Source organism: Lissotriton helveticus, chromosome 6 (genome assembly GCF_964261635.1).
Source record: "Lissotriton helveticus chromosome 6, aLisHel1.1, whole genome shotgun sequence".
Classification (NCBI taxonomy): Eukaryota; Metazoa; Chordata; class Amphibia; order Caudata; family Salamandridae; genus Lissotriton; species Lissotriton helveticus.
The window spans coordinates 690,608,496-690,680,584 of record NC_136067.1 but is presented as its reverse complement, the minus strand read 5'-3'; the positions used below and the strand labels follow the sequence as shown (position 1 = coordinate 690,680,584).

The following is a 72,089-nucleotide window of genomic DNA, read 5'->3' as shown; positions in this document are numbered from 1 at the left end:
GGTAAGTTTTGCCCTCGAGTCCATGCCATGTGGCCTGCTTTAAAGTTACACGCACAACTTCAAGTTGATGCTTTATTTAACCTCAAACTTCCATAACTATCACCAAGGGCCAGTTAACATAAATTACACCATGCATGGCAATTTTTCACTCGCTCTTGAAAATTTTGAACAAGTGCCTGACCAATTTAAAATAACATTTGCACTGACAGTCAGTACAAAACGGCATTTGCGCCGTCTGGGCAATGTTAACATGTTATATTTCAACCAGTCTGTTGATGCAAATGTCGTGTAAAGGACCTGAGCAATACAGTCAGGCACACATCTGAAATTGCCTGGTACTCCAGACGCTTTTGAAAGGCCATGCACCTTTATTATTCTTCGCTCGTCACATTTGTCGGTGATTTTGTTGTTCATGAGTAGTCACAGGAATAAGTGGTTTTCCTCCCCACAACTGTGTTGTCAGCTGTGTCCCGCTCTCCTCCTCTGCGGCGAGCCATCCGAGGTGTGAATGATGCTGAGGGGTTCACACCTTCTAATGGGCATCCCTGGTAATACTAAATGCAGGTGTTGGCGAATCTAGCCTCTTTAATGGGCCATAAATAGGTGAGAAACGCGTTTCTCCGCTTGAATGGCACTCATTATTTCGAGAAAGGTCAGACATTTCCTTGCGTCCTCCATCCCCCACCGCTTAAAAACGAATCAAACCAATGATCTTCAATTGAAGCATTGAGCAGAAAAAAACAGTTTTCTTGCTAAAATTTGTACGCACAAGTTCGAGTGGATATTTTCGTTTCACACGAAATTGATTGAATTTTCATGTTTCCAGACTGGAAGAATTGTTCTTCTTTTCTTCGTATGTTTGATATTGTGTAATGTTTATTCCTGCATTTTTAAAGTGAGAGTAATATGGTAAGGGTCTAAATCGGGATTCTGAGATGTACTGCAATTATCACACTTGTTTTGTCTACGTGTTCACCAGATATATGCTGGCAGAATTTAGGCAAAACCCCATATTCCCAGTCTGAGCATCTCAAAGTGGAAGAGAATATACTCAGGGCCTCATGTACAATATATTGGCGCAGGGCAGCGCCGCAAGGCTTCTTGCTGCATGGCCCTGCGTCAAAAGAAAAGGGCAGGGATGTGCTACATGTATGAGATACAGCACATTCCTGTCCTCTTTCACAGAGCTGATGCACAAATGGCTGCCATGCGCCAATGCAGGCACCCTTGCACCATGATGCAAGGGTTCCTGCATTGAAATTGGGTTGTGTTTGTGTAGGAAGGGACCTTCCTACACAAAAACAATGGGTGCACCTGCCCTGAGCAGGCGCACGGTTTTGACACACTCCCAGATTTACTTTATGTTGTACATATGGGAATGTGTATAAAACCAGAGGCTTTGAGTGGGAACACTCACAGCAGTGCTCTTGGAATGCCTTCCCCACGCAATGTGAAGCAACTCAGCGCAAGCGACTTGTGCTGCGTTGCCTTACACCATATCTACGAGACGATAACAAACCATGCAGGCTGGCTTCCATGGCCTCGTAGATATGGGTATACCCGCACCACCAGAACATCTGGAAAAGTGGTGCTCTAGCACCACACACGGCTTATAAATAACCCCCTAGATTACTATATTATTACCCATTTTAGGATAAGGAGCTCAGAATTATTTAGTAGTACTACACCATCTACCAGGCAATCCCTAATCCATCTCATAAAAGGATTACTGGATGTTCATAACCACCAGCAGTGACCAAGTTCCATTCTTCAGCAGCCTGCTTCCGGTCTTGTATTGAGGGCAAAACAGGCTTCTTGGGCTGGCTGGGGGCTTCCTACAGGGCAGCACCTGCAGGGCTGAAGAGCAGAGCCTTCACAGTTAGTAATAACAGGAAGAAAGTGGGCAGTATACTTAGCCCAAACTCAAAATACACCACACTAACAATGCCCACACAAGTGCCTTTAATAGTAATACAGAAGTGCAGGTAATCATTCTTTAGAGTACTTGTTTGCTTCTGAGAACTGCTGCTACTCTCCCATTAGATGTATTGCAGCAGTGCTTAAAAATAAATGCAGGTTCTCTCCCTTTCAAATGAAATAAGTGCAGGGACCAGACAGTACCTGCCAATTTAAGCAAAATGCAGATCCAAGTCCAAGAGATGAGCAAGGAGCTTTGATCCCACTTTGGTTCATTTTGTCAGTGTAACTTTACAGTTCAAATGTCTAACCAGTCAGCCTAGGTCAATCTTTCCCTCCTCACAGAAGATTCTGGGATGGTCACATTCCCTTATGTAATGCAGTAGTCCCTGTTTATAACAGGAACTCAGGGCAACCCTCCAGCGCAGGGGTCTTCAAACTGGGGGGGGGACCCCTAGAGGGACCTCAAGTAATCCCAGAGAGGGTGCCAGGCTCTAGCCAAAAGAAGCATTATGCTGATAACTGTGCTTTGTTTTCAGGGGGAAAATGAGGGGCAGTATTCCGCTCCATAAGCCGAATAATGAAGAGAGTATGGGCCTACCAGGATGAGATGCCTGTGTCCCCATGCAGTATGTTCCTTTCCCTTACAAGACTGGAGCAGGGACCCTCTGATATTGCAAAAGGGAGGATGAATGCGCAGATGCATGTTGCTTCCCAGTGAATAGATTTAAATATTGCTGGTGTGGGTGGATATGTTTTCAAAATGATGCAGCAACTGGGGCACAGTACTTCAGTAAAGCCATCTCTCCAATTCTAGTGACCCACCAGGACATAAATAGCGATAGAAGGAGCTCATTTAGTGACTACATTTATGCTAAAGAGGTTGTTTTTGGGAATAAAGCAAAACATGCATACCCCATATCACCAACTACTAACTTGAGGCCAGGAGGAGTAAATGAACTCCAAAATAAAAATAAAAAATAGATTATTAGAAAAAGCAACTGATGGAACAAGCCTGAAATGGCCTGATGCTCCGACTTTAGTACTGCCTGCAATGTGGCAAAGACTTCTAAAGTAATTATGGATACATGCCATTGCGAGACAAATAAAAGCTGTTTCTTTTAGTTTGAGGTGGACTGGAGCATAGACGGTGAACCAACGCCATGAATGGATTGAAGGGAGAAGATGCAAGGCAGTGCCCCAACGCCTGAGAGGACGGTAACAGATAGTGATGACCAGAGGACCTTCGCAACACAGCAGTCAAGAAGAAGACATATCAGACCATTTCTACGATCAATGGGGGCCCATCATAAAGTGTCAGAGGGACACAACATCTACATCTACTGTTGCTGTTGAGTGGAGTACACATGATGGTCTGCACCTGCAGCAAAATAGACTGAAGAGGACAACGCAGGGCAGGTCCGTGACGCCGCCCCTGACCAAGACGACTGCGGACCAGTAGGAGAAGCAGATGATCGCTCACTGCATGCCTTTAAATTACTGACACTTGAAGAAAGTGCCCGGGAACTGAGTGACTAAAGTGACACTGTAGCACTATGCATTGCACTATGCATTGCACTATGCATTGCACAGAAATAAATATTTGTTTGAAACTTACTGCCGGTATCACAACAGCCTGCTGTTATAATATTGATCTCATCAAGATGTATCAATGTGACAATATATGCATTTTATGCAAACACTGTGTAATGCCATCCAAAGATATGTAATTAATGTTTCCTTCATATATGCATATATATATATTTTGGTTTTACACTAATGTTGGATAGGTCTATCCAAAAGGGGGGATTGTTGTAAAATATATATGAATATCCATATAAATTCATGTGTATGCACTTCAAAAGATATCATGCTTTGATAAGATCACATTAACATGAGGCCTGGAACTCAAAATGGCTTCCTATCTGGCCTTGACTGGACAAGCTTCAACAAGCTATTCTGTACCCCCTTACAGGTCACCTTGCTTGTCCTGACTAGATGATTTTTCCTATTCTGGTTGTGCAAGTTGCTTACACTGTTGAGGGGAGAAAGGAAGCGCTCTGGGGTGTGGTCACGAGTCACAAATCGACGCAACACTTCACTGAGGAATAAGGAACAATGATATGAGATGACAAAAGATCACACTTGAGGTGGCACTTTATTACACAAAAACACATGTATTTCAATAAAACGCATTGCTGGTGAACTCTCTTAAGAAAACCTGGCTTCACTCTGCCAGGAGTACATGCTAAATAGAACTTGCTTCTAAAATGCTGTGAGGCAAGCTGAAATGAGTAACTCTTAAAACTGCATAATGGAAAACTGCCAGAGATCCAAAGACATGGAGTACATTTGTTATGAAATCATAGTGCCTAGAATCAAGCCTTTCTGATGAGGACTGTAAGGCAAGCTGGAGTGAGGATCCGTTAAAAATCACATTTAAATCAGCTAGAGACTCAGAAAGACACAGAATACATTCTATGAAAATATAGAGAACTTGAAACAAGCCTTCATAAAGAGAATAATTCATGCAGGTTAAACAGTTTAAAGAGACCCAGAATGTGAGGGGCCAGGATTATTGAAACGGCACAATTGAAATTGCTTAGGGAATGCAACCCACATTTCTGGAGTGAAGGAGAAACTTAGGTAATGCAAAAATATTTTAAATCAATGGAAATATTTTCGAAATGAAAACTACTCTTGACTGCAATGCTAGTGATCCACATGTTAAGTTTAGGAGGAACAACGTTATTGCTTTGCAATTGCAATAATGTTCTTAGAATAAGGGCGAAGCAGAGAAGAGAGAAAAGGACAATTTTAAAGTGCCAGAAACAATTAGAGCTTCAACCAAAGATGCTTAGATAGGTGGCTGAAGGAGGCCACACAGGCGTCAGTGACCCAATGGGTCACTGCCACGAGGTAGTCTGGTGAATGGACTGAGGAACAGATTTTTATACTCTTTCACTGATGAACTATTGACATGAGGATAACGACATTATCAGGTGTCTTTGACCTACAGGACAGGACACATTTTGGTCTCATCTGGAACATATTTAAGAACACAGAAGTGCCACCCACGCGTCAAGACGTTTCTCAAAAGGTCACAGGATGTTTGACCATGAATCATAATGAAATTGCACATCTATTGACCAGGATTTGCGTCACTTCAGGGAAACTTTTATAAGAAAGAGGAACATTTAGGAAGATATTGGTCGCATGTCTTAGTTACATTAAGGCTAGCAACAGATACAATAATATGATAGATGACAGATGGCAAGTGGCCTCGACCATCAGGTATTGCGTGATGTCTCTTTTAGCTCGGGAAGTTCCCTGTTCTTGCGGTATTGCTATTCTTGCAGTATCTCCGTGGGTGTAAGAGACGACATGCAGATCGAGGGAGTGGGGGCCCCGGGGGAGCTGGGCCTCACTGAGACGATTTGTATGAGAGAGACACTTTGGGGCCTATTCATAGACAAAGAACAGCTGGGACAAATGGGTCAATTTAACAGATTCCTTTTTATGCTAGCTGGTGGGGGCTTATCAAGTCTCATGCCTCAGGGGTGGGCAGAATTGGCCTGGGGTAAAAACTAGACCCTGCTTCAACACAGTGCAGAGCCTGCCTTTCTGGTCTGCCCATATCTGGCTGTTTTGCATGGTGCAGACATTGCACATCCAAGTCAGCCATATTTGGCTAGGTGCCTTATTCTAGTTCCGCTGACATGGCATTACTTTAGGTGTATAGCACCTCGAAATCTGTCACTCTGGGAAGAAGCGGTCTGAGAGCCCCTAAGGTGGCAGACCTGACTTCTTCCTTGATAATTAGCAATGATGCATGCTTTTGGTAGCAATAAATACATTTCACTCTGTTTCTGAGCAAGCCTGCTATGTCTAGTGGGTTTCATTCATTTGCTCCTGGGAGGGTGCCAGTAATTCCCCATCAGCTATCTCGCCATGGAATGCAATGTGCTAATTCTATGCTTAAAAACTTTGATGTAAAAGGAGACATTTAGGTGAGCAAATACACTGCTTTATACAGAAGCTGCTCTCCACCTCAACTTGAGAATTACCCAGAGTTCTCTGCTTCTTTTTTGTGTATGTATATATATATATATATATATATATATATATATATATATATATATATATATATATATATATATATATATATATATATATATATATATATATATATATTACCTACTGGCAATAGCCAGTAGGTATATATAGTTAGGACCTAGCTACCATAGGAAATCCGCAACATTCTATTGGGAATAACTTTGGCGCCGGTTGAGGAATTTGCGTGTAATTTTTCAAAATTTAGGCCAGCTCCGCTCCGCTTCTTCCCTTCAAGTTTCGGGGGGGTTCATCAATGGGGGGCCGAGAAAAAAGGGGGGTCCCAAAACGTGTTTTCCCCATGTTAATTTCCATAGGACGAATAGACAAGGCTACAGCCCGAACCGCTGAATGGAATTACACCAAACTTTGCAAAATTGTAGGGACTGGTATGCAGAAGTGCCTTTTCTATATTTGGTGAAAATTGCTCCAGTGGTTTTTATGAAAATTAACTTCAAAAAGACATATATATCTATATAAGCTTACTGTAAGCTTACTGTAAGCTTACTGTACTCTGTACCTTCCCGAGTACGAGCTGCATTCTGATTGGCTGCCAATGTCTGTCAACACTCCAAAACAGAAATTGTTGGCAGCCATCTTGTACCTCGGTAGACTGAGGCACAGGAAAGCTGAAAAACAAATGTGTAGAACTCAAAAAGGGGGCAGGGTAGAAGCACCCTGACCCCCTAGGCCTGCTTAGGGGGTCCCACAAGGACCCCCAAGGCAAACAAAAAAAAAATTGTTTTCAAAATTCAAATTCTTCATCCAAGAAGTGTTGGCAGCCATCTTGGGACCAATATACATGATAGCACCTCATTAAAAAGCATTGCAGTTAATAGAAGGTTTTAGGACTTTAGTTACATTATAAATCATTTGTTGATGGTACCATACTCATTTTAGTAATTGTGGAGTGTTCTAAGATGATTTTACCATGTGAAAAAGCCTTCTGCTGGGATATCATGAATCATGTTTGAAAGAAAACTATTATCTCATGCTTTTCCCACAGTGGGTTGGAAGGGGATCTATAAGCTAAACTGAAAGAATATTTTCTGTAAATTCACATTATCTTTCTCAGTCATGTGAGAATGAAGTCTGACATTCTCAGTAAAACATGTACATCCAACAAGGACAGAGACTGTCAGTTGATTCCTTTGTGTTCTACTGCAGCTTCCCAGAGTGTTCTAAAGAACAACTAGAGCGCTAACAGTCTTACTTATGACAAATTAGGGCACATTTTGAGTGACTTCTCAAATCCTCTTCTATTTCATTATATAATTCCGCAGTCTCCCAAGATGGCCACCGGAGACAAAAGAGCCCAAATGTAGCCCAAATAGCACCCAGATGTAGCCCAAGTATCGCCCAATGACAGATGTCCCAGAGTGTTCTAAAGAACAACTAGAGCGCTAACAGTCTTACTTATGACAAAAGTATGGCACAACAGAAGCCATCTTGATTAGAATGAAGTGGTAAGTCTGAAAACATTTAATTTAAAAAGGAACAAAATGGGGGGGTTCATTTTGCCATAGAAAGTATGATTAGTGCTTCAGAAAGAATATTTAGGGCACCTTTTGAGTGACTTCTCAAATCCTCTTCTATTTCATTAAATAATTCTGACATGCAGTCTCCCAAGATGGCCACCAGAGACAAAAGAGCCCAAATGTAGCCCAAATAGCACCCAGATGTAGCCCAAGTATAGCCCAATGACAGAATGTCCCAGAGTGTTCTAAAGAACAACTAGAGCGCTAACAGTCTTACTTATGACAATAGTATGGCACACCAGAAGCCATCTTGATTGGAATGAAGTGGTAACTCTTAAAAAATGTAATTTAAAAAGGAACAAAATGAGGGGGTATATTTTGCCATAGAAAGTATGATTAGTGCTGCAGAAAGAAAAATTAGGGCACATTTTGAGTGACTTCTCAAATCATCTTCTATTTCATTAAAACATTCTGACATGCAGTCTCCCAAGATGGCCACCAGAGACAAAAGAGCCCAAATGTAGCCCAAATATCAACCAGATATAGCTCAAGTATAGCCCAATGACAGAATGTCCCAGAGTGTTCTAAAGAACAACTAGAGCGCTAACAGTCTTACTTATGACAAAAATATGGCACACCAGAAGCCATCTTGATTGGAATGAAGTGGTAAGTCTGAAAACATTTAATTTAAAGAGGAACAAAATGAGGGGGTACATTTTGCCATAGAAAGTATGATTAGTGCTTCAGAAAGAAAAATTAGGGCACATTTTGAGTGACTTCTCAATCCTCTTCTATTTCTTAAAAAAATTCTGACATGCAGTCTCCCAAGATGGCCACCAGAGACAAAAGAGCCCAAATGTAGCCCAAATAGCACCCAGATGTAGCCCAAGTATAGCCCAATGACAGAATGTCCCAGAGTGTTCTAAAGAACAACTAGAGCGCTAACAGTCTTACTTATGACAAAAGTATGGCACACCAGAAGCCATCTTGATTGGAATGAAGTGGTAACTCTTAAAAAATTTAATTTAAAAAGGAACAAAATGAGGGGGTATATTTTGCCATAGAAAGTATGATTAGTGCTGCAGAAAGAAAAATTAGGGCACATTTTGAGTGACTTCTCAAATCATCTTCTATTTCATTAAAACATTCTGACATGCAGTCTCCCAAGATGGCCACCAGAGACAAAAGAGCCCAAATGTAGCCCAAATATCAACCAGATATAGCTCAAGTATAGCCCAATGACAGAATGTCCCAGAGTGTTCTAAAGAACAACTAGAGCGCTAACAGTCTTACTTATGACAAAAATATGGCACACCAGAAGCCATCTTGATTGGAATGAAGTGGTAAGTCTGAAAACATTTAATTTAAAGAGGAACAAAATGAGGGGGTACATTTTGCCATAGAAAGTATGATTAGTGCTTCAGAAAGAAAAATGAGGGCACATTTTGAGTGACTTCTCAATCCTCTTCTATTTCTTTAAAAAATTCTGACATGCAGTCTCCCAAGATGGCCACCAGAGACAAAAGAGCCCAAATGTAGCCCAAATAGCACCCAGATGTAGCCCAAGTATAGCCCAATGACAGAATGTCCCAGAGTGTTCTAAAGAACAACTAGAGCGCTAACAGTCTTACTTATGACAAAAGTATGGCACACCAGAAGCCATCTTGTTTGGAATAAAGTGGTAAGTCTGAAAACATTTAATTGAAAAAGGAACAAAATGAGGGGGTTCATTTTGCCATAGAAAGTATGATTAGTGCTTCAGAAAGAAAAATTAGGGCACATTTTGAGTGACTTCTCAAATCCTCTTCTATTTCATTAAAACAATTCTGACATGTGGACTGAAACATGCACTTTGAATACCAGCAGCAGACTTCCCTGGTGAGCAGTAGCTTTACTACAGTGATATAATGAGCAACTAGAGTGCTAACATTCAGAATTTATGGCAAATGTGTGACACAACTGAATGCCTTCTTGATGGAACCAAAGTAAACAAGCATTGAAAATTCAATAGATCTCGCCCTCGTTGTAATGAGGTGGCTTTTTAGCTTTGCTTTTAATAGTGTTTTTCAAACTTTCATGTAAATAACATGCATATGTATGCATATATGTATATGTATGCATGCATTTATATTTGTATTTATATAGATATGCAGATTATATATGTTTATATATGTATGTATATATATATACACATACATATATATAAATGCACATATATGCATATATATATGTGTATATGTGTGCGTGTAGATAGACCGAGGCACAATAAAGCAGAAAAACAAACGTGAAGAACACAAAAAGGGGGCAGGGTAGATGCACCCTGACCCCCTAGGCCTGTCCAGGTGGTCCCACAAGGACAAAAAAGGCCCACATTTTTTTTTTAAAAACCTGGTCTGTTTTTTTAAAAATTGCCCCCCGGGGGGACCAAATCGCGGCGGCATAGTGATAAAGAAGTGTGGGGGGTCCACAATCCCCCTCACACTGCCCCGGGGACCGCCGCCCCCAGGGCAAAGCAACGCAGCCCCTTGGCACATACTGGAGGCTCCTGGTGGGCTACTTGGCCCCCAGGAACCCCCAGTATGCAAGGGGAATTAGTTTCTATTCTGCAAACACTCCAGGGGTTGCGCTGCAGAGAGGTGTAAAAAAGGGTGTGGCCTCATTACACCTCTCTGCAATGCAGCCCCCTGGCACATACTGCAGGTTCCAGCTGGGCTAGTTGGCCCCCAGGGACCCGCAGTATGCAAGGGGGATTAGTTCCCCCTATGCAAACACGGCTGCGTTGCAGAGATGTGTAAAAAAGGGTGTGGCCTCATTACACCTCTCTGTAATGCAGCTCCCTGGCTTATATTGGAGGCTACCGGTGGGCTAGTTGCCCCCCAGGAAGCCCCAGTATCCAAGGGGAATTAGTTCCTCCTCTGCAAACGCACCAGGGGTTGCGCTGCAGAATGTTGTAAAAAGGGTGCGTACCCTCTGAACACCTGCCTGCAAAAAAGTAGTAAATCAGTATAAAAAAATAACAATTAATACATTTAAAAATTGTCATATAAAAAACCTTCGAAATTCAATGAAAAAAACATAGGTTTCAGGCCTTATATAGTTAGGAATTAGCATTTAAAAAACCTTGCAAATTCACTGAAAAAACCATAGGTTTCAGGCCTTATATAGTTAGGAATTAGCTTTTAAAAAACCTTGCAAATTCACTGAAAAAACCATAGGTTTCAGGCCTTATATAGTTAGGAATTAGCATTTAAAAAAACCTTGCAAATTCACTGAAAAAACATAGGTTTCAGGCCTTATATAGTTAGGAATTAGCATTTAAAAAAACCTTGCAAATCCACTGAAAAAACCATAGGTTTCAGGCCTTATATAGTTAGGAATTAGCATTTAAAAAACCTTTGAAATTCACTGAAAAAACCATAGGTTTCAGGCCTTATATAGTTAGGAATTAGCTTTTAAAAAACCTTTGAAAATCACTCAAAAAACTATAAGTTTTAGGGGTGTTATAGTTAGCTGGACAATTCACTCATACAAAACCATTGAAATTGCTCCTATATAGTTAGTTGTACTAACTATATTTCGCGCATCCACAATCCACTGCTGATGATGTCACATATTAGATCATTCATGACATGGTCAGTGACATCACTGATGACCTCTCAAATGACATCACTGATGACATCACTGATGACATCATCCACGTGACAATCACATACACCTTTTCATACACTATTAAAATTTTTCATCACTCTTTGTAAAATACAGAGTATCATATTTGAATCCATTGTCACAGCAATACAAGTATCTAAAAATCCACTCAGTGATTCATAGATGTATACACACATCTAATCACTTACCTGTAGATTCACTCATACATGCTGTCAATGAACAATAGAACACTATCAAAAATACTTATACACCTATATCGACATTAAACAACAGCACACATCCTATTCACATATGAAGTCATCCTACTCACTTATGCAAACAATGGATCATACTTACATATTTACTTAGCAAAACACTTATACAAACACCACTTCATCTATTCATTTAGATAGTAAGTCATACTTAGTGAATTATAAAATCATTATTACAAGTATACAGTTATCCATACAGTCACTCACACAATCATTGAGTCTTATGTATACTTATTTATATACAACAACTGACACATACACTGCCTTTTATTTTTCTAGTTTGTTGGACATGTACCATTGAGAAATATATTTGCTCATCACCACACCCATAAAGAGATTCACTGGCCCAAACTGTTAGAACATGTAGTTTTAACTTCATATATCTACTGAATCAACTATTCACACATCTTTGGACAGTCACACCCCCCCACCGAACCACACACACTTTCACACTCCCATACAAATACTCAGTTAACTAATCAATAACTAATATAGACTTTCACATAGCTAGTAACCAACTGTAGAATCAGTTTACACAACAACTGAAAAAGTGATACAGATATTCACACAGTTTAGTCACTATCCACTATATTTAGTGAGACATTATAAATTGGTCAAGTAAACACTCAATTACACTGCTACTAAATCCTCCATCCAAATATTTATTTATATATATCCACTCATTCTTCAATGCAAATTGCTATATATATAATGCATATTTAAATAACGAAGCAAACCACATTCACTGGATGATGCCATCAGTGATGCCATCAGTGATGTCATCACCGATGTCATTTGAGATGTCATCAGTGATGTCACTGGCCATGTCATGAATGATCTAATATGTGACATCATCATCAGTGGATTGCGGGTGCGCGAAATATAGTTAGTACAACTAACTATATAGGAGCAATTTCAATGGTTTTGTATGAGTGAAATGTCCAGCTAACTATAACACCCCTTAAACTTATAGCTTTTTGAGTGAATTTCAAAGGTTTTTTAAAAGCTAATTCCTAACTATATAAGGCCTGAAACCTATGTTTTTTTCAGTGAATATATATATATATATATATATATATATATATGTATATGTATATATGGTCCAGTGGAAGGCAGGAGCCGAAACGCGTAGACCGTCCATTTGATGCACGTTATTCTTTGCACTGGTGTGTAAATAAACGCTGAAACTCATCTGTTGCTGTGCCGTGGTCTTTACTCTACTTAACGTGGGAAGAAGAAAGCTGTGGCTATATATATATATATATATATATTTATTTTATTTTGAAAGTTTTGTATAGCGCGAACAAGATCTTTACAGATATCAGAGCGCTTCACATAGGAAAGGGGAGCATGAGGGAACATAGTCAAACAGGTAAGTAAAAAATGATACTAGTACAAACACGTGGCAACCAGGAGAATCACATAAGGCATTAATACATATAAAAACAAATAAGCCAAGGTGTTGAACAAGGAGTACCGAGCAGCGCGGAGACTTAACAAAGTTCAGAATAGCAGTTCAGGTGTATTTAGCCATGAATATAGCTTTTACTATATTATTAGCTTTTATTATATTACTAGATGGAGCACAGTAAGTTTCCTCACCTGCATCTTAAGTATACAGACACTGGTGGTAATAAAAGGTAGCTGTAATGTCTCGCTTCCTTTGCTTAGGAATTGGAAAATACCCTCTTCAAATGTGTGTGTTTTCTTTGGAAGGGCTGGTATCCCATGGGGCCTAGCAATAATAGGCAAAGAACTATAACCTAGATAAACATACGGGGCCCAACATCTAGCATTTCAGAACCTTTTTATCAGTTTGTGGGCATGGCATGGACGTCTTTCACGCTATGAACTCCAATTCACCTTCAAGGAGCTATTGACACTCATCAGCCTCCAGATTCCTCTCTGCTCCGAGAAGTTCATTTCATTAGAGGTAAGACTTCTTTTAAGTCTGGTTCCTCTGTATGTAGATGGGTATCTTTTTGAAGCCTGTGGTGTTGGTGCCAGTCCTTGGGGTCAACCCCAGAGGCCTGAAATGCAGTCTTTGTCCCGAATTTGGATTTCAGCAGAAGCCCTGGAGATTCAGCTTTGCTGGAGTCAGTTTTTGGAAAACATCGGAATAAGACTACCTCTTTTGTTCCTCTGGTGTACTGGATGGTCCTCCCCTATAGTCAGACTTGTGGGCCTCAGCTACCACTACAGATGAGACTTTATAGAGCCTGGAGCTCAATTTCTGATAAGCGCACCAGTCCAGTTCCATTTTTACATTGAAAAATATGTTACACATGAGCAGGTACACAGGTTGCAGATCCTGAGCAGCTGTGACCACAGGAACATGCTTTTGCCGGAGGGGAAAAACTAATGAAGAATTGTCCATACCCTCTCCCAAACTAATCGCTCATTAGATCCGCTCTTTCGCCCTCAACTCAATGGATGTCATGTCATCACGGTCGGTGTCACCTATGTTGCTTATGAGGTCTTTTGACATCTTACAGTTCTCAGATACATTTTCCACGTTCTCGTTGGAACGGTGAAAGAGCAGTTTAAGAGTGACCGAGATCAATAGTCGAAAAAGCAATCTGATGTGGAGTCTATCATAGTGCATTGTGGGGCTCAGTAAGTAATACGAGTCACGTTGGAAACAAAACTCCTTTAAAGAAAATCTTGTGTACACCAGAGCCTTACACTAGAAAACAGGAGTGCGCACTGGGAATGACCGCAGCTACACATGCAACAAACACTGCCTTTGAAACAAAGTACTATGGTTGAGAAATAACCTTTAGTACTGGCACGTTATTAGAAATGGGAATTGAAAACACCAGTGAATGATAGTATTTGGACTTTTCCACTTAGTCGTGTTCCCTTTATTTGTCTTCCAGGAATAGTAGAACATTTCGAAAGAGACCTTGGTACTGAAATTGCACAGGTTTAAATAAGGAAGCCTTGCTTGAAAAGTAGCTCAAGCAAATAGAGAGTAGAGTAGAGTAGGATGTTGTGGATTAACAGTACACAAAGCATTTTGTACTTAGGTGGGATACAAAAGCATGATCAAGTCAATAATGCTTCAAGCCTGGTTCTATAGAAAATCGCACCCTCTCCAAACCGAATCTTGCAATTCTGCACTTCCTTGTAAGAGTTATTTGAAAATACATACACAACCAGAGGTTCCACCTAAGCAACACATGGTGGAGGGCCCCGACATGGGAAGACAACCCTTTTAAATCGACACAAATGGTTTTAGTGAAGGTCTCTTACCTAGATAAGAGCCTGCATTTCACTGATAAGCCATGGTATCCTTTGATTGCATATTCCTTCTTAGTCGGGCCACTTTCTCAGCAACTATGGATTAATTCTAGGTCAAAAATTATCATCATGAGATGTTGTCCACCTCAAGCACTAAACACAGGCTTCACCTAGGTCAATTGTCAGAACCAGACAGGAGCATGAAGCCAACCACACTACGGACAAGATAATGTGGGTTCTTAAGACCAATCAAAACAAAACTTCAACACACCGTTTCTAAGGAGAGGCACAACGAGGAAACACCACCCAACAAAGAGGGATAGAATCTGAAGTTTTTCATGCATTCTGCGTAATAATAAACTGACCTCGTCATAAGCACCGGGACGCTGTACGTGCCCCCTCTCCCCTCCCCCCCCCCACCCCCCAGCACAGCAGGGGAAACAGCCCAGCACGGAAGGGGTTAAACAAAATAATGAAAGTGTAATTTACCTGTAATATTTTCGGCTTGTAGCTGTAGATTCACATACTGTGCACAGAACGGTCATCAAGTGTTGTGCTAGAACATTGCAAGATGCTTTTTTATGAGCAATTTTGGTTTGGAGGTGACTTGTGATAGCTTCCCTGAAACACAATGTTCCAAAACAGCCTCTACCTCGGAATGATTTTCCTCCTTAGGTGTTAATGTGGTGATGCAAAGCATTAGGTCTGAACTGGAATAAGAATATATAATATAGTAAATGACCAATTTTTATAATTACCTTATTTACTACTGCATGTTTGCATCCAGGGAGGGGGACAGTGCATATGAATCTACAGCACTACACGCTATAAACAAATTATTACACACAAGTAAGATTTCTATTCGCGGATCACAAAGCGTGCACAGACTACAAGATAGTATTCAATCCCCAAGAGCAGTGACCTGCAAACAATAACGAAGGATGTCTGGAACACTGTTTTAAGCACACTATCAGACCTAGGTTTGTTGTGCATGAAATCTCAAACCATAGTCTTTACTAAATGTGTGGATTGAAGACCAAGTGGAAGATTTGCAGGTGCGTGCTAAGAAATGTTACACAGAAAGTCCATTCTAGCACCTTTCTTACAAGCAGAATATGCCATAAGAGGAATGGTTAATGCACTTTTAGCACAACACACTGAATGCCTCTTACAATCCCCCTTACAAGACCACTTTAGAAATTGCCATTTCTAAGTGTACTTGGGTAAACTAAAATAGTGGCTTGTTTACCTGACAAATTGGGTACGAAATATATGAAACATTGTGCCACTTAACTTAAAAAAAATATACACACACACACACAGTCCTTTCCGCAAGCCACTGTGACCAAAAAAAAGGCAGTTCAATCTTATCATTACATGAAAAGCAGAAACTACTTTGGGCAAAAAAGAAAGGTGTTTGCTAAAGATAACCATTTATGGACCAAGTTAAAAGGCTCTTCAACTAAAAGGTTGTAGTGCACTTACACTACACAAGAAAACCTTCCCTGAAAGAAACTGTAGTAGGTAAAAATAAGGGGCTCAAAAGACAGTACCATAAGTTGAGTAAGGATGATGTTGGGATTGGTGGAAGTATCGTGGCTGTTACCTTTCTTAAGCCTTCCATAAAGTTTGTGATAACCGAAATCTTAAAGAAGGCCTGATGTTGGTTATGCAAATAAACAGCTATGGCTACCAAGTGTACACATACTCAAGAGTATACGAGCATTATATTCTTTATATGTAATAAGTATAAGTTTGCACTGTGACCATTAAAGGTTGTTTAAATTATAGCAATAAAGGAAAAACCTTTTCCATTTTGCAGCATTACATTCTTGAAGGTAGGTTTGCTAGGGTCAGAGAAAATGCATTAATACTTTTAAAAGTTCTTAGGAGGCAAACTTGCAATGTCCGAGGCAAACTTGCAATGTCCAAGCCCAACTCTAGATGATAAGTGTGTGTACAACATGTGATCTCCATAAACACATGCTGGAAGCGCGATTGCCACAATTTAATTTAAGGCAAATGGGTAAAACAGTGTCAAGAAGCTTTCATTTCACAAATATTTTACTGATCCTCTAAAAATGTCGAACTGAGATCCAATCTACTCTACTAGTAATTATTTCTTACTTTCTATCAAAATAGGAGAATACAAGCAAAGCTCCAATAGTCTATTTACACATGCAAAAAACTTAACTGGTAAAATAACAAAAACAGTTAAGGATAAAATACACCATATACCTCTTTGAATATTGTCCTGCATCACCAGGTCTCCCCTCATCCTTCGGATTACCATAAAGTGAACTTATTGTTGGTGAGGTTTTGCTGAGGGGGGCCTTCTTAGGAGGGCTCATGCCAGATGTATTGTGGTCGAATGGACTCTGTCGCGACAGTGCCCGGAATGAGGAACCGCTCGGTGGAGCACCTCCCTGTGGTGAAGGGGGGCTTTTCTGCAAGGGATTTGGGCGAGGAGAGCGCCTCACCACCACAGACTGAACTGAGCTCTTTAGGGTGGGTGCTCGTTCGGGACTATGTTGTGCAATTGGACTTGTGTCATATGAAATATCCTGCCAATCTTTGGAGGTTTCGGCTTTGGAATTTGGTTCACCACCACCAGACAAAGAAGTCTCCTTCGAATCATCCTCTCCTGTAGTTTGAAGAGATGCTCGCTTGTCTTTGGACCTAGTTTTCTTTTCCTTCCTGGACTTGCGTTTGGATGATTCCACTATGCTGGGATTAGAAGAGGAGGATTTGGATGAAGAAGACCGTCGAGATCTGTCAGAGGACGATTTGTCAGAATTTCTTGAATGACTTCTAGACCTTGGAGAAGGAGATCGTCTCTTCGGGGTTCTAGAGCGGGACCGGCCCCGACGAGGGCTGTAGGGCTATATATATATATATATATATATATATATATATATATATATATATATATATCTCCTGATCCAAGGTTTACCCGACTGGTAGGACGCACTCTGGCACCAGTTATGTACCTCCAGGCTTTTATTAGGTTTGCTTACAGTCCGGCACACCTGAATGGACTGCTCTAACACGTCTTAAGGCACTGGTTACAGGATTGAGCATGCAACCGCGCATTGAGGCCCATTTGGAGGCTGGTAAATTTTATCAGCAGATGTACCCGCGCAAACCATTGGTGAAATTAAGGACAGTGACACTACAAACCCTATAATGCTCTACATTAAGACATGGAAGAGTGCTCCAGAGAGGTGTAAAAGGGGTGTGGCCTCTGACCACCTCTCTGTGGCGCTAACTGGAGGTACATTGTGGGCTAGTTGGCCGGCTTTTGAAAAAATGTTGTTCTTTAGAAGGGGGGCTGTGTGACCCCCCTTCCTTTCCTATTCTTTGGGCCCTGCGGACCCCATCCCCCAGGGCCTAACCCCTAATTTCCCAATATTTTTTTTTAAACAGAAGGGGGCTGCGTGGCCCCCCTCCAGAGGCCATTGTCTGCAACGGGAACCCCATCCCCCGGCGCATGGCATTATATATATATATTTTTATTATAATTTCAAAGGCGGGGGGCTGCGTGGCCCCCCTCCTGAGGCTTCCGTTAGCCCCGGGGACCCAATCCCCTGGGTTCTGCCTAGTTTTATTTGTTATTTTATTGGGGAGAGGGGCCACGTGCCCCCCTCCTGGGCCACTTCTGGCCCCGGGAACCCCATCCCCAGGGCGTCCCTCTCCTTTGGGGACTGTGGGGGGGAGCCCCAAAGCCCCCATGGTCCCTGTCGGCTCTCTGCCTCCTGCTGGTGCCGGCATTGCTTCTCCACATGGGGAGCTGCTAACATGCTACTCCCCGTGTGGAAAAGCAGTCTGCTTTGCTTCATTGAAGCAAGACCAGATTTCTCTGCCCTCGCTTCAAATAAGCAAAGCAGAGTTTGCTATCGTAGGTCTGGAGCCATAGCAAACAGCAGTGTCCCGGGGGTGGGCACCTCGGCATACGGCAGGAGCCAGCCCTGGGGGGGTGGCGGTCTCCAGGGCCATCACGGGCTCCAGAAGGGGGGCTGCGCGGCCCCCTCCCTTCAATTACAAAACCCCGGGGAGGTTGTTGTCCCCGGGGCTTGGACCCCCAAATTTGCATTTTAGTGCCCCGGGGAGGTGGCGGTCCTTGTGGCATGTGAGGGCGGCTCAAGCCCCCCACACAGGTATATATATTTTTTTAAAACAAGCCCCAGGGATGGCGGTCCCCGGAGCTGCGCGGGGCCTTGTGTCCCGTAAGTAATTAATGAAAGCCCTGGGGGTGGCTGTCATCCGGGCTTGGGAGGATCTTGGAGGCCCCACCGCACATTTAAAAATTAGCCCCAGGGAGTGGCGGTCCCGGGGCAGTGAGGGGGGATTTTTTTCACTGCCCGCGGGACCTGCCCCACCCGGGGGCTTCAATACAATGAAGCCCAGGAGCCGGCGTTTCGTTTTTTTTAATTTTCTCTGCCGGAATTGCACATGCAGTGTGAATTCAGCTGATTTTTTTTTTTTTTTAAGAAAATGCTTTTTTGGCCCTGGGGGTCCTTGTGGGACCCCCTGAGCAGGCCTAGCGGTCAGGGTTTTTCTACCCTGCCCAAGTTTCTTGTTCTTTTTCTCTTATCTTGTGACTCGGTTCTACCGAGTCACAAGATGGCTGCCAACACTTCCTGGTTTGGAGTGTTGACAGCCAATTAGAATAAAGCTCGTGGTCGGGAGGGTCCGCAGATCCACCGTGACTCTATATATCAAAACTTTTATTTTTTTATTTTCTCAGCAATTAATGAACGGATTTAGACCATAAAAAAAGGGCGCTTTCTGAACCAAGCACTACATTTTTGCCAAATTTGGTGTAATTCCGTTCAGCAGTTCGGGCTGTAGCCGTGTCTAAAGTTTACTATGGAAAATAACATGGAAAACACATGTTTTGGTGCCCCTCTTTTTCCTCGGCCCCTGCTTGCTGAATCACCCCAATACTTTCAGGATAGGAGCTGACCGGAACGCTCCACGAGTTTTGAAAATTTTGCGAAGATTCGTCATCCGGCGCCAAAGTTATTGGGAAAACAAAAAAAACACTTTTCCTATGGCAACTAGGTCCTAACTATAACTACCTACTGGCGACCGCCAGTAGGTAATACATATGTGTATATATATATGTCCAGTTTTTAATAAATACACATACATATTTATGTTAATATATGTGTATATACTTATTTGCGGGTTTATCTACTGGCTATATTGAACGCAGTTTATATGAACCTCCAATGATGGATTTTAAAAACACAATACGATACATATGTGAGAACGGTTCCTGGTCTGTTTGTGATGCAATTTACCATTCCATCTGTCTTTATAGCATGCTGGGAGATGTAGTGTTCTGATTTATTTAAATATTGTCACTACAACTAACAGATTGTAACATATGATACATGTTATGGCAAAGGACATCACACATGGAGTTCAGCAACCTGGCATGTATATATGTTAGTGATACTTTTTTTTAAATACGTGTAAAAAATGTAGTGTGTATATTTATATGTTTTATATGTGACACATTTTCACTATGTGAATGTATACATTAATCATTAAAATGTTTAAAAGTATGTTTTTCCTTTAATGTTGCATCCCCCAAACACCACATATGGGCCCCACAATAGTAAGAATACACCAGCTCACAGTGTTCCATCCATTTCCTGACCTGGCCACCATGCAGGAAACGGACATCATACAGAAATACAGACTAAACCACCAAACGATAATGGATTTGCGGAGTCAGCTGGAGCCTCAATTACAGCCTCGAAATCAAACCCCAACAGCAATAACAACACTTGCGAAAACTATGACTGTTCTTTATTTTGCCACAACTGGTTAATTTCAAAATACAAGTGGAGACTAAAATGGGATGTCTCAAGCTACTCTCAGTGTTGAGCTACAGTAATTCCTGTCAGTGATGATGGCCCACAGAAATAGCTTTATCCAATTATCTATGAATGATGCAGAAATCAAAAATATTAAGGCAGAGTTATATGGTTTTTGTGGAATGCCACCTGTGATTGGGTCAATTGATGGAACAAACATTGCTTTGGCCCCAACACACTACGGAGATCCAATGTACTACAATAGGAAACAAAATACATTTTTAATTAATGTACAAATAATGTGCCTTCCAGATCTTTACATCACACCTGTGTGTGTGCTAGTTTTCCTGGCTCTACCCATGATTCTTTTGTGCTCCACAATAGCAGCATACATCAGCAAATGACTCAATGTATCAATATGAGGGCCTGGCTTGGTTGTAAGTAGTATTATAAAAGTTAATAATGCAATAAATATGTTTATGGGATTCCAGTTATTTTTTTTGAATTATGATGACTGTAACTTTGTATGGCTATGTTTTTAGGTGCTTATCCTAACTAAACAAAGTTGTTGCCACCTCTAAGACACCCAACAACGCAGGGGAAAGTTCACTTCAGTGAGGCACATGGTAGAACTAGGAGCAGGTGTTTGGGCTCCTGAAAGCAAGATTATGTTGCCTTGATAAATCTGGAGGAGCCCTCCTCTAGCCAGTGGATAAGGTGTGTCACATCACAATGTAATGTTGTATGCTGTAAAGCATTGCCTATTGGTGAAACAACCCTTTCATTCCCGATGATGATTACAATGAGGAGGCCCAGGGTAATGTTACGGATTTATCAAATGAAGATGACAGTGGTGATATAGAAGGGAATTATCTAAGACAAGATTTCACACATAACTTCTTCTCATAATGGTAAGTACAATGATGTAACATTATTTCCTTTTTCTGACACTATTTCCTAACAGTTGAAAGACATATTTTAGGACTAATGTGTATTATTGATTATGTAGAAATAAGCATAAACTTCTTTTCAAAATTGTTTTTTACCAGGTCACAACGGAATCATGGGTGAATCGAAATATGGAATGTACACAATTTGTATCCTACTTTGGTATTTTGTATTCTGGTTGGCTCAAACTTCTCATCACTAGTGAAACCATTGCAATGTTTGTTCTCATTAATGGCTTGTAAGGATGTATTTACAGAGTAAATGAAATGTAGCAACTATGTAAATATCATTTGTATATACAAGGAGTGTAAAATAAAACCTTTTGTTTCTATATGTAATAAACATAGATCTCACCTCAACACCATGATTGTTTGTGCTCTTGTGTTTTTCTAAGGTGACAACTAATTATATGAATTTTAAAAGTATGTTTGTTATAAATCTATTTTTGTTTTAAATATATTCCGTTGTGACATTAGAAATTGAAAAAGTGATAAGGTATATTCACATACACATATTATTATTATTGAGATGTTATGTGTGTCCAAATATTCTATGTGACTCTAGGCTACATTTAATGTAATATGCCATTCGGGATTATATGAAGAAATGATCGTGTTGCCTATCAGTTGCTTACATATGTAGATTACACTGTAGCTCTTAAAACTAAACATTTCGTCAAGAAGTGGGTTAATGCAATCTCAACACCAATAAAAAAAATGAGGCACAAACCAAACATGGATGACAGATAAAAAATAATTTATTAGGTGCATTTGTTAAAAGTGATATCTATGCATTTTGTCAGAAGGATAATAAATGCAACACTTGGAAAAGCAAACATATTTTACAGACACAGAATTAACATGTCAGGTGAACTTGATATGTAGGGTTGGATAGTTCTTGCACCTCTTGTTCGTGATCTTGTTGGACTCCTCCTTCACTGGTCAAGCTGATGGATCCTTCCTGATAAGGACTGATGTATCCACAGTTGCTGAGTGTGAGGTGACTCCTGAGTTTGCAGGGCCTCCCGTTCTATGTAGAAGTCTGGTGGACTGTTGGCTGATATAGAAGGTCCACCGAAAGGGATAGATGACTCTCTTAAAGCTCTGCATATGTCCTTAAAACCATCCCAGACCACCGCAGAAATGGTACGTAATATAGACATCTGTCTCTACATGAGGTCATTCTGATCCCTCAGCAATTGGTTTTGCTCCTCCAGGAGGTCATTATTTTCGTTTGCAAGACCTACGACCTTGCCCATCTGGTCTTGATGTCTGGGGCAGCTCCAATGATGCTGTGGCCCATAGTCTGAAGAAAACTATGAGCTTCAGTGGTCTCACACAGGTCTCCAAATGATGCTCTACCCCCACTACTGTGTGGCCTTTGAAATGCATGTCCAAAGCAGTTGATCCTACATCAACTGCAGAAGTAGTTGTTATTGACAAAAAAAGAGGCAGGACAGGGGTGAACACATAGAGAGCTGTCAGCACTATAGGCTGTTGAAGTGAGGCAGGGACAACATGGTATTTGTTTAACGAATTGCCATAAGGGTCACCATAGCAGCCTGCCTAGACACACTTGACAGACCAGGCTGCTCCTCACTCTGATGTGGACCAGTAGGAGTTGATTCTACGCCGACAGGCTCTGCAGGAGTGGAGTTGTGCAACAGCATTTCTTTCTGTGTCCTGGATTTCATCTTTGGCTGATGGTCTACAATGTTAAATAATAACAAATGTTTAGTGACACAAAAATAGATTAATATATTATACAACGTTTATATGTATACTTGAATGACATATGTATTAAAAAAAAATATAAATGGGGCAGCTCTTACTCTTATACTAAAAATAAAAATCCTTACTGTGATCCTAAGGTAAGTTGGAGACCAGATTTCTGTAGTCATTACATGACATCAAAGTACTGTGTGATTGATGATGAGGTTGCTCAACGCAAAGACTACATACACTTAATAATTTTTGAAGCTGGCTATTGTTATACAGTCACAGTTGTAAGTCATTAGATTAAATGTGCTGTACTATGCGTTGACATAGTCACAGTTCTAAACCTAACCTCACTTTATTACACGAAACATGCCTTTAAATTAGTATAAACTACATGCCACTGCAGCAATAAATGTTGGAGTTAAGACACACAGTGATGTACAGAGTACACATCGCAAAGTGTGAAATAATAGGGAAATGTTACAGTGCCTTTGGTTAGAGGGGTTAGAACAGTTGGGGTATATATGTATTGAAGGATATCATAGTTGTTTAGCTTTGCTCTTACTACTACGTATGCATTGATATACGTGTTTCTTTATATACATGTACCTTAACCTCATGGGAAATGTAGCCAAAGGTTACTGCCACTATTGAAGAAGCAGGGAACTGCAGTTGAGAATGCTGTAGCAGAACCAAATCACCTGTGTTACATAAATGCTCATACTTTTTTCATATTTGGTCAAACAAATGTTTATGTGTTTTTGCCGAACCACATGTAGTGCTTGACTAAATGGGGTGTCTGATTTTAATGTCAATGGGATTAAACACTAAGGGGCTTATTTACAAGAAATTGGTTTAGAGCAGCGCCGCAAGACTTCTTGCTGCGCTGTCCTATGTCAATTTAAAAGCGCAAGAATGCACCGTATGTACAACAAACAGTACATTCCTGTCCTTTCAACCAGCACTGGTACACATTTTGTAGTCGTGTGCTAACGCAGGCACCCTTGCACCATGGTGCAAGTGTGTCTGGGTTGTTGGCAAGATTGTTTTTGTGCAGGAAGGCGCACCTGCTGCACAAAAACAATCCGAAGAAGCGTTTTCCTCTTTCTATGTGTGCTGCAGAATGCAGCACACAAAGAAAGAGGAAAAACAAAGGGAAATTAAAACATTCCTCCTTGTTACACCTGTTCTGGGGAGGCGCAAGGTTATGATGCATTCCCAGATTCATGCCATGTTGTAAATCTGGGAATGTGTCAAAATCCATTGCCGTTGTGTGGGAACACCCACCACAACACCTATGGAATGCCTCCTTGTCTCAGAGTAAGGCCACCGTGGTAGGTCAGTCAGTCAGTCAAAATACTTTATTTCGATAAATCAATATCATAAAAAGACAATAATACTATACAAAATGTACCTATACTGCAATACATAAAATATACAAGATAAAATCACAATTAGTTATACACAGTAAAAAGTATATCAAAAGTTTAAAAATTTCCTCTAAAAATTCATAAAAATGAGGTCATGTTAAAAAAGAATACAAAACATCATACATCATAGGTACCCACAACTCATTTTCATTGTGTAAACATTATCTTTGTGTAAACATAAAACTCGATTACAACCAGGTACAATTCAACATTTAGGAGTTATTAATTGCGTTCCTGATCTTAATCCTAACAGCACCCACTAGAAAGCTGGCAACGTGGAACATGATCCTAGGGGTCTGCAATAATTGTAAAAACAGAAGAGCTGGCCTGACTTGAATAAACCCAGCCTCCTTTAGAATGGGGATCAGAAATTTCGCCCTTAATGCCGTGTAATGACCACAGAACATCAAAAAATGCATTGTGTTCTGTGTGGAAAAATTATCACAAGAACACGGCATTGCATTTTCAGGGGTACTCCCATTTGGAAAATAACCAAGGTTCAAATGAATCAGATTAAATCGAAATCGAGTTAGGAGAAACCTATGATGCGGTCGATTTACAATTTTTAAATACATTTCGGGACCTTCTTGGGTAGATATAATGATGTTAGCCCTCACAGTAGGTTTTTTTAGTTCCATTTGATCTCTCTCTAGAGTTAGTATTTCACCCATTGCTCCCTTAGTTTGTGAAATATCCTTTGATGTTATCAACTCTGGTGAGAAAAAAAGCTCTGGTCTCCCTAATTTGACAAAACTATTTTTAATATATGCCAACCACTGAAATTTGTTATATCTATCTAACTGTAAACAGTCTTTCAGAATAATGTGGTTTAGGGGAATTTCCTTGTTCAACCATATCTTCAGCCATACTAATAGAGGGGCCATTTTTATCAGATCTGAAATAAAACCTACTCCAAGTTCAGTGTGAGTTGTATATGACGGGGTAGACTGTGGCAATTAGACAATTCTCACAACCTGAGTTACACTGAAAAAGAGTACCTTTTATGTCAAGTTTAAATAGGCTTAGTAAGCCGCCCTTCGCTCTACCTGCGGCACTACTAGTTGCTGGGATGCAAAAATGACTGTAACCATCCAACGAAAAGCTATTAGGCTGATCCCAAGTCTCTTGTAGGACAATAATGTCAAAAGATTTTAGTGAATTAATCCACACATCATTTCCAGCCTTAGCCTTAATCCCGGCAATATTCCATGTTGCAATTCTAAAGGTAGGTGATGGGGGCTGAGAATTAATTCTAGGTTCAATTGGGAGTCAATCATTTTCCTCCAGAGAGGATAGGGGAGCATAACGATTGGATTGTGATAGGGCTTGATCAAATTGATTGTACGGGCTAGCCAACTGATAACAGTAAGGATCCAGAGTATTTGGGGGTTGATAAACATTTGGCGCATGACATGCAACTCCCCGCCTATTTACGGAGACAGAAAACTTGGGTTGGTCAGGTTGTGAAGACTGGGTGTTAATTAGGTGGTTATAGAAAAACCCAAGAGGCCGTGCGCATACGATGTTATCCGCTATAGGTAATGAGGCTGCTCTAAGTAGGACTGTAAGAAAAACAACAGGTGATGGACAGAATGCAGAACAATGTCATACATTCACCCCAGTACAGAGATCTGGGCCTAAATCCATCGTTTTTTTTGCTCACCATGCCTTTCCAGTTTGAACCCAGCTATATGCAAATCAGTCTTGACCCTGTGCCCCATGGGAACAGTCCAGCCTGAACTGCCAAGCCAGGTCCTCCCTGGACTGGAAACAAGCGTCCAAGGACCGGTTTCAGGCTTTCAGCCCTCATCAGCCTGGATAGCTTGATTCCAGTGGCATGGAGAGCACGGGACTCACGTCTGAGCATACCCGTCCCACTCGGGGTGACAAAAGCAAAAACAACAGGTGATGGACAGAATGCAGAACAATGTCATACATTCACCCCAGTACAGAGATCTGGGCCTAAATCCATCGTTTTTTTGCTCACCATGCCTTTCCAGTTTGAGCCCAGCTATATGCAAATCAGTCTTGACCCTGTGCCCCATGGGAACAGTCCAGCCCGAACTGCCAAGCCAGGTCCTCCCTGGACTGGAAACAAGCATAAAAAGGACCGGTTTCGGGCTTTCAGCCCTCATCAGCCTGGATAGCTTGATTCCAGTGGCATGGAGAGCACGGGACTCACGTCTGAGCATACCCGTCCCACTCGGGGTGACAAAAGCAAAAACAACAGGTGATGGACAGAATGCAGAACAATGTCATACATTCACCCCAGCACAGAGATCTGGGCCTAAATCCATCGTTTTTTTGCTCACCATGCCTTTCCAGTTTGAGCTCAGCTATATGCAAATCAGTCTTGACCCTGTGCCCCATGGGAACAGTCCAGCCCGAACTGCCAAGCCAGGTCCTCCCTGGACTAAAAACAAGCATCCAAGGACCGGTTTTGGGCTTTCAGCCCTCATCAGCCTGGATAGCTTGATTCCAGTGGCATGGAGAGCACGGGACTCACGTCTGAGCATACCCGTCCCACTCGGGGTGACAAAAGCAAAAACAACAGGTGATGGACAGAATGCAGAACAATGTCATACATTCACCCCAGTACAGAGATCTGGGCCTAAATCCATAGTTTTTTTGCTCACCATGCCTTTCCAGTTTGAACCCAGCTATATGCAAATCAGTCTTGACCCTGTGCCCCATGGGAACAGTCCAGCCCGAACTGCCAAGCCAGGTCCTCCCTGGACTGGAAACAAGCATCCAAAGACCGGTTTCGGGCTTTCAGCCTTCATCAGCCTGGCTGAAGACGACTGGAATGCCAGAAACCGGTCCTCGGAAGCTTGTTTCCGGTCCAGGGAAGGCATGTCTTGGCAGTTCGGGCTGGACTGTTCCCATGAGGCACAGGGTCAGACTGATTTGCATATAGCCATGTCTGAACTGGGGTGGCAGAGTGGGCTAAAGAACGGTGATGGATCAAACCCAGGTCTTTTGACTGGGTGTGAGTGTTTGATTGGTTCAGATGCTCCGTCCATCACCACCCCCTTTTGTACCGCTTTTGGCCGCCATAAGTATGGCAGGGTATGCTCAGACGTGAGTCCCTTGCTCACTTTGCCACTGGATTCAAGCAAGCCGGGCTGAAGACGGCTGGAATGCCAGAAACCGGTCCTTGGAAGCTTGTTTCCGGTCCAGGGAAGGTATGGCTTGGCAGTTCGGGCTGGACTGTTCCCATGAGGCACAGGGTCAGACTGATTTGCATATAGCCATGTCTGAACTGGGGTGGCAGAGTGGGCTAAAGAACGGTGATGGATCAAACCCAGATCTTTTGACTGGGTGTGAGTGTTTGATTGGTTCAGATGCTCCGTCCATCACCACCCCCTTTTGTACCGCTTTTGGCCGCCATAAGTGTGGCAGGGTATGCTCAGACGTGAGTCCCTTGCTCACTTTGCCACTGGATTCAAGCAAGCCGGGCTGAAGACGGCTGGAATGCCAGAAACCGGTCCTCGGAAGCTTGTTTCCGGTCCAGGGAAGGCATGGCTTGGCAGTTCGGGCTGGACTGTTCCCATGAGGCACAGGGTCAGACTGATTTGCATATAGCCATGTCTGAACTGGGGTGGCAGAGTGGGCTAAAGAAGGGTGATGGATCAAACCCAGATCTTTTGACTGGGTGTGAGTGTTTGATTGGTTCAGATGCTCCGTCCATCACCACCCCCTTTTGTACCGCTTTTGGCCGTCATACGTGTGGCAGGGTATGCCCAGACGTGATTCCCGTGCTCACTTTGCCACTGGATTCAAGCAAGCCGGGCTGAAGACGGCTGGGATGCCAGAAACCGGTCCTCGGAAGCTTGTTTCCGGTCCAGGGGAGGCATGGCTTGGCAGTTCGGGCTGGACTATTCCCATGAGGCACAGGGTCAGACTGATTTGCATATAGCCATGTCTGAACTGGGGTGGCAGAGTGGGCTAAAGAACGGTGATGGATCAAACCCAGATCGTTTGACTGGGTGTGAGTGTGTGATTGGTTCAGATGCTCCGTCCATCACCACCCCCCTTTTGTACCGCTTTTGGCCGCCATAAGTGTGGCAGGGTATGCTCAGACGTGAGTCCCTTGCTCACTTTGCCACTGGATTCAAGCAAGCCGGGCTGAAGAAGGCTGGAATGCCAGAAAACGGTCCTCGGAAGCTTGTTTCCGGTCCAGGGAAGGCATGGCTTGGCAGTTCGGGCTGGACTGTTCCCATGAGGCACAGGGTCAGACTGATTTGCATATAGCCATGTCTGAACTGGGGTGGCAGAGTGGGCTAAAGAACGGTGATGGATCAAACCCAGATCTTTTGACTGGGTGTGAGTGTTTGATTGGTTCAGATGCTCCGTCCACCACCACCCCCTTTTGTACCGCTAAGTAGGACTGTGGCAACATGTTGCGGATGCTTAAAGTTTATAATAATACAGTCCCCCCAATATCCTTCCTAGATTTACCTAGCTGACTCTTCGTGTAGAAATTATATCATTTGAAAAGGCAAATGGAAAGCCACAATTCCTATTCAACCACGCTAATGATTTATTTTTTAGGGCCGCATGTGTTTCTAGCCTAGAGTCAGTAAGATAAGAATCAACCTCAGGGACATTTGTTAATACAACTGTGTATGGAACACACTCCGGGGGGAGATTAACTGTAGGTCTTCTTTTAGGCACATTTCTCCCTCCAGTGTTCCCCCCTGCTATTATATTCTGGCAGCCCGGATTCGATGGAGATGGTTGAGTTACTGGTGCTAAGAGTGGAAGTGATATAGGGACTGATGCCATTGGTGGTTGAGTAACTGATAAAGTTTGCGTAGTGTCTATGGTCCTATTCCCCCCTTTACAGGAACTACCTACAGACCCCATTACATTATTGCCAACATTGGCACACTTGTGTGTTTTGGTCAGGGTTATGTGTGAGTTTAGAAGACCCCCTAATCTAGAAACCTCTCATGTAACCTGATCTAATTTTACTACAAGAGGTTTAATCATAAGTTCGAATTTTGATTCAATAATGCTTGCCAGTAGCTCCATATGAGCAGGGAGCTCAGCATTATTTATGGGTTCAGTTGCACACCCTGAACTAGTAGTTATGGTCCCTGTTTTTTTTTATTTCCTAAGCACTGCCCACTTTACAGGTGCCTTCCTACATGCCCTCACAACTCTTCGTTTAGGCGATGGGGCAGGCGAAGGCCTAGGAGAGGGAGTCGGGGTCAAACACCGGGTAGATTTGTCTAATTCTTCCCGCTCTTCCTGTATCACTACTGAGGATATATCCTTGATAGTAATTGCAATCGGATCTTCATTACAACTATCCGCTGGGACTGGGGAAACTGGAGGGGATTTCGGGCTTGTAGGTGAGGCCGTGGGGCTTACCCTATTTAAAGAAAGTCGCCTTTCTTTGTTAATTTTACTAACCACCTTGACTAGATAGTTATCCATTGTCCTGGTCTCAGTCGATGCTTTTGCCGACTTAAGTTTCGACATTTTAGGAATACTGAGGCACTTCAAAATTTATACCACAGGAACTGTTGTAGCAAGAAAAAGTCACCCAGAAACTACTTCTACATCAAGTGCATCACAAAGGGACCACACTGCATAAAGGTTAAAAACTTTAGAGTATATATCTCACAGAATAGAAGGGTCCGGAAGAAATGGAGCCAAAGTCCATGGCCCAGCCCGGCCTCTTCTGGCCTCTGATGGCCGCAGACGGCCCCGCCCTTGTCCCGGGCTTCTCCCGGCGCGCGCCCACGCGCGTCCCGCGGGATGAGGGACCGAAGTTGCCTTTATGCGCCTCCTGGCGCTGCTCAGGGCGTCACTGGTCGTGGGAGGGACCCGGCGGAGCCAAGCCCGGCCGGGGAGCAGGCGGAGCAAGGCCCGGCCCTTTGCTGCTGGTGCTGCGGCGGAGCAAAGCCCGGCCTCGATGAACGCTGGAACCGTTGGTGAGACAACCCCACTTGACTCTGCACCGGCGCTGCCTTTATGCACCTCCTGGCGCTGCTCAGGGCGTCACTGGTGGTGGGAGGGACCCGGCGGAGCCAAGCCCGGCCGGGTAGCAGGCAGAGCAAGGCCCGGCCCTTTGCTGCTGGTGTTGCGGCGGAGCAAAGCCCGGCCTCGATGAACGCTGGAACCGTTGGTGAGACAACCCAACGGTAGGTCATTTTCCTTGTGGTTCATGTGTAGCTTGTGCTTCCACCATTACCAGCAGAGAGGTACAGCTCAGGACGGACTGGGTATGGACTCTAAAAGTACATACAAACTGCAACACCAAAAACTGTGTCTATCACATCACCTGTCCATGTGAAAAACAGTATGTAGGAATGACCACACGTCCCATTAAACTAAGAATTAACAAACATCGCAGTACTATTCGCTGCAAAAAGTGCAACACAAAAATGAGTATACACTTCCTGACTAGGGGTCACACACCAGATGACCTATGCTGGATCATACTAGAAACACATTGTTAGACCTGTCAGCCCTAGGGTAGTCTTTCCCTGTTTTTTTCGCCCTTGCCTCATTTTTTCCACCCTCTTTTTCGTTGGCCTTAGGTCTCCGAGCGCCTTCCCATTGCTAATCAATGCTAAGGTGCAGGTGCTCTCTTCTTCGAACATGGCTGCCACAGGCCCCAGCTACTGCGGAGTGGTCTTTTTAATAGCACCCTAGTAGCCATGAGCTGACTGGGACCCTTAAACATTGTTGCAAAGCGCGCCCATAGAAACTTAAGATCTCTGAGGCGGAAGCCGGAGGTGGTGTGACTCGTTTTTATAAACTGCTTATCTTGTGTTGTTTTCATACTTTAAAACTTTGTATCTTATCCAGAGATCCTCTCTGTATTTTATTTCTCTGCAAGCACCACACAAACAGCGGATCTAGCGCTGTTCCTTGCATCAGATTTCACGGCCGCCATCGCTAGCGCGAGGCCACGCCCACCCGTTAGGCCACGCCCACCCCCCCTCTCCCCAAATGTGCTTCCCACGCAAGCGCAGCGGACGAGCGCAGCGGGAGCGCCGTTTGCGCGCCGAAGGCGCGCCTAAGGCAAGCACGTCTGCGCCCGTCCGTGCCTGGACGGGCCCAGGGACCAGGCAGAATGGAGAACTCATTAGGTACTCCTCCCTTGAACTGCATTCTCTACAGAACACTAGTCTTCCCTCTGTTGATCCGACCACACTCGCTCGCCTCAAGGCTAACAACATCTATCCTTACCATCATATGCTAGAGCCATCCTCCATCTTACCTCAAAGCCCTAACCCTTCCAAGCCTCTCTCCAGTCCCAAGACTATGACCCTCCGCTGTCTTTATCTGAATACCAGATCCCTGGTCAAACACCAACTAGACATCTTTCTACTACTCAAGTCAGACAGACCAGACATACTATTTGTCTCCGAGACATGGCTCACCGCAGACTCCCTACCAGACATCCTCACTGTCCTACCAGCTGACTACTACATCCTGTCAGCAAACAGAAAATCAGGAAAATCTGGAGGTGGCGTCGCCGCCATCATCCACAAAGACCACACGTTCACCACTCTACCCTCTCTAGACTTATCAGAAACTGAAAACTTAGTTCTCAAATCTAACACTGATATAGGAACCATGGTGCTAGCACTGATTTACCGACCGCCTACATCTATGCCCTCCTTCCCAGTCTCCCTGTCTGAGCAATTGGCCGGCTTAGTCGTTGACTACGATAAAGTCATGGTAATAGGAGATCTAAACTATTGGTATAATAGTCTGGAAGCCGGACCTCATGCTACAGAACTTTTTGAGCTCCTCTCTAATCTAAACTTCCGTCAACACGTCTTGATCCCCACCCACGAAAAAGGACATATTTTGGACCACATCTGGTCTCATAATATTCCTACCTCCAGCCCTACGGCCTTACCATGCATATGGTCTGACCACCATCTTCTAAAATTCTCCATTACCTCTCAAGGCAATCCTAAAAATCATGCGCCCTTGGGAGGGTTAGCCAGGAAATGGAGATCTCTAACCCTCCAAGATTTCCTATCCACCCTGACTAACTCTATCCCCCTTCGGCCCCTGATATCAATTCTATGGATAAGGCACACACCGAGTGGCTTCTATCTGCATGCAACGAACATGTTCCCTTAACCAGATTCGCCCGCGCCCGCCGCATGGATGCCCACAGGTGGTTCTCTGTCGATCTAAAAAAACAAAAATTAGAACTTCGCCAACTGGAAAGGAAATGGAGGCATGGCTACCACCAAGAAGATAGAGCATCTTACACAACAGCTCGTACAAATTACAAGAGCGCTATCCTATCTGCCAAAGCAGCCTTTTTCTCTGAAAAAATCTCTAATGCTCAAAATAAATCGAGAGAAATCTTCAGAGTCGTAAATGATCTGTGTAACGACTCTAGAACCTCTTCCTCTCAATCACCATCCCAAATGATGTGCAACCGGCTCAATGATTTCTTTAAGGAGAAGATCGACACCATAAAAAATAGTATTCATACTAACCATGTCATGGTAGACAACCCGGACATTAGCAGTAACTCACACACACTCCAGGAAATCCCCTCCATCGATCCACCCAAATTGCTGGAACTGATGAACCGTGTAAAATCTGGGTCCCCCAATGATCCCTGCCCTCCGCATATACTGAAGGAAGTCTATACCACACTACCTCAAGGCATACTCCCCCTTTTGAACACATCCCTACTACAAGGAATAGTCCCCAACTCATTTAAAGATGCTACTTTAGTCCCTCTTATTAAGAAACAGGGGGCTGATCCCTCCAATCTCTCCAATTACCGCCCCATATCCCTTCTCCCCTATGGCACCAAACTGCTCGAAGCCCATGTTACCATCTGCATATCCAATTTTATAGAAACATCCGACTACCTGGAGCCTAACCAAGCCGGGTTCCGCCAGGCACACTCCACCGAGGCGGTAATCCTCGCTGTCCAGAATACTCTAAGGACCAACGCCGACAATGGAATTCACCAAGCCCTCGTACTCCTCGACCTGTCGGCTGCGTTCGACACGGTGGATCACACCATCTTATTACACCGTGTCGAACAAGCCGGCCTCAACGGCGCAGCCCTTGACTGGATTAAGTCCTTTCTAACGGACAGATCCCAGGCAGTAAAGCTGGAGAACTTTATAGCACCCAAACTCTCCACCTCTTGCGGTGTCCCACAGGGCTCCTCATTATCCCCCCTCCTTTTCAACTTATATCTCAAACCGCTATTGCACTTTCTGAAACACAGAAAAGTCACCATCTACAACTACGCGGACGATTTACAGCTGATATTCCCTTTCAACTCTACGGACTCTACTAAGGAATTCCAAACCACCATGCTGCACATCCAGAGCTGGATGGACCAAAGCCATCTTAAGCTCAACCCAGGAAAGACCGAGCTTGTACTCCCCGGTAACAGCGCTTTAAGCTGGGGCCCCCACTTCTGGCCAGCCTCGATGGGCACCCCTCCCTCCACCTCTCAGTCAGTGAAAAGCCTCGGGGTCACTCTCTGCTCCGACCTCTCATTGAAAACCCAGGTCGGAACAGTGATCTCTTCCTGCTTTTTTCAGTTAAGAAAGATCAAAAAAATAGCTCATTTGCTGACTCATTCTGCTCTCATTCAGGTGGTAATCGCCTTGGTCCTTTCACGACTGGACTTTTCCAACTCCATCTATTTGGGCCTACCCCTCGCCCTCGTTAAACGCATGCAGATTGCTCAAAATCAAGCGGCCAGATTAATATTTAAGAGCACTCGCAGGAAGTCGGCCAAACCCCTGCTAGCCTCCCTCCATTGGCTCCCTATAGCCCAACGGATCACCTTTAAGGTAGGCTGCATAACCTTCAAAGCCCTCTACGGCAAAAGCCCCAAGTTCGTCAATCATCTTATAAATAAATACGAACCGACCCGGGATCTTCGCTCAGCCCACTTGTCCTTTCTCTCGCTGCCCATGTTTAAAAAGAAACGACTAGGTGGATCTTGTTTCGCCTACCTCGCCCCTAAAATTTGGAACTCCTTTCCCCTGTCTATTCGGAACTGCACCAAGCTAGTAGAATTCAGGAGAGCCCTGAAGACCTGGCTATTCAAACAAGCGCACGGTTAGAGCTTTGTTACCATCTGTCTCTTTAGTCACCATCTGTTTCTCAGCGCCATGAAACCCCTGGGTGACCGTGCGCTTAACAAATCCCGAATAAGATAAGATAAGATAAGATAAGAACACCAACCCGCCTTTTTCTCCCATAGCTAGAGTAGGGAAGCTCCTGGAACCTTCCAGAACAGGGGAGGGGTCTGCTTTTGCCGCCTTAGAGTGTAGTCACCTGACCTGGGCATATATAAGGAAAGGAGGGAAACTTTTTAGTCAGTTGGGGCATCACTGACCTGGGGGAACCTACGCAGGAGACTTAGGCGGTAGGGCCTAGACAGGGACCTATACCACTGGGGGTGACAGGGCTTAGGCGCTGCCCACCAAGCTGAGTGAGGAACACTGGACTAGCCCACTGATCTGGCCCGGCGAGAGGGGAACCCAGGGACCATCTGCAGTGACCTGCTGAGACCCTCTGCCCTCCGCCTCCAACTCAACCCCCCTCCAAGAATCTACTTCTAAAGGGCGCAGAAACCATCTAGCGCTGAGAAGACCACTCATCTGTGCCCACAAGGACTACTGGGGATCAACCAGGTACTAGGCTGTGCCATCTCTGCCCCCTTGGTCTTAACCTGTGCCCCTGCGCTGTCCTGCGTCATCTCCCCTGCTAAACTGCCTGGACTGCCTGATAAGCGCTCTCCCTTCTTGGCGCTGGAACACTGACCTGCCTGATTGCTGGGACTGCTACATTGCCTGCATTACCTACCCAGCCCTCTCCTACTGTGCTCCAACTTGTACCCCGGCGCTGTGTCCCCCGAGGCGCCGCAAACGCCATCCTGCTGTGAAGCGCGCTGTGCCTAAAAGCGCCGCCTGACTTACCGCTATAGTGCGGGGGACCCTCTGAGCCTGGCTGCCCCCGCTGTGGCTCAGCACTCTTAGTGGCGCCGGCATCACCATCATCTGCCCCGGCGGCCCCCGGTGCCAGGAGAGGGCCGCCGCCGTGTTGCTGTGATCTGCGCCCGACCCGACTGTGTGGGGTCCCTGCGGCGGTCCCCGGAGCCTTGGGGAAGCCGCCGCAAACTACGACTAGGCCGCACTAGGCCTGGAAGACTCTGCCCGCCTAACGTGACGGAGGCATCAACGGAGACTCCGCCCCCGCCGCACGCTCATTGGGTCTCCGCCGCTGCGCCCCCGCTCCTCATTGGACCCCGGGCTCTGCCCGGCCAAAGGAGGCCTGGGACCGGGAGAGACACCGGCGCGGGGGCTCGAGACGAGCCCAGGAGCCTCCGCCCACCACCACCAGCCCAGCGAGAGCCCCGGGACACTGGAGGGCTCTGGGAAGAGCGAGAGCCCTCCCCCTTTCCCGGAGATCGCCGCAAGGGCCCGAGGGGGGCGAAGAAAAAGGTAAACCCTGCATGAAGGAGGGCGGAAGGCCGGAGGGAGGCCCCGAGTTTGCCCCTCCCTGAGGGAGACTGTGGTTGGGCCCCCTTGGCCCCCGTTGTGCCTGCAGGACTCCTGGAACTGGGCAGGAGTCCTGTATTGAGTGGAGAGCCCTGTAAGAGCATTCGGGGCCTGAACTTAGTAGGGTTAACCCCGTGTTGGGGGGACTGTGTTCAAACCTGCCCCTAGGCAGGTCCCAAGGATAACACTGCTGTGGGCATGTGCTACGTGTGGAGAATGGAGGGCTTATACCTGTTTCTTCCTGACTCTCAATGAAATGTTTACCCCTACACAGTGATAAGTTAATTTCTGCCTAATGCAATGGTTATTTAGGCCTAATGAAATGTTGGCTTCGCCTGATGAGATGTTACCTGATCTTTAATGGAATGTTTTATACTCCTGCCTTCAGTGTTTCCTGAATGCCTTTAGTCACTCAATGAAATGGTTATTGCTGAGTAATGAAACGTTTATTCCTTGAATGAAATGGTTGCTTTACATAAGGAAATGTTTATTCATGTTTTATGAAATGTTTTTCCCCCTGTCTAATGAAATAAGCTTGTGAAAGGATACTGAATTGATTACTGATTACCATGAATGATTACCCTCCTGAACCTCGATCTAGATAAAGCTTAGTGATTTGACTCAACCTAACTGGTGGGGTGTCAGTCATTGTGTGCGCTCACTGGCTCTGTGGATGTGTGTGCTGTATGGTCACTTTATACCTAAGCTTTCAGGTGCCCACCTGCTCACGCCAAGCTACCCCCTGTGGGATTGGAGACCCCAGTTCCTGCACATATCCTAATATGAATAAGCAAGTATTGTTCAGAAAAAAACATCAATGGATCTTTCGCCTTTCCTCCAACACCATTGGGGGGAAAGATGACATTCCTAGGCAAGAGATATAGATACTCCATTCAAAGATTAGACTATATCAGCCCAGGAAAGGACACATGAGATCTTCTTACATTGTGATGTGATTTGAGTTGCTCCACCCTGTCTTCCTCATAAAGAACCAACAGCAGTTCTGGATGAAAACACCTAACGAAGGAAGTAACATTTTGTACTGAACAGTCCACATAGACATTGTTCCAATTGCTAGACCTATTTCCACACTGCAGAACGGAACTACCTGATCATACAAAGCTAATCCTCCTCTTAATCCTCCTATTATCTTGTAAATATCTTGTTACTTTCAGGATGACATGGTATAATACGAATAGAGAGCTGCAAAAACACACATAGAGGGCATTCCTCATCAACGATAATTTAACTGTTTTAATCACTACAGTTCCAAGACCAGCGGAATCCCTGCCAAGCACGACTTAGACTTATAAATTGAAAATACACTCTTAACAACCCCTCTTGGTAATAGATAATAAGTATAAGCTTTTGTCCAATATGGAAACTTGACAATTGCTTTATAGTGTTAAGATGGCCGCAACGTAAGCAATGTTCGCTCTAATTTCTTTCCACTGTGTGCGGCATTGGAGGGTCTCTGTGCGCTGCAACCATGTCTATGTGCCCCAGGAACCAGACCGCGTATGAGTGCAATGCCAAATGTCACTCCAAACGTTTACTTAAATAAGTGAAAAGATGGTGCATTTTCACACATACAGCGCCACGTTAAGGGTCCTAAGGTTGGGTTGCAAATTGGATTAACACGCCCTGATATGAATAGGTTACACAGTCAAGCACACTGCAGGTTTAGAAAAGCACAAGACTCCAACGGTCTTACCATCATAAGATTTTACCAAATATTCTTAACTGGAGCACTGTTGATTGGGTGGGGAATTGTTGAGAGCCTATACAATATGACATATATACAATGAGTTACAAAATTACATAACATATTTACAATTTGATGTGAAAGCTACTGAGTAATGTTGGACTATCCCGCCAGAGATAATTTGTAAAACTCTGATATCCAGGCAAACATGTACTGTGGAAGAGGGCTGTTCAGACACGTCAAGTGGCATCACTAGATGGGTGACAGGGTTGCTTCTCACTGCGATCCTTGCCATTTTTCCAGTGCTGATAAACTCTATTGAGGTCAACTTTCCCATTCAGGAGGTAGGCCTTTGTCCTCACCAGCATATCCAAATGCTTCTGCTCTAGTCTATTCCTCAATTTACTCTTGATAGTATTTATGAGGCTGAATCCTCGTTCACAATCTGCACTAGATGCTTGACATGTTGCGCAGATATCAACAAGCTGAGACACCACACTATACTGAGCAGCATTGCGTACAGTAAAATTCACCATGTCTTGAAAGGTGGTAAAGAACCCACCCTTTACATGTTCTTCCACCACATATTTATAGTCTCGGTATTGTCGAACAACATCTTCTGGTGTTTCACAATCACCCAGGACAAAGACATTTTTATACTTCTAACAAGTCTTTGTATATTCTAACTCCCAAAATCAAAATGTGATTGTGTTGCTATTGCCTGGATTTCAAAACTTGCCCATTCTTTCAATTCATCTTCAGGGAACCGTTTTTGCATGTGCTCACAAAGAAGGGAAACAAAAGACAAAATAGGCCCACTGTAAAACACTTGCCTTTCCTTGTACAAAACCATCAGACCTCTGACATTGCTGCTCCAAAAGACAGTTTTCCCCAAAAACTGTTCCTTATGTTGGCCAGTCTTTGCTCTTGCATACTGTACAGCTTCAACAGTAGTCAAAGAGCTTTTTTGGAACAGTTTGCACAAAGATGCAAATTCACCCAGTACTGTCATTAAGTACTGCAAGGGAAATATGGGGGCATATTATCAAGGACACATCTAACATGGGCTTCGATTGGAATTCATAGAGCATATTATCAAGCCCATTATCGCCGCTTTATCAGCAGTTTCCTGCCGATAAAAGCGGCGATAATGTATCGCCTGTCCTTGATAATATGCCCCATGGTACTTTGAGTCAGATAGCTTTTAGTAACAGTGTTTAGCAACTGGATCATTCTCCTCAACTTTCTCATGCTCAAAGTACTTAAGAACAGCCTGGCGATTCTGAATTAGTGCACCAACTGCAAAATGCCTTGAAAGCAACCAGACTTCCTTCAATGTTCGAAAAGAGACCACTTCACAATCAGTGACCAACGCCATTTCATCCAGCTTGGACTTCCTTGCAGTAGATCTGGAGAACACAGTGTAGACAGTCCTCAATATTGTCTCCATCTCTTTAATCAATGGAACCCTCTTCCAGGCATCATCAACTTTGAAATCCTCTCGATGAGCGACACAATGCTGCTTAACTAGATGGGGAATGGATTGTTTAAGGCGAATAGCAACACCATTATTTTTACCCAGCATCACAGACACACCATCGGATGTGAACATGACCATTTTCATGAGGTCCAATTCATTAGCAGTGCAGAATTCTTTCACAGCAGTAGTGATAGCCTCAGCTTTACAACTAGTCAGCTTCACTATGCCCCCAAACAGTGCTTTGTGCTCCGTTGAGGCTACAGGTCGGAACTTGAAGTACAGGATGAGCATTTTTGTAACAGAAATATCTGTGCTCTCATCAATTATCAATGTGTGATACAAAGCGTTACGATGTTCTCCCATACCTTCACTGTGCATCACACTATTGATGGCCTCAAGGAACTCAAAGGCATAGTTCTTGCTCCTCCAGCTGTCTGGTATCTTCACATACAAAGATAGGTGGTCATGGATGTCTTGTACAGAAAACATTGAAGTATTCATCTTGACTGCCAGCAACACGATGTTGATGAGAATCTTTATCTCATCAGGCAGGGATCTTTGATATTCAAGTACTTCCAGTCAATTTGCTTTGTCAGTGGCAGTTTCTGTCAGCATTGCCCGTGCTCCAATACCAAACCTAGTAGCAGCACTTCTGTTTCTCAATATCAGCATGGCAGACTCCTGAACTTTGCTAATTAGATGGCGTTTCAGGTAAACCAGTTTCCAGCCAACACTCCATTTCTTCCCTGTAGAAAAGTCCCCAACAATCTTGGCTTCGGCACATGCTTTGCAAATCAAGCCCACGTCTGGACTGTATTGAAATAGTTCCCCAAGTTGCACGCGAACCTTGCTTCGTGATTTCTGCGTCTCAGCCTCCACAATTTCTTTCATCCACTCTTCCTTAAAAACAAGGCAACATTTCTTCCTTTGTGGTGAAGCATCGCACTCTGCAGAAGGTACAGCTTTGTGCTTGGAAATTTCCATGCCTGCCGATTTGAACATGGCCTACGTTGACGCCTAAGCTCATGAACGCAATCTGTTGTTATACTACAATGTACAAGATGCACCACAGTTTAACTCTACCAAACAATTACCTGTTCTGCTTGAACTCACGTACACCCGTCTAAATGTGTAGGGTTTTGTCTGCAAAACCTGCATTAGAAGAAAACATGGGTAAGTATATTATACTACAAAGTACAAGATGCACCACAATTTAACTCTACCAAACAATTACCTGTTCTGCTTGAACTCACGTACAGCTGTTTAAATATGTGGGGTACTATCTGCAAAACCTGCAACAGAGGTAAACATGGATAATTATATAATACTACAATGTACATGATGCACCACAGTTTAACTCTAACAAACAATTACCTGTTCTGCTTCAATCAATCAATCAATCATAACATTTGTATAGCGCACTACTCACCCGGAAGGGTCTCAAGGCGCTTGGGGGAAGGGGTCCGCTACTGCTCGAACAGCCAGGTCTTGAGTTGTCTCCTGAAGGCGAGATGGTCCTGGGTCAGCCGAAGGTGGATGGGGAGGGAGTTCCATGTCTTGGCCGCCAGGTAGGAGAAGGATCTTCCTCCGGCGGTGGCTCTTCGGATGCGTGGTACGGCGGCGAGGGCGAGGCTAGTAGAACGTAGCTGGCGGGTGGGCGTGTAGAAGGTCAGGCGGTCGTTGAGGTACTTGGGGCCCAGGTCGTGGAGAGACTTGTGTGCGTGGGTAAGGAGCCTGAACGTGATCCTCTTGCTGACGGGGAGCCAGTGCAAGTCTCTCAGGTGGCCGGAGATGTGGCTGCGTCGGGGGATGTCCAGGATGAGTCGGGCGGAGGCGTTCTGGATGCGTTGGAGTCTTTTCTGTAGCTTGGCTTTGGTTCCGGCGAAGAGGGTGTTTCCGTAGTCCAGTCGGCTGGTGACGAGTGCATGGGTGACCGTCTTCCTGGTTTCCCCGGTCGGGATCCATCGGAAGATCTTGCGGAGCATGCGTAGGGTGTTGAAGCATGATGAGGAGATGGCGTCGACTTGTCTGGTCATTGAGAGGGAGGAGTCCAGGATGAAGCCCAGGTTGCGTGCGTGGTCTGTTGGCTTGGGAGTGGCGCCCAGGGCGGGGGGCCACCAGGAGTCGTCCCAGGCGGAGGGCGATGGTCCCAGGATGAGGACTTCCGTCGTGTCTGAGTTCAGTTTCAGGCGGCTGTTCTGTACACCTGTTCAAATGTGTGGGGTACTATCTGCAATACCTGCACCAGAAGAAAACATGGGGAAGTATGTTATACTACAATGTACAAGATGCACCACAGTTTAACTCTACTAAACAATTACCTGTTCTGCTTGTATTCACGTACGCACGTTTAAATGTGTGGGGTACTATCTGCAAAACCTGCAACAGAAGAAAACATGGGTAAGTATATAATACTACAATGTACAAGAAGCACCACAGTTTAACTCTAAAAAACTATTATCTGTTCTGCTTGAATTCACGTACACCCGTTCAAATGTGTGGGGTTCTTTCTGTCTGCAAAACCTGCAACAGAAGAAAACATATATAAGTATATCATACCACAATGTACAAGATGCACCACAGTTTAACTCTACCAAACAATTACCTGTTTGTTCTGCCTGTACTCACGTCTGCCTGTGTAATTGTATCCATAGTACGGTCTCACAAAACTGTAAAAGAAAAGGGGTGCAGATTGGGAATCTATTTACCAGGCAACCCCCAACCCAACGAGGAACGTAAACAGAATTACCTTGTCTTTGTGGCTACTCACACCTGACCACTCAAATCCAAATACCTTACAGACTGGAAACCTACAATTGAAGACAAGATCGTCCACAAACGCTCGAAGAGGTATAAACTATGAATGGGACCGGTCTAGGGACCCCAATAGGAAAAATTACCAAATAATTACCTGGTAACCCAGTCTAGACCAAACAGGCACGTGCCCATGTGCTTCATTATTAGCTTCTATTATCTTTGACTGGTCTATAAATCTGCTTTTTGTGTTACACCTTCTGTGATGCAGCTTTTCCCTGGCATTCAAACTGTGCAAATGGTTGAGGTGGGTGAACAAGAAAATTCATAAAGAGGACTGAGCAGCACCCAATCCATCAAAAGCTTGTGTGGAAGGAGGTTAAAATGCCTGATGTAAAGAAGCTTGTGAATCATGCAGATCACAAATTGCATGCAATTTGAATAGGTCAGTGCATTACTGCTTCTGTTAGACAGCCCCTTTTGTTACTTGCAGTTTATAAGTTTAAATCCTAATGTAGAACAGTGAGCTATTAACTATCAAAGTGCTGCAGTTCCACTCCATTGCAATGGCAGAAAACCTGCGACAGACCACCAGAGCGGAAGGGTAACATAGCTTTTGATTGTAAGATCTTAAGGGTGTTTTTGAACAGTATATAAAAAAATTCGGCCTAAATTTAGAAATCAGCATCAAGAGGAATAACCTTCAATAATGTTTTACTTGCAGATAAGTTTAAACAAAACACTGACCAAGGCACAGTTGGGCGGCCTATTCAAGGGAGTTCCTCAAATACTAAAATAGATGCCTAAATAACAGCCAACCACTACACGTCTCAAACCACAAAGTGACTAGCTAGAATTCAAGCTCTGCATTTTTGACCCCATACCTCCTGCTATGCTGTAGGTACCACTAGAGAGAGGGGGTGCAGCTTGCACTATATGATCTGCAGCCTCGCAGAGTAACTACTTTAATACAGTTAGTGAGAGTGCGTGTGCCAGAGTATGGGTGCGCATGCCTCAATGTATGTGACTGGAGCATTTCCAGTATAAAGACGGCGCTGGCATTATGTTGATAATTCTTTGCAAGTTGAGGGAATCCATGGTATGATGGTGCCTATCATTTGAATAAAACTAGCTCAAGCAAAATGGTGGCAGCTGCAGGAATCTATGGCACGATGATGTCTAACCCTGGGATAATGCCACCCCCCTCAGTAAATTGTGGGCATCCATGAATTGCAAGGTCTGGACATACAAGGCAAGCTCCAGCACTCGCAGCAGGAAATGGGAGTCTTTACCTATACTCAACCGTGTTTTTGAGTGTCTTCATCTATGTTTACACTTTGCTAACATACAAAAAATAGTTAGCTAAGAATATAGGCACTCCGCTGTGTCTGTTATCTTGCCCTGCCATTGAGATCTGGAAGAATGTAGTCCCACTCAAACCAAATAAAAGCAAAATGCGAGGAATCCCATAGTCACCCCATGGTACCTTAACATATGCCGGCAACATAGCCTATCACGAGTTGAAGAAATTATGCTTTCCTGAGCGGCTCAAATTCCAGATTGCATTGGGCAAGAAAATAAAATGATAACCATTTTAATGAAATCTGTTTAGATGTTGTACTAAATAATTATGTATGTATGTTAGATTTTAGGCTTAATTGATTAATAATGTATTTTGAGTGAGCTTGTTTTATGCATTATTGTAATTAATCAAAATTATACTCCAAAAGATTGAAATAATACACAAAGAAACTGTACCTTCAGGCTTTTAGAATTTGCCCAAAGTCCATATATTCTAAATTCTTGCTCCCGTCGATGAAATGCATATTCAAGTAGGAAAACTATAGCCAGATCCCTGACAACAAAAGTGGCGGCAATTAGAAACTAAGCAGCACTCTGGACACTGAGCCTGTTGACAACTTTTGTTTAAGTTTCCAGGGACACGGATACTTAAACAAAAGCCCACAATCTTCCCCGCACCGCGCTTTACTAACTAAAGGCAGAACAACAATGGGTTTGACTCTAATCAGTAAGGTGGAGCCCATTCAACAGCAAAACAATGAAAATGCCAATACTGATAATTCTTTCTAAACAAGAGTTATACAACGGCACATGACCACTTATCACTGATAACCGGAGATATTAAATACATTTTATTTTCAAACTTTTTGCTTTATCAATGTAATCTTTTTTGTGATTTCACAATTCACCAATTATGTACACTGTGACCTGAGAGAAACTTGGCAGCATTTCCAGCAACCCCAGATGATTTTTCGTTGCTCCCTAATACTGCTGCTCTCTACTGAAGACAGGCTCAACCCAGAAACATGTGTCTAGAGATATACAGCAATGTCTGCACCAACTTTGGTGAAAAACTCCAGCTAATTTTGAAGTAAGTTTGAACTGTGTACTGCATTTACCAGGATGCAAAGGGGCGAACTGTGCTGGGACTGTGAGGCAGTGTGCTCCCAACCCCCATTCTGGAGCTTTGTACAAGACCTGCAAACAAGGGTGGCTCTACTCTAATTAGCTCATCCACCTTGATTGTTAATTCTGTGTATGAAGATCTGGGATTCCTTCCAGCTATGGTGTAGGAAATGTATAAATGTAAGTAAAAACTACTGAAAACATTTTTAAATGTCATATTGGACAAAGCAAACCTACATTGATAAAGTATACAGCAACCTAACCAAATCCCAAATCTTTTGCAGCTTCACAACCGGAAAGGCAGAGAATCATGGTATTGACTGAGGTGTGCTTATAGTATAGTGTGCAGGTATGGTGAGATTGTATATTCTTCTCAGTGGTGAGAGCTACGCATCTGTTTTCAACATGAATGTATACAGCATGGAAAAACAGGTCCATGACCTATTCACTCTGTTGCTACACAACTGCGAAGCCACCTCCATGATGAACATATATAATTTTGGCGGACAGTCTACTGTCACTACAATAGTGACAGAGTAGTGTCCGATGACAGAGCATTATATGTTGCTGACAGAGGAGAACCACTGCTAGCAAAGTACTACCTCGTCAAGGTTGATGGCTGTTCTCCTATCCTATATATAAATCAGGCAGGAGATACTGTGCATGTTAGACTGACAGATTGAAACCTCAATTTCGGAGGACAGATGGTCCAACCGCCAAGATATAAATCTGGCTCTTAGTCCTTGTGAGAAATCACCATCTACACAAATTACCCCTTGCTGAATTCAGATTTTTATTTACTTTTCAGAAATTAATAGCTTTTCTTCTATTGGTTTCCCACCTCTTTCTCATACACGTTCAGGTATACAGAAACCACAAATATTGGAAACATTAACTACTGCTTAGAAAAGTGGAAAACTCTGGTGAAAACGTTATTTGTTTACAATTCTGTCCACTTCTGAAAAGTTAGAAGGGGAGGATCTAAGACAGAAGGCATTTTTTATGCCCTTGTCAGAAAACATCCATTTTGTATTAAAAACGATATGTTGCCACATTTTGTCTATTTTTCAATTTCCTATGGCAAAGACCCCACACCATGAGTACATTTACAATGTAGGGGAAAAGGGGTGTGGTCTGGATATCTTTTGTGAAAAAAAAGGTTTGTAGGATTCAGCACAATCTGCCCCTAGTATTAAAAAAAGGGTCATGACTTTGGGAAAGCCTCAGCACATACGGGGATAGGCTACCCAACATGCAGCTCTTGATGCAGTATCCTTTGAAGAGGTAATCTTCCCAGGAAAAAGGGAAGGTCCGTGTGACCAATAGAGTAGGTTTGTAAACGCAGTGACGTTTTAAGGCATTGGCAAAGTGGGCTCTGGCTCAGGGCCCCAGCCTTTCAGGAGCCCCCAACCCTGATCTGTTCTGCAGACAGTCTTGCCTTGATGACTTTAAAGGCTTCTTAAACATATTGTTTTAAATACCGTTTTCCCTTAATTTATTTTTCATGTGGGTGAAGTGTGAGAGTCTATTAAAGACATTTTGCAGATAAATGCTTTGTTTTTGATTCATGCAACATCCATTAAAAAGTTGTTTTTGATCAAAACAGGACCTTATATATGAGAAATGGAAAGATGTCACAGAGATTATTTGCATAATATTATTAAGCGGCTGCTGTATTACAATATTGAAAACACACGTGGTCTCTGAATAGGAGATGTAAACACATTTAAAATTTGTGAAAAAACAAGACACCAGCGCACATCTAGTTCAGTCTCTCTAATCCTTGTGCATTTAGCATCAATATTTCAATCAAAAATTTTTTGCACAAACACTCCTTTTCAATACAATGGAGCCTCGTAGTGTAGACAAGTTTAAGACTTTATTTCGTTAAAATAAAGTGCTTCACAGCCGACGCGCGTTTCGCCCCCTGCGGGCTTCCTCAAGGCAGATTTTCAATATGCTCAGCACCGCATTTGTCAACACCTTTGTATTCAATAATCCTTATGGTATTTCTATTCTTGCAAAAGCCAGCAAAATGTCACGGTCAATATCTTTTTAGTTCTGCACTGGTGCCATGATAAGTTCCATTGAGAAGCACCAGAGTTCTTTCCTACACGTCCTTTCGCAGCCGAGTTTTCTCTTTTTTCCTTCTGTATCACATGAGTTTAAACAAACCGCGCTCTCAGCAGCTAAGCGCGAAGAAGGACAAGGTGTATAAGAATTGTACAACAAAGCTGCACTCAATAGTTAAGATATACAGATATATGATATTGCTTGTGTATAGGCAAAGAGACATCTAATGATGTGCTGATCAGATATAGCAAATCCACCTTTCTTGTGATGTACATTTAGAATTTGGACCAGTGTGCCTGTGCACTGTTAGTGACCTGGCCAAAGAGTGCATGAAAGAGCTGAAACTGGATCATAAATTGAATGCTGGTCTGAAAAGGGGCCCACAAAATTCGTTTGGCCCAGGGCACCCAAAATCCTTAAGAAGTCTCTGTGTAAACATCATCCACAGTTCTGAAACAAGTACATGAACACAGACTTTCAAGTCAGGCATCAGAGCAATCATACTATTTGCCCCTTGCAAACACAGAGGCACCTCATACTTCAATTTTCAAATCAACTTCATAGGTGCATTTTCCAAAATAGTTATAATTGTTCAACTTCCTTTTAAATAATCTCCTAGGAGCAGAGGGTCTGGGCTTCCCCAGGGCCAATGAAGGCTCAGTGAGGGGGGCATGTGGCCCCCTCCCTTTTTAAAAAGGTAGCTGTCCTGGAGGATGGGGTCCCAAGGGCGTATTTAATGCACGTGGTGAGAGGCTGCATTATTATTATTATTATTATTATTATTATTAGGAGCTTATAAAGCGCACATATACCCAAGGGTGTCCTGGCGCTACACTCTGACTCACAGGAGACAAACGGGGGCCTATTCCCTGAATAACCATGTCTTCAGCTTCTTTCTAAAAGAAAGGAGCTCCGAGGCATTCCTGAGATGCCTTGCAGCACAGTAGGAAAAGCTGTTGCCTCCCCAACTAGCCTTTTTTATTTGGGGCACAGCTACTAATCTGCCTTCGGAGGAGCACAACGCTCTACCCAGAACATACCATTCAAAGCACCTGCTCAAAAACTCTGGGCCACTGCCCCTCAGTGCTTTAAAGATCGTGCATAGAGCTTTAAATTGTGCTCGTCTTGTTACTGGAAGCCAATGTAGTTGCAGAGGCAAACCTTGGTATGCCTATTAGCAGTCTCACCGCTGCATTTTGTACAAGCTGTAGTCTGTACAGATGTTTTATTTTCAAATTCAGGTACAAACTGTTGCAGTAGTCTAAGCGCGACAAAATGAGGGCTGAGACTGCTGTCCTGAAGCCATCAGCTGGAAGAAAAAAAATTGATTTTTCTCAATATCCTAAGGATATAGAAGCAGGTAGACACAACTCCGCTAACCTGGTCCCCGAAATCAAGTTTCTGATCCATGATCACATCCAGATTTTTAGCTTTACCTGAGGGGGCTGGTAACTTTCCCATAACTAAAGGCGACATGTCAGGTGTCCAGATGTTGGGGTTGTTCCCAAATATAATGACCTCGGTCTGGCCAGCATTCAATTTTAGGCAATTGGAGGCCTTCCAGCCAGAGATGTACCTCCCTTCCCTTTTGATGACATTTCTGCCCCAGGGGTGCACTCACCGGGGCCTGTGATGGTCTCAGGGAGGGGGCTGCATAGCCCCTTCTCCTTGTTTTTATTAATTTTGGCACTGGGTTAGCCTCCCCAGGGACTATAATGGCTTGGGAAAGGCGCCTTTGTGGCCCCCTCCACTTTATTGATTATTTTGGCACCTGGGGTGGGCTACCTGGGGCCTATAATGGCTGTGGGACTGTGACTGACTGGCCTCCCTCTACTTTTTTGATGATCTCAGGCCCAGGGTGGGGTCCCCAGGGCCTATAATGGCTTGGAGATGGGCTGAGTGCTCTCCTCCCCATAATGAAAGAAAGCAGCCCCAGCCGCCATTTTGTTTTTATCCCACGGGAGCACTGCAGGATCACGGAAAACATTGTTACTTTTTTTTGGGTTGGGGGGGTCCCATCTGGGTTCCCCCATGTGACCTAGGTGGCAGGCCCCTTATATATTTTTTTTACTTAACACTTCAGGACAGGGGAGTAAGTCCCAGAGTCCTGTAATGGCTGCCAGCAACATTTTTCTTTTTTTTTGTTTCCGGAGTTTTTTATAGCGCCAACATGACCTGAATGTATCAGGTATCAGAGCGCTTTACATGAGCACCAGTTGCGTTACACAATGACACATTCATTTTTTTGGTTAGGCACAGGAAGATTGAGCGATTTGGAGGAAGGTGTCCCTTCCTGTACACAGACAATCTCCCCACAACGCAGGCACCTTGCACCATGGTGCAAGGATGCCTGTGTCAGTGCATGGCAGACAATTGTGCACCAGCGCAGGGGGGAGCACAGGAATCCCTGTGCTTTGAAAGTGACTCAGTGAGGTGCAGGCATATGGCTTGTGGCACTGCGCTGAGTCACTTTCTCATAAATAAGGCCCGAAATCTGTAACAAAACATTAATGCCATGGCTAAGTGTGCCAAGCATTAACCAAGGCTTCTCAAGCTACTGAGCCTTTTTTCACCAACCATGACCATGAACATGTAGTTTGGGAGCTAGTCGTGTTGAATTCTACTAATGGGATATCAATTCTCAAGGGTTTTCTTCAATTATACCACTATAATAAAGACCGCCCTACGTGCAGTAGCCACTAAGGTCTATGAAAAAACACAGAATACAGAAACATGACTGCACCTTGCCAAACCTAACCCAACACAAATGGTTCCCTTCAGAAGCGAGATGCACTCTCAGATCAGCCCACCTTGGTCTTAGTAAGTGGCTATAAAAAAAATGTAATGATTTGTTGCAAATTCATACACTTCATTTACTGATTAATTGAGTTATTCATTTATTTTCAGAGTTTTGTAACACACTAACAATGTCATCATGGGTGCAAGAGCGGAACGCTTGCCAAAAAAAGAGGTTTGAAAGAAAGGCAAGACAGAATCTGTTCACTTTGTCCTGCAGCACACTCCATGAAGTCGCACTTTACTACACACACTATGATTTATGGTTCCTCTGACATATTCATATAGAGGCCTGTTTGCATCTGGATCTTCCATGCCTGGCCTGGAACTAATACAGAGAGGACTCATAAATCAGGTAGCAGATATATCAGTTCACAGTGATATTATAGGATTTTATGTTCTTCCTCACATCCTATCCCAACAATATGTTAAGGTAAAACATTAAACGTCCTTTTTCTGTAATTAAAATTCCTTTTCCTTTGTAAAAACGTAAAGACGGCTCCCCGCGGCTTTCTACAGAGCAAGTTACCATGCCAGAGTGATATGTGAGAGAGCCCGAGGTACTATTAGGTGAAGGTAATACGAACGAAAGACTTGCTGCATTTTCCCCTAAGTTTATACTCTCTATGAAGAAGGAGGGAGTAGATAATGAGGTGAGAGTAGACAATGAGGTGGGATGGGTACATGGTCCCCATCCTTTTAGGTGTTGAATGACTGTTATCTCGATAGGTAGGGTTAGGACCCTGGAATTATGCGACTTTGCGGCTGCAGCGTTTTTCTCATGACTATAGATTTGCTGCATTTGCCACGTGATCCATCCGTCTTCTAAAGCATAATCTGCAGAGTTTAACAAAATACAATTGTTTTGGCTCAAACAGATCAAAAGTTACCAAAACTCAGCAATACTTTTTGCCATGCAGGGGAAAACACTTTGCAGAGGTTGACTGGTGACCCTTCTGTTGCTTATTGCTATATTTAGGTGTGAAACTGACTCTAATGAGGTGAAACCTATACACAGACATTGTTAAGGAAGTGTAGAAATGACAAATTCCTTAATTAATACAATCACAAAATGTGCTGCATTACGCCCCATAAGAAGCCTTTTCTTGATGCACAATTTAGTCAACCCTGCTGCATAGTTTGGGGCCCCAGCCGCATCATTTCAATAACCCTGAGTTAGGCCTACAGCCAAACTTTATTCAATTTGCCACCTCTGCTTGCACTCAGTGGCGGGGAACGGGGCCTTAGACTTTCCTGTCAGGCACAACTCGCGTTGCTCATTTTCTTCTGTTGAACTGTGACAGCAGTAGCTGCAGATTTTTGAGCCAGCGGGAAAGCGCCATCTCTCACAGTCAAGGTTGCCCCACTGTCTCCTTCATATTTTGGCATGTCAACAAAATTTCTGGAATTATCTGCATATATGCAGGATACGTGGGACTTCCATATACAATTTAGGCCATTTAAACAAGCATATGGCTCCGAGCTGGCAGAGAAAGCTTTTGAATATATAGTAAAGGTCACGGTTTACTCTGCGCAGTCTAAATGCACGTAAATGGAGCATGGATGCAAGTAAAAGAACTGACAAGAAAACAAAATGGGCGTGAACCGGAAACTCGTTTTGAAGGTTCGTAGATCCTCTAGGTGCTAAATCTTCACCAATCCAAATAAAGTCGATCCAATGAGATAATAATGAAGTTATGTATTTATTGAAAGAGCACAGAGATAAAGCAGCACATCTAACTGCAGGCAATTCAATTCTCTGCATTGGAATACAATTATGTCATAGATTAAAACAACTATAGAACATTGAAAAATGCAAGCTCCTTAAAGTGGCAGGATGTATTTACGATAACAATGTGCATAGATAAATATATCTATATATTCTTAAATGTAGTTTAAGAATATAACACATCCATCCCCTGTATTGCTTTAAGATATTAACAACGAAGAAGAAAACACAAAATAAAAGAGGAATAAAGATTAATCACATTTTTAACAAGAATTAAAAATCCCCACATACATAGTCATCTAAGTACTTGGGGGGAACTCTTGATCTTTGATGTCTTACAGAATTTAGAAGGTTGTCACCACAGTTAGTTGGCATAGCATTGGGTAAATTATCATTAGCCCCGACATTTTCCAAAAATAAATGTGGATTCAAACCATCATCAGTCGAGACATTGACATTGGCGTCTTTTGGATTTCCTTTCTTATACAGTGCACCTCTCCTCATGTTCCAATTTTCACCATTATAAAGAGTCACATGTTTCTTATATACATTTCTTACTTTGTAAGGACCCCGAAATTTGGTAAATCCAGGACTGAATCTGCCCGGTTTAACCTTTACCCAATCATTTGGTAAAATATTTGACTTATGCATGGTTATTTTGTTATCTTCCTCCCTATTACTTGAAAGGTTAGTTAAACCAAGACAGTCTTTTATCCATGCAGGATTTGATTTTGTGCTAGTGCGGCGTCCTCTCATGCGCACAAATGGAATTTTCCCTGTAACAGTATTTTCGGTTGTTTGGTAGCCCATACTAAGTCATTCACCATTTTCCTTACATCACTCCTACTAGCCATTGCTATTTGAATGGCTCCTTTTATCATGCGTATCACCCTTTCAATAATACCATTTCCTTGTGGGTTGTATAATGATTTTCTAGAATGTACAATCCCACAAGATTTTAGAAACATAGTAATCTCATTTGAAACTAATTGTGTACCATTGTCTGTGATTACCCTTGTGGGAAATCCTTCTTCACTGAAAACTTCAGTTAATGTTTTTATGGTACTCCTTGTAGTGATATCCTTAACAAATTTCACTTCAGCCATTTAGACATGACATCAACCATAACCACACCAAATCTAAACTCACCACCCATGCCTGAAAGAGGACCTACAAAATCTAAGCATACAGTATGCCACATTAAACCTGGATCTTCAATCCTTCCCAATTCTAATTGACTTCCCACTTTTGTTTCAAATCTTTTTTTATTTCACCCCCGTACAGGGAGCACGCTGAAGAGTGACTAGTACACAGCGTTAAGCCTACAACCCCTTTCGGGCGGGCCGCGTCAGGTCAAAAATGCAATAAACAACATTGACAGGCCATAATTATTGCAACATTATACACAGCGTTCCGCCTACAATCCCTCAGGGCCGGCCGCGTCATATATTCCCCAGTGAACACCGGACAGTCCAGTCTCTAGGACCAGTTGTAACTAGTAACTAGAACGGTGAAAAATAGGAGACCCAAGAGGTCTGAACTTCAAAAGAAGAGCGGAAAAAGAATAGCAGATCATAGAAGACAGTAGGAATACGGACAGAAAGAAGACTAGAAGATAGAAGAGCCCCAGGGTGTGTCAGAAATGGCAGGGGGGTGGTGGGGGGGGGGAAGAGGAGCATCGCATCAGGCAGCTGCACCGCCCACAACACCCACAGCATTCTGGGTCCTACGCACTGGGACGTCTTATGTTAGCAGCCTGTCCGGCTCAGGGGGGGCCACAGCGTCCTCCACTAATCGTAGGGCCCCCCTGCTCAATTGTACATAAATATTTTACCAAGGGTTGCCACACCGCCTTAAAGCGTGTGTCACTGGACTGCAGTCTAGCTGTGAGGAGTTCCATTGAAATGACGTGCCAGAGTCGCACAAACCACGCAGTAATGGGCGGCGCCTCCGCTTTCTTCCAGTATAGAGCAATGAGCTGCCGAGCTGCCCCCAGCATCTGAAGCGCCAGTGCCCAATCGCTACGGGTCAGTGCCCTCCGGCCTGCAGGTTTGATACCCAGCAGTATCGTGCTTGTGGCTTCAGGCAGAGGAAACCCCAGAACCCCCCTAATGTGGTTTAAGATCTCCTTCCAGAAGAGGGTTAGCGAAGAGCAGGTCCACCATATATGCAGAAAATCACCAGTCACCGACCGACACCTCAAGCACTCCAGGGAAGAGGCCGGATACATATTATGCGGACGCTGCGGCGTATAGTACCACTGGGTCATCATTTTTTATGCATTCTCCTGTTGTGGTATGCTATGACAAACTTTGGGTATGTCGCTCCACAAACAAAGCCACTGTGCCGGGGCAATTTCTACGCCAGAGGTAGAGTGCCAGCGTTGCTGGTACAGATGGGACGGCGGCGTGCGAGGATGCTGCAAGATCTGATAGATTTTGGAGATCAGGCCCCTCCATTCAGTGAAGGAGTGAGCTAACCGCTCAAACGGGGTGAAAGTACGCGTGGCCGCCTGATAGGTTTCGCCTGTCATTACCCAATGCCGCAATTGTGCATATTGCAGCCGAGCCTCAGGTGGCAGTCGGAATTCCTCTCTGCAGTGGGCGAAGGTCTTAAGAGAGCTCCCATCGAACAAACCCGTGAGAACTCTGCAGTCTCCTTTAGACCACTTGTGGAAAGCTCTGGTACGATGCGCCGGGGGGATGTTCGGGTTCCCCTCAAGTGGGGTATGTGGCGAGGGAAAGGTTGTGAGGCCCCTGCGTATCGCTATACTGTCCCATATCTCCAGTACCGTTTTCGTGGGCACCGCCAGGTACGCACTCGGGGACCGCCCCGCCTTGGGTTGCCATGCCAAGTCCCAAATGGTGCGCCCAGTCACGGCACGGTCCATATGTAGCCACCCATTCTCGCTCTCAGTTGCGCCCCATTCTATTATGAAAAGAAGGTGCGCCGCCCAATAATACTCCACCAAGTTAGGGCAAGCCAGCCCCCCTCGATCTCGCGGGGCCACAAGAAGCGCTTGGGAAAAGCGTGGCCTCCTTCCCCCCAGATGAAAGTGGTTAAGTCTCTCTGTAAACTTCTAATGTGGTGTAGCGGTATGGGAGTGGGGGAGACACTGGAATAAATATAAGATTTTAGGCAGTATGGACATCTTAATCGCATTGAGTCTGCCCAGCCAAGAGGGCACAAGCAGCTTCCACCGCCGTAGGTCCTTGAGGACCGATCGTCGACACTCCCTCCAATTGGCTTGCGTCCAGCCAACCAAGGAGGGGGTCTACTATAGCCCGAGATAGCGGATATGCTGCGTTGTCCATCGGTAGGGGGCTATCTGCTCCAGATGGGGGATTTCTGCCTGCGGGATGGTAAGGTTGAGCGCCCAGGACTTGCTGTGATTGATTTTAAGGCCCGATACATGTTCATAAAGGCAGAGCGCTGAGTGCACTGCCGGTAGGGACTCTCGGGGTTAGTGAGTGTAAGGATGAGGTCATTCGTGAAGAGCGCTACCTTGTTGTTTTGACCGCCTAGGGGAATGCCATGAATGTCAGGCGCCCGACGAATCATATCCGCCAGCGGTTCGACTGCCAAAGCGAATAACAGGGGCGAAAGTGGGCAACCCTGCCTGGTCCCCCGCCCGATGTGGAACGGCTCCGTGAGCTGGCCCGTGGTGCCAGATACGGTGCCATGATCCTAGTGAGCATCTTCCGACCAAGCCCTATTCTGTACAAAACCGCTCGAAGGAAGGACCAGTCCACCCGGTCGAATGCCTTTTCCGCATCTAACGAAAGAAGACAGGCTGGGATCCTCCAGTGATGGGCCTTCCCCACGAGGTGTGCCACCCTGCGTACGTTGTTGGCCCCCTGCCGGTTGCGAATGAAGCCCACCTGATCAGGGTCTATCAGGCCCTGCATATGGGGGTCCAACCGCCTCGCCAACAACTTGGTGTATATTTTAAGGTGGGTGTTTAGCAGGGCAATCGGGCGGTACGACGCACACAGTGTGGGGTCCTTTCCATGTTTCGGAATCAAGGCAATTTCCGCCAGCCCCATATCTGGAGACGACCCCTCCTCGTCAGTGAAGGAGTTATATAACCGGAGAAGGTAGGGGCCAAGCTGTGCTTGGAACATGCGGTAGAAAGATAGAGGAAGCCCGTCAGGTCCCGGTGTCTTCCCTAGGGGAAGCTCTCTAATGGCTGATGTTATCTCCTCCTGCACGATTGAGTCTTCCATGAGCTTCGCATAGTGGGTGTGTAGTGTCGCACCCTCATACTGCCCCAGGACTTCATCCACTAGCTCCGGCGGCGGTTTCTCCTCCGTGTACAGTTCTGCGTAGTAGTCCCGGAACGCCTGACATTTGTCCTTCGCTGCCGCAACCTTGGTCCCGTTCGGCAACTGGACATTCACTATGTGCGCTTTAGAGGCTCGGGCTCTGAGTCTCCCCGCCAATAGCCTCCCCACCTTGTCCCCTCCTTCGAAGTACCTCTGTTTTAACGCCAGGAGCGAGTTTTCCGCCCGGGTCGTGCACAAAACCCTCAGCTGGCCTCTAAGATTAGCTAACCGTCGTCTCGACCGCAGAGTGGAGCCGCCCTGATCCTGGAGTTCTGCCTTTTTGATGTCTCCCGTCAGTTCGTCCTCCAATGCTCTGGCCTCTCGCGACCTCGCGGTCGAGAGGGATGTGATATGCCCCCTTATCGTGGCCTTAAAGGCATCCCAGACCACTGGGAAGACGTCTCAGGCAGGTCGTTACACTCAAAGTAGGAGACAATGGCCCCCTTAATGTCCTCGACGTCTGCCGCGTCCAGAAGTATATGCGGCGGTAGGCACCACCGTCGCTCACGAGTAGGGCAGGCAGTCGGGTCCTGCAGGAGGAACTCAACATGGGCGTGATCAGAGAGCGAGATATCGGACATTGTGACCCCTAAGATATCGCGGGATAGATCATGTGATATAAACAAGTAGTCGATGCGAGAGTAGGATCGGTGCGCATGTGAGTAAAACGAGTACTCCCTCTTGTCCGGGGAGAAGTAACGCCATACATCAAACAGCCCTAAATCCGCGATCTGCTTGGGCAGCGCCGAAGACATTGCCCCCGCACCACTGAAGGAGCCCTCACTCCGATCCATCTCAGGGCTCCAGACCAGGTTGAAATCCCCTCCCAGAATGAGCGAGGGCCCGCCCCGCGGCACCTGATCCCTCAAGAGGTCCCGAAGGTAGCGATCCTGCGCCTGGTTAGGGGCATAGACATTGCACAGCGTGAAGCGGCGGCGCCCCACTTCCACCCCCACTCTGAGGAAGCGCCAATCACCACCTCGAAAGGGTCTATCGCCTCCCCGCCTGATACCAGCCCTGTACAATATTGCCACTCCTGCTGTTTTCGTGTCTGCTGCAGCCCAAAACTGAAGAGGATACCTAGGGTGTGCCATGTGCGCAGTGTCAGCATGTAGAAGGTGGGTCTCCTGCAGGAATATGATGTCCGGGTTGTGACGAGTGAGATAGTGCCATACCTGTTTACGCTTATTGGGCGAGTTAAGGCCTTTAACATTGAGTGTCAGTACCTTTAAAGGCCTAGGCGTATTCATGGCCATACTAGAGTTCGCCATAAGCCGTCCACGCCCCCACAACAATCATCCCACCCATTCCACACACACTATAGGCTTGCATCCTCACACCCCTGCACCCAACCAATGCCCAGCGCCCCCTCCACACACCCCCCTGGGAGAAGAGAGAGAAAGGAAAGAAGAAAAGAAAGAGGCAAGAGAGAGGGAAAGAGAGCGGAGAGAGAATGGGCGGCCAAACGGGCCACCAGGTTTTGCAGAACCATCGCGGCCAACAGGGCCGAAGTACACTGTCCCCGTTACAGGGCATCCTACACCCGCAGGTTTGGACCCTTAGGGGCAGACCGACGAGGGTTGTGGTGGTCTGAAAGAACAAACAGCCGGGGAGCTCCCGCCCCCTCCACGCCGCACATCGGGAGTCGGGACCGTGGGTAAGTGGCCACAATACGTCGTCACCCACGAGTTTGTGCGGATTTAGATGTGAGACCCCCCTGCCAGGGGGAGAGAAGTAGACTTCGCTCAATTTGTGGCGTGGGGGAGCGCCTGTCCAGCTCTTCTTTGTCCCCCTCAAGGGACCGGATATGGGCAATGATGTCCTGCTTGGCTTGGGAGGGCGAGCGCTCAGCATTGGGGGAGGTGCGGTGGTGTCGATGTATCGTGGTCCAAGATGGCTCAGCCGGCGTCCTCTTCTGTCTGTGGGGCTGCGATGGACTCGCCGGCGGTGTCGTTGGCAGACGAATGAGCTGTGCTGCCTCCGTGAAGGATCGCACGATTCTGCGTTTGGATTCCCACTGGAAGATTAGTGCAAATGGGTGGCCCCACTGGTAGGCGATGCCCATACTACACAGTTTTTCAGTCACCGGACGGAACGCACGTCTACTCTTGAAAGTGTTGGGCACCAAATCTTGAAAAATCTGGATCTTGTGCCCCTGGTATCGCAGGTCCGGCTTGTCTCGCGTGATTTTCCAAATAGCGTACTTTTCGGTGAAAAATGGACCCTGGTCAGAATGTCCGGCAGGAGCCCCGGCCTACCCGCGGGACCAGCCACACGGTGCGCCTGATCTAAGGACGGAGGAGATGCATTTTTGTCCCCCCAGACCTCGTGAAGAAGCTGCGCTACGTAGCCCATGATGTCTTCCCCTTCTTCTCCAAAAGGAATCCCCCAGATACGAAGATTATTGCGTTCTCCAAGTCCTCCTGCTTGACTTGGAGCTCGATGTTCTGTTCTTCAAGGGCCGCCAAGCGCTGCCATAGGTGCTCCTGGTACTCCGTGCGCGTGTCCATCGTCCTCTCCAGTCCGTCCACTCGGTCCCCAAGGTCCGTCACCTCCTTCCGCAGTTCCTTCACACACGTGTGCACTTCAGACCGCAGGGACCCATTCTCCGTTTTCAACTCTGACATAAAGGAAGCCATAAACGCCTGGGTGACCGGTGGGGAGTCTCCTACAGTTTGAGACGAGCCCTCACCAGCAGCGGATGTCCCCGCCTTCCCCCACATGGCTACCACAGTGTTGTCCTTGGGGCCACAGATGGGTCAGTTTTATTACCCTTGTTGGAGCACGTCATTGTCTGAGTAGCACCCCCCCAACCAAAGGGCACGGCTGAACCCCTCAATATCTCGGGTAATAAGCCAGTCCAAAATCGAGCCAGGCAAGGACGCAGACACACTCCCAGACAGGTATCCACCCCAGCCACGGGATATAGGCCAACGTATAGAGAGCTCAACACAGTAGAAGCGGGGATAAAGGAGAGGTCACCCCACAGCCCAGAACCTCAACAAAGAAACCTCTTGCCTGGGCACCCGGGCTGCAGGGATTACACTCCAAAGCCCCGGTGCCGGGCCCTGTCACTATTCCCTCAGCTCACCACGCCAAACACCACAACTGATGGGTTCGCCCTACACATCTGCCCGTCCCCCACAGCAAGTCCTTACTCCCCGCCTCGCACCACACTGTCCAGCGTGCAGGGAGGCCACTCCGAGGGCAGAGAGCCGACTATGTCCCCTCCTGGGGGACCGCTGTGCAGAGCACCAGGCCTCCCAAGGCCGACCCCCCAGTCACGCAAACAATGGCAGGCTGCGTCCGTCTGCGCTGTCCTTCACACTGAGCCCGAGCCGCTCACCTCAATGGCTGGAGCCGTCACAATGCTGCGTGCACCTGCAGTCTCTCTCCACTGGGCCCGACCGCAGCAAGCGCCTGCCGCCTCAAGTCGCTGGGCATAGCAGGCCCAGGCCGCGTCGTAGTGGCTCGCGTCGTCCAAGTGCAGTCCCACCGGTCACTGCCGATATATCAGGGCCAGGCCCGGCCAGCCCCCCTCCGTCCCACAAGGACACCAGTGGGCCGCAGCTCCTCCAGGGTTCTCCTCAGCCACTGCTGAGGCAGACGAGAAAGGAAATCGCCTGCCAGATCCTCACCAGCTGCCGGTCACACCCACCTCGTCGTATTGTCTCCAGAGGGGAGCACCAGCCAATCTGCCCAGGTGGCCCAGTCAACACCGGGGTCCCGGCCGCGTCCAGCTGTCTCTGATGTGCCACCCTCACGTGGCTCGACTCCACTCCTCCGGGGCCATGCAGGGTACAGGCAGGTGGAAATGGCGCCCCCCAATGGTCCCAGCCGATCTTCCCCCGGGCAGCAGGGTAAGGGCAAGGCCTCACGCCCACCTCCGCAGAGCCACCGCAGCGGGCGAGCACCCTCCAGGCCCCTGGCCAACCTCCAACAGCCCCCTGTCTCCGGCCTCGTACCTCCGGGGCATTGCGCTTCACGGAGCACAAGATGGCGGCCGCCGTCCCCGGTCTTCCTCACTGCCCCCTTCCGCGTCCTGCTAAGGCGTCCCGGCAGCCCAAGCACCTCACCTCCCTCGACGCCGGCTCCAGCAGGACACCCGCACCCAGTCGCAGGCTGGCGTTCAGCAGCTCCTCTCGTTCGTCCGCGGGGTCCCGGACTACAGGGCACAAGATGGCAGCCGCCGTCCCCGGTCCTCCTCGCCGTCCCCTCCTATGTCCTGCTATGGCGTCCCGGCGACCCAGGCACTCCACCTCCTGCAACACCGGCGCCAGCAGGGCACCCGCACCCAGCCCACAAGCCGGTGATCTGCAGCTCCTCTCTTCCGTTCGTGAGGGTCCCGGACTGCAGGGTTCAAGATGGCGGACGCGGCCTCGCCGACGCCCGTATCGCCATCCACAGTCGTCCACTGCTGCCCTCCGGGGACTGGATCACCGTGTCGCCTGGTCCCCCGATGTCCACACTGCTCAGGTGCCCCTCCGATGGCAGGTAGGGTCCCCGATACTCCGCTTTAAAAGGCTATGAATTTGGCGGGCAGCGGGAGCTTATCCAGAGCACGTCTCACTGCATCGCCAGTTAAGCCACGCCCCATCGACTTCCCACTTTTAACCTCTTTTCACTATCAACACACACCATACACCTTTCCACCCATTACGATACTTGTTGATCAATAGCAGGCCTCCAGAAATGCTCTCTAATCCTTTTTATTAAGTCAAAGACTGGCCTAAATGACCCTCATGTGCCAATTTAAATAAATCAAACCTAAGTTCTTGTGGTGGAATTATTTTGTCACCTTTCATTAATATATAGACATCATCATCAATAATGGATAAGTCATCTAAAACCTTGATGAAAGGTCTAACTGCAATAGGAAGACTGCTTTCCCTTCTCCCCCCTTTGATAATCAAGCCCTTCACTAATTTTAAATTTGCATCCTTCTCCATGCTCACTTTCCACTGATCCTTATCGCTCTACCACACAACTCAATGACATCATCAATGGTAGCGACCGCACCTTCACTTTGAAACGATTCAACATTTACTTTGTCAACTTCTTCCCACGGAAAAGGCAATCTAGACAAACCATTAGCTTGACAATTCCTCTATCCCGCTAAGTACTCAACCTTGTACATATATTCCTGAAGATGGGCAACAAGCCTAGCCAGATGCACAGAAGTTTTATGTGCACCACGAGGACTTAATTTTGAGAAGGGGTTTATGGTCAGTTTGCACTGTGAAATTGAAACCCCATAAATACATCCTGAAGTACTCAACTCCCCATGCCGCCGCCAATGCTTCCTTCTCTATTACCGAGTAATTTCTTTCTGAGATAGTTAATGATCTTGAAGCAAACACTACAGTTCTTATCCCACAGTCATGCACTTGTTCTAGTACTGCTCCAATCTCTACTGCGCTGGCGTCAACTGTGAGAATAGATCTCAACTTTGTATCAAACGGTGTAAGAATGTTAGCCTCACATATTTCTCTTTTAATCTGATTAAAGGTATTTTGTTGTACCTTAGACCACACAAACCTATGGCCTTTCCTGAGAAGCATTTTAATGCACTCTGTCTTTTCTGCAAAATTTTGTACAAATTTAGCATAAAACTCTATAATACCTAGAAATGATCGAAGTTGGTCCTTGTCAGTTGGTGACGGAGTTTTTTGTATTGCCTCTAGCAAGTCACGTTTTGGTTTGACCTCATTGGCAGACAAGGTGTAACCCAAATATTTCACCTCCTCAACAGCACATTTACATTTCACTTTCTTAAGTGTAAGACCAGCATTCTCCATCCTGCTCAAAACATCCTTCAACACAAAATCATAATGCTCTCTTGTATCTCCAAATACTAACACATCATCCTGGAAATACACAACATTTTCTATACCCTGCAACCCTGACCCCATCATCTTTTGAAATACTCCAGCAGCTGATGCCAGCCCAAACGGCATTCTCGTGAATTGAAAAATTCCCTTTGAAGTAATAAACGCCGTAAGTTTTTTAGAGGCATTGTGTAATTTGATCTGATGGTATGCACTGCGTAAGTCGAGTTTGGAATTTTTTTCCCCTCCTTTCAGTAACAAAATCAACTCATTAAAATTAATATTTGGTAGTGGGAAGTTATCTACTACAATATTTTGATTTGAGGTGCGTAAGTCCACACAGAACCTAAAGCTACCATCCGGTTTGCTCAAGATTACGACCAGAGAAACCCAGCTAGATGTTTCAATTTGTTCAATAATTCCTTGCCCAACCATATCATCAAGCATGTGTTTAACTTCTTGTCTGGCACTGATGGGTACTTTCCTAACTTTGTGCTGCATAGGTATGGCATTTGGCTTGTGTATGATTTTGTGGACGTAACCTTTTAACTCACCAATCTTCTCTGCAAATAAATTATTTATGCTGTTAACAATTGTTTCAGTATTAATTTCTTCTACCACCATAACCTGTTGACTCGCCCTAGGGTTTATGATAATATGTAAATCATATTGATGTCCCCACCCCAATATTGGTGGTCCACTGAACGCTACATAAACTTTACCATCCACACTTCTACCTTAGAAGTGTATATTACCCAACATGTAACCTAAAATGTCAATTTTCTCACATTGGTATCCCCCAGGGTTGAGATCCTTGGGGAGTAGTTTTTCATTTGGCCAATTTTGTTTAAATATTGATTGCGGCATGATCGTCCAAAATGACCCAGAATCTACCATTAATTCTGTTTCTTTATCATTAATTTTAAACATTGCCTCAGGCCTAGTTCTTCTTCCTGGAGCCATTGTTCCATAATCATTCTCAACACACAAAGTACCATCCTCAACATATAATAATGTGTTCGCGCCTTCAATTGTACATGTTGATGGTTCATTGTACATCTGATTGTTAATGACAGCTACCTTTTGTCTACTATTGGACTTACACATCTTAAAAAAATTACCTCTCTTACCACATTTTTTACATTGTTTATCCAATGCATAACATTTCTTATAATCTGCAGTATGATATATGCTGCCACATCTAGAACATACTTTTTCTAGAACTCTACTTCGTTCTAAATTAGACCCAGAAGTGTTATTGTTCTTTCCGCTGGGGATCACTTTTCTCCCCATGTTTTCATTATTTTTGTAATGATTTACCAAAGCAATCTCTTCTTGAGATACACAAGTTACATTAGTTGTACTTACTTTCTTTTCCATCTCCTTCATACAAGTTTCTGATTGTTCCACAACCTTAGCTATATCAATCGCAATACTCAACGTGGGGTTCTTGGCAGCCCACAGTCTATCTTGCATTTTTTTGTTGCAACACTGTACTATCAATTGATCTCTTATCATCTCGTCCCTCGGAGCCCCAAAATGACAATTAAGAGATAATTCACGTAACCTAGTGACAAATTGGTCAATAGTTTAATCTGGCTTTTGTGGTTGTGTGTAAAATTTGTGTCTACACATTACTATGTTCACTTCTGTAGCATATTGTTTTTTTAGTCATGCTTTTGCCTCATTGTACTCATTAGTAATCACTCTTCCCTCAGCATCTATACTTACCGGTAGGAATCTGAAACCATGTTGTCCTTCTTCAGGAAGAGGTGTGGCGCCGCGGCCAGGGCGACTGACTCCGGAATCTGGGGATCACGGTTAGATCCCCGGCTCCAGCAGCAGTTAGCCCAGCACCATGTGACTCTGGGCAATAGCTTGCTTAATCTTCCCGACGGCCCCCAGCGCCTAGAGACCGGGTGATTGTTCGCACTTTACAAATGTGGATTATTATTATATTATTTCCTAGTGTACTTAATAGTAACACTTTCTTTCTCTCTGCACTAACATTCTTACCGTCTAAAGCAATAATATAGTGTTCAAAAATATCTATCCGTTCATCCCACTCAATGGGAGGGTCACCTAGTTGTTGAAGGAAAAGTGGAGGTGAGACAACAGTACTACCTTCCATAACTTTTAGTAAAATAATAATAATTTACCAAGGGATTGTAAGTACAATATTTCAAGATGAATAACAACTTTCTATATATATGTCTTCTCAAAATATCTAAGATAGTATGAGTATGAGATGAAGTAATATCCAGTGTATATATAAACTTATACTCTTCAAAGTCAATAAGATGTTCTCTTCTTACTAAATGTTGTTCTTTGTAAGTTTCTATGTTGTAAGTTGGTTATCAAATACTGTTTTCCTCTTGCCGTGAACTTATTTCAAAACCATATCAATAGTACCTTAAACCGATGAAAACGTAAAATCGCGATCTGTGTAAGTGGCAAGACGTGGTTTATTCTCTGTTATGCCGTTAATTGATAATTATTCCAACATGGCGTACCTTACTTCAGTATTAGTCTGCAATGTGGAGCACAGCAAACTGCTCGTAATTAGTCGGTATCCTGGTAACGTTGAAAACAAAATGGCTCCCGATGACGTATTACGTCCATACTCACTGTACGTTGCCACGTCAATGACGTATTACGTTGCCACCTCAATGACGTTTTACGCTTCCACGTACAATGCGGTAATTGTCATACGTCAATCCATAGATTCTTGGGCAACTTCAATTCTACAGGTGGTGTGATTGCTTGAAAAGATAAGTTACGCGTGGCTAGTTGTATATGTTCAAATCCAATAGCGATGTTTCTTTAACGTTGTGGAGTTCCTCAATGTCAACAACAATGTAACCGCCACATATTTTTCTCACAAACGTACAATAGTTCAACTCAAATTTCAAGTGCGATACGATGAAACGTTGAAACAAGTAGATAGGTTTTAACAGTCTTATGAAGAGTGGGCATACGTAAGCTATTTTCTATGCTGACAGTTTCTGATCAAGACACAGCACAATACAAATATGTAAATAGGTAAAATACCTTTTATTTTTTAGTCCTTTCGCTGTGTGATAATATCTTTGTTATTTATCTTGCCGGATGTTGTTGCGGAGGATCACTAAAAACTGCAAAATCTTTATAAATTTGGTAACTTTCCTCGTGGTTATCCAATATCGAGGCAAAATTGATATAAAAAAAACAATCCAATTTCAAAATCCTTTTCTGACAGGTGTCTTCATACACAATGTCTTCTTATACGCATAAAACGGGTTCTCAATTGTTAAAAAGATATATGTTCCCTCTGTGCTCTTCTTTTCATCTTTCCTCTTCTGCAAAGTCCAATCGTCGCCAATTGTTGTAATCCAAATAAAGTTGATCCAATGAGATAATAATGAATTTATGTATTTAATGAAAGAGCACAGAGATAAAGCAGCACATCCACTGCAGGCAATTCAATTCTCTGCATTGGAATACAATTATGTCATAGATCACAACAACTATAGAACATTGAAAAATGCAAGATCCTTAAAGTGGCAGGATGTATTTGCGATAATAATGTGCATAGATAAATATATCTATATATTCTTAAATGTAATTTAAGAATATAACAGATTTCCATAAACTATGGCTGCTAGAAACGCCTTGAAATGCAGCTAAAGCCCCATACTTGATCTCAGAACTACACAGAGCAGTTTGAAGATTAATAAACATTACCAAAGACTAAGGGCCAGATGTAGGTAACTTCAATTTACCGACTCATAAATACCGAATTTTACCGATTCGGTATTTATGAATCGGTAAATATGAAGGAGGGAGATGTAGGTATTTTTTTATTTGGAATTATCGAATCGGTAACATTCGGTATTTACCAAATCGGTATTGCCCATTGATTCCTATGGGCCTTGAAGCCCATAAGAATCAATGGGCAATACCGATTCGGTATTTACCGAATCGGTAAATACCGAATCCTGCAAGGGTGCAGGGGGTGTCACTTTGACACCCTCTAGCACCCCAAATACAGACATGTGTGACATGTGGCACACATACATGCCCTAAGGGCTTGTCTGTATGTCACATGGCACAGGTGTGCATGCACAGATGTGCATGCACACCTGAATTCAGTATTTTACCACCCAATAGGATTGGATGGTAAAATACCGACTCTTAAGGGCCTGTGGCTCTCTCAGGAGTGTCACCTACATGTGGATTTACCGAATCGGTAAAATTACCGATTCGGTATTTTACAGAATCGGTAAATTTACTGATTCGGTAAATTTACCGATTCTGTAAAATGATGGCCCCTACATGTCAAACACCAAATACCGGTCGGTAACGGCCGAAATCGGCCGTTACTGACCGGTATTTGCTCTCCTACATCTGGCCCTAATTGCTTTAGAGAAACAAGCAATGGCAAAGTGAATAGGTGTCACCTTTGGACCTATTGACTTTGCCAATCAATGGTTTTGCCCATCCTGCTCAGCATCCCTGATGCTGAACAGCATGGCTAAATAATTTTTTAAACATTTTTAATAAGTGGCCGCGTCATTATGCATGAGCACGCACCATGCATGCATGCGCCTACAAAAGGATGCAGCTAGTTTAAAAAAAAATGTGTTACCAATTCAAGTTTCAGCAAAAAATGTGAGAAAGCATTTCTGTTTTTTAAAGCAGGAGTTGGAAAAACAGCACGGGCGGAGTCAATGGGGGAAGGCTGAAGCAACACAGAGGCCAGTGCGGGGTAAAAGTGACATGGGTTGCTGAGATGGGTGGATGAGTCTGGGCTTTACATTACAGTGGTCAGGGCCCAATGTTGGTGGTGGCACACACCTCACAAATGGCTGCACCCAAGAGCCATTAAAGAATACAATAGTTTACGTTGTGGGCAGAGGTCTGTGCCTTCTTATTAGATGTTGTGAGAGGAATAATTTCCAAAACAAATGTTCTTGTGTTTGACACAGTGTATCATTTTTAATCACTTGTTCCAACTATGAAAATCACAATCAGTCATGTGAAGATCAAGGAGAGCAGTGGGAGATTCCATTCCCCAGATCGCAGGAGGACGCGCTTCACCGGGCACTGTGTATTAGGGGAGAACTGAGTGTTGGACAGCTGAGGTGCGCTGGGTCGTGTACCCTTCAGGACCAGAGGGCTGTGTGCACTATGGGGGCATAGGGTGATGTGCAGCAGGAGTGCAGGATGTTTGGGTGGGTCCAGAATACCGATTAGGAAATATTGTCATACCTTAATATACACAAACAGGTACAAAAATATCAACAGATAAGTATGTATAGATTTTTCACACCTAACTCCACATATATGTACCTAGAATATATTTGCAAAAGAAACTCTATAAGTGACTGAAAGATATGTTCAATTCAGCTAAAAGGTCTTAACTGGCTCAAAGTATAAAATACAATGCTGGCCAATTGACGGATAGATGGAAACAAAAATAAAACCTTAAATGTCCTCTACATAACACTTTGATTTGTTTTTCTGCTTTAAGATACCTCTGGTTAAACTGTGAGCAGAAAAAATGAATGTGTTGGGTAATATTAATTTCAATATAAAAATGATCACAAGAAGTGTTGTTGTCACACCCTGGATAACCCATGCCTGGCAGCTTTATGTGATATAGACAAGGGCCTGGATAACAAAACCCAAATACTCCTTGCACTTCTACAAACTCTGGGGGTCGAGTGTACGTGTAATTAACAATTGACAATGGATATGCCTTCCATAAACTAGTAACATACTCAGTAGGGTAGCATGTAGTACCTTCTCCAAAGAACGTTTTATGTGTGTCTAGAAATACATTGCTCAGGGCTGTCCTTTTTGTGCAGACTTGAGAAGCAACCTTATTCTTAGTACATGACGGTGCGTCCTGATCATATTCCAAAACCCAGAACACCCCAACCAAAATCAATAGGAGCAAAGTCACAGCGCATAATATCTTTTTCTTCGTTGACCAAAATACACGTGTGTAAACAGGGGGGATAACTGGCTGCTCTTTGTCAGCAACCATTCTACCAAAGGGATGCATAGCAAATGATGAAATGGGGACAAAATGCCAAGCAAGAGAAATATACAAGTTCTCAGTGTCCATCAGAGCCTCACTGGTATAGGCAACTATTGTTCATTAAAAGTGTTGGCGCTATTGAGCACCGGCGGCTCCTTCAGGAGTACCTTTGTAGTCGTAATGGCTGTATTGTCTTTAGTAGGATAAGCCTCAACCCATTTACTGAATGCACAAACAACCACCAAAACATACTTCAAATTATTGCATCTATCTAAATCTATATAATCCAATTGAAGGACCTCAAAAAGAAAGAGGGTGGTGCAAAATTACCGGGTGGTGTAGGAGTACCTTTTCCAGGAGTGTGCATCATGCACACCATGCAATACTTTACTAAATGTGCAGCAGTTTTCGGTATATTGTCATTCTGCCATACAGGATCTAACAATTAACAAATACCCTTAGTACTAATATGGGCTGGAGCATAGGCCATCGAGACTACAGGAAGAACATATGCATCTGGCAACATCCATCTCTGCTTCACTGACTTATCAATCCAACATCCCTCTTTGTTCAATTGTGCTGTACTATCTTGCAATACTGCTAACTCCACTATTGTGGCTTCACTTTGTATCTCTTTCACATTCTCAGGTATATCCTCAAACATGGTAACTTCAGGCACCCACCTAGCAGGACCTGCTACAAACATTCTTTTAATTTTAGTCTGGGCTATTTCCATAGCTGTCTGATCTGCAAACGCATTACCCCAACCCGCATCATCAGTAACTTTCCGGTGGGCCCTACACTTCACTATGGCCAATTTCTTAGAGAGTGTCAAAGCAGACAAAACCTCAATATAAGGTGCCCATGTTGAATTTTAGTGCCAGCTGAAGTAAGAAACCCTCTCCCAGCCCAGAGTCGGCTAAAGTTGTGCCCAAATCCAAAGGCGTACCGGCTGTCAGTATAAATATTGACAACCAGTCCATCACTCAATTTGCAAGCTTGTATTAAGGCAACAAGCTCAGCAGCTTGGTCCGACTGATAAGGGACTCATGATGTCTCAACTACTGAACGCAGCTTAGTAATAGCATACGCAGCAGTTGTAGTGCCATCTGGTAATTTAAAACAAAACCCATCAACATATAGTTCCCCTTGTGGGTTAGATAAGGGAATATCAGTCAAGTCTACCCGTCCTTTCGTCTCTTCTTCCGCCCGGAAGATAGTCATGTTTATCAATCTCATCACTCTCAGAAGGGAGGGGCAGTGACGTGACTGTATTCAGAGTGGCACATCATTTAAACGTGATGTGTTTAGCAAACAGTGGTAATTCATAACCAGTCAGACGTGCACTGGTGAGGTGCTGTGTCTTTGTCTTATTCAGAAGTGTATCCACATTATGTAAATGTAAATGTATTTCGATTTATATAGCGCACGAATCACCCAGGGGTCTCAAGGCGCTTGCTTAGGGAACCCGTCCTGGTATTCCCCTGTGAGATACCCCGCAGGGTATTCACAAGGTGAAAGCCAGGCATCCCGCCGCGAGGGGCCATAGTGGAGATTAAGCAAGCTATTGCCCAGAGTCGCAGAGTGTGACCCCGTGAGTCGAGTAGGCACCGGAGCGAGAATTGTCGAGTCCGTGGAATTTTTGAGCCCGAGACCCGCCGAGGCGGGGAATCGAACCCTGGTCCACGGCTGATCTCAGCTTCCGGGTCTGCCGCCTCTAACCACTGAGCCACGCTTCTCCACAGCCGCATGGGGTACCATGACCGTGAGATCAGTATCAAGTACAAGCCCAGTCAATTGTCTTATTGAGGAGGCCACAGCCGCGACTGCTCTCAGACAACTCGAGAGGGCTCTTGCGACAGGGGCAAGAACAGCAGGGAAATAAGCACACAGCCGTTGCTTATCTCCAAATTTTTGTGTTAAAACAGAAAGTACGCAACCAGCCATCTCATGGACGAACAACACAAATAGTTTATTGTAGTCAGGGGTGCCAAGCACTGGAGCTGAACAAAGCACCATTTTCAATTGCTCAAAAGACTGCTGACATTTAGGCGTCCAAGGCAGGGGCCCATGCACTTCTTTAGTGGTTAGTGCAAGCAAGGGTTTGATTGGTAGGGAATAGTTAGGTATCAACTGTCAAAAGTCGGAAGTGATACCTATAAAAGCGCGCACATCCTTTTGAGTTTGTGGAATAGGCATTTTAACAATGGTACAGATGCGCTCAGGGGTCAATCTTCTACCCTACTTCGACAGTAGGTGACCTAAGTAGGTGACCTCCTGTCGACAATACTGAAATTTAGAAAGAGAAACTTTATGTCCATGTTGGGCCAAACCCAACAGCAATTTAACAGTCCTATCTCTACAACCCTGCTCAGTATCAGAAGCAATAAGGAGATAACCAACATACTGTACCAATACATTTCCTGTAGGAAGCGAAAGGGAATCCAATTTAAACTTTAAAGCCTGATTATAAATACTGGAACTCCCAGTATAGCCCTGAGGAGCTCGACATAACCTAAAGCTTCTGCCAACCAGCGTAAACCCAAACAAATACCTACTATCTGGATGAATAGGAATAGTGAAGAATGCGTTTTTCAAATCAATAACAGAAAATAATTTAGTAGTAGAAGGAATCGTCATCAAAAGAGTAGTAATGTCAGGGACCACTGGAAACTGGGGAACCACTATTTTTTTAACTTCGCACAAATCAATCACATAACAATAAACATCTTCATGATCATCAGAGGAACCTGAGGCTGTCCGTTTAAGAATGGGAAGAATAGGGCTATTGCAAATATTGGCAGTCATCTCTTCAACCACTCCCTTCTTAATCAAATCCTGAATAATTTGCAATAAGGCACGTTCTCCTGTCTGTGGTATATTGTACTGAGGGATACGAGGCAAAATAGCACTATCCTTAACCGTTATCAAAACTGGTGGTATTTGCAGCAGTTCCCCATCTGTATCACCTGTCACCCACAAAGTGGGTGGCACATCAGCAAATCCAACAGGAAGAGGTGCATCTTTAGATGAACACTGTTTAGCAAGTACTACATCTGGGCCCATTGTCATATAGACACCTGCTGGAGAACAATAGTTCGTAGCATGCAATTTCTTCAACAAATCCAAACCCATCAAATTCTCGCCACAATTAGATGTCAGCAAAAATGGCGAATCCACAGTGAAAGGGCCAATAGCCAGTGAAAGGGGTCTTAAAATGGGGCTTACAACCGGTACACCAGAAAATCCTACAGAAACATTATTATGGCCATACAGAGCCACCCCAGATGCACCTATATCCACCAAACATTCCTTAGTCGAACCTTGCAGTTCCACTTTTACATAAGGACCACGCTGGTCTACAGGTATCGGAACTGGTCCCCCACTCTGTCCCTGGCTGTCTTAGCTGTAAGACATTCCTGTCACTTCCTCCATGTCATAATCATCATGATAGTATTGTCCATCCTGAGGGTCATCAAAGTAATTATCAGAATGACCCTGTGAGGCTGCAGCATTCTAAGCCCTGTCAGCCTCACCAGCTCCATGACCCCATCCACGAGAACCACGCCCTCTAGGGACCGCTACCTTCTGCAAGAGCACAGGACACTCACTACGCCAGTGTCCCTTCTCCGTGCAATACACACACTGATTCGGCCTCAAAGGCATAGTATTTGGCTGTCTACTAGTAAGTGGAAGCGGTCGGGCAGGACCACCACATCCTCCACCATTCCCCCTAAAAACCTGCTGCAACAACACCTTCGTCTTTAAATACTTATGCTTTTTCTCTGCCCTCTCCTTTTCCTCTTTGTCCCTGTGCTCATAATACTGAGCCATATTCAAATTAACAGAAGGAGAGGAGGTGGACCAGACACTTTCAGAAGCCTGCAATCGACTCACAATTTCAGGAAGCAAATTAGAAACAAATCTATTAAAAACAACCCAACACCTCCTCAATAGACAAATCCTGCTCACTGTAATCCAAAAAAGAGTCTTCAAACCGGGTTCAAACACACTCTCATCTTTTTTTTGCCACCAAGCCGACAATTTATTCTAATCTACTTTTCTTGGTGGAATAAGAGAATGCATATATCTGATAATGGGACCAGGTAAAGCAAGTATCTCAGCTCGGGGTTTATCACCTGGTTTCCTTTCCTGATCCCATCCTTTAATCACATCCCATGAGCCTCCCAACTCCGCAACATGATCCTGTGTGTGCACCTGCCTCCAGATATTAACCGGAACCAGCAAACCAAAAAACATTTCAAAATCAGCAAGAGTCATTACAGTGGAAGAGGCAGCTTCAGTCAATTCCTTATAATATGCAGTAGGATTTTTCCTAGGCTGAGGCAAATGAGTCTTAAGAGATAAAACTTCATTTCTTTTCCAAGGAGTATAAACCCATTGTTCCTGAAAACGGGCCGCCTCCCCCGGCCTAGTAATATTACCATGGCCATCCATTAATTCAGGTAATTCTGGATGATATATAGGATGAACCTCCTGCATCGTAAACTGAGACACTGACCTGGGACTTTTCTCATGTAGTCTTCCCACTTAAGCTAATATTGTCGTAAGATTAACAAAAACTTGTTCTGGCCCCAATTCACTGATATACACCCGATATCTAATATAATATAATACTTGAGGTGCTTCTGCTTCATAGTACGGCTGCCAAAGACCAATCAAAGTAGCGGACATGTGTTTAAGGGCGTGCTGCTGTATAAAGGGCTCAAAATCTCGCATAGTCGGTCAGACATCCTCTACTGTATAAATAGGATTACAAGCCCACTGTGCAGCCTGTTACCTGTTTCTCATCATCTCCCATAT

General features: G+C 44.6%; 1 protein-coding gene across 1 annotated transcript; it reads right to left on the bottom strand.

Moving 5' to 3' along the window:
• Window positions 1-15,224: 15,224 nt before the first annotated feature.
• On the bottom strand, window positions 15,225-48,038 carry LOC144762458 (thyroid hormone receptor-associated protein 3-like). The gene is made up of 3 exons (XM_078647652.1): window positions 47,943-48,038; window positions 16,907-17,550; window positions 15,225-15,378 (listed from the first exon to the last, which is right to left on the bottom strand). The coding sequence occupies exons 1-3, from the start codon at window positions 48,036-48,038 to the stop codon at window positions 15,225-15,227; spliced, it is 894 nt and encodes a 297-aa protein (XP_078503778.1).
• Between the last annotated feature and the right edge of the window lie 24,051 nt (window positions 48,039-72,089).

Bases quoted from the DNA above. Each gene is read 5' to 3' on its own strand.
- LOC144762458 (XM_078647652.1), bottom strand. From the start codon at position 48,038: ATGTCGCCTTTAGTTATGGGAAAGTTACCAGCCCCCTCAGGTAAAGCT. The intron at 17,551-47,942 runs GTTAGCGGAGTT...ATATATATATAG, and splicing joins AACTTGATTTCGGGGACCAG to CCCTACAGCCCTCGTCGGGG. The intron at 15,379-16,906 runs GTATATGGTGTA...TTCTTATTCCAG, and splicing joins GCAGGACAATATTCAAAGAG to TTCAGACCTAATGCTTTGCA.